Source organism: Lathyrus oleraceus, chromosome 3 (genome assembly GCF_024323335.1).
Source record: "Lathyrus oleraceus cultivar Zhongwan6 chromosome 3, CAAS_Psat_ZW6_1.0, whole genome shotgun sequence".
Taxonomy (NCBI): domain Eukaryota; kingdom Viridiplantae; phylum Streptophyta; class Magnoliopsida; order Fabales; family Fabaceae; genus Lathyrus; species Lathyrus oleraceus.
Genome location: NC_066581.1, coordinates 418,972,274 through 419,044,362, shown reverse-complemented (window position 1 = coordinate 419,044,362; position 72,089 = coordinate 418,972,274). Strand labels below are relative to the sequence as shown.

General features: G+C 37.5%; 1 protein-coding gene across 4 annotated transcripts; it reads right to left on the bottom strand.

Moving 5' to 3' along the window:
- Nucleotides 1-34,971: 34,971 nt before the first annotated feature.
- LOC127128010 (monodehydroascorbate reductase 4, peroxisomal) lies at nucleotides 34,972-60,998 on the bottom strand. Of its 4 annotated transcripts, none has more exons than XM_051057269.1 (7): nucleotides 60,603-60,998; nucleotides 38,191-38,242; nucleotides 37,555-37,635; nucleotides 36,979-37,097; nucleotides 36,397-36,616; nucleotides 36,117-36,235; nucleotides 34,972-35,951 (listed from the first exon to the last, which is right to left on the bottom strand). In XM_051057269.1, exons 1-7 carry the CDS (start codon nucleotides 60,720-60,722, stop codon nucleotides 35,211-35,213), a joined length of 1,452 nt encoding a protein of 483 aa, XP_050913226.1. In that variant the 5' UTR covers nucleotides 60,723-60,998; the 3' UTR covers nucleotides 34,972-35,210. The 4 variants fall into 4 exon arrangements, with proteins under 4 accessions (XP_050913226.1, XP_050913228.1, XP_050913227.1 ...); XM_051057271.1 differs by lacking the exons at nucleotides 34,972-35,951; nucleotides 36,117-36,235; nucleotides 36,397-36,616; ... (1 more) ...; nucleotides 37,555-37,635; nucleotides 38,191-38,242 and adding exons at nucleotides 42,109-43,088; nucleotides 43,254-43,372; nucleotides 43,534-43,753; ... (1 more) ...; nucleotides 44,692-44,772; nucleotides 45,328-45,379; XM_051057270.1 differs by lacking the exons at nucleotides 34,972-35,951; nucleotides 36,117-36,235; nucleotides 36,397-36,616; ... (1 more) ...; nucleotides 37,555-37,635; nucleotides 38,191-38,242 and adding exons at nucleotides 49,246-50,225; nucleotides 50,391-50,509; nucleotides 50,671-50,890; ... (1 more) ...; nucleotides 51,829-51,909; nucleotides 52,465-52,516.
- Nucleotides 60,999-72,089: the final 11,091 nt, after the last annotated feature.

The following is a 72,089-nucleotide window of genomic DNA, read 5'->3' as shown; positions in this document are numbered from 1 at the left end:
AACAAACACAGTATGTAACATCGACTCTGAACCAAAAACCCACATGTTTCCCATTTTTGTTTGAATATCCACACCCTAACCCATGCCAAGTTACAACCCGAAAGACCTCAAAAGTGTGTGTGTTATGTGTATGTGATATGAAAAGAGAGACTATTCAAACTTGCGAGTTGATATTGCATATTCTGAATTATGAGTGCAAACACTTAACCCCGAGAGAATTGGTGAGAATGTGATTTAAGCTGACAGGTGAAACGGTACTTTGAAGTGGAAGTGCGATTGAAAACTTACAAGGAAAAAGCAGGACATATGGAAGGAAAAGGGAAGACGTTAGCGAATGATCTCAGCAGTGGTGGGAAACATAAAGAATTCGGGGGAGTGACAGTGTTGTCTGAAACATTACTTGCAAACAAGCAATGAGCTAAGTTTGGGGTTGTGATCAGTCACCATTTGCATTAACTTTTCGTTACTGATTCGACAAGAAACCGAGGCTTTTGAAACACTGTGCAAGCGTTTTTTATACTTTTTGAGTCAATTTTACTTCCGATATTATATTTAAGCATTTTCAATCATTGTTATATTTTAATTTTATTTTCGTGATTTTATGTGTGGGATAGCTGTGTTTTTGTCCGACAGGTCCAGGTAGAAGAACCAGGGAACATAAAACGAGACAGTGAGAGACTCCGGCAAGCAAATGAGCAGAAAACCCCCGTACAGGAGGCCTAACACGGCCACCTATGTCCCCTGACATGGGCCGTGTCAGGCAAACGATGGCGTGTTGTAGAAAATAGTAGCCAGACACGGCCACCCGTGTCAGCTGACACGGGCCGTGTCAGGCACCATACCCAGCCGTATCACCCATGACACGGGCTGTGTCAACCCAAGCCCAAAATTTCAGTTTTCTCGGGCTTTTGTTCATCGGGCTTTTTCAGGGATATTTTTGGACATGTCCAACTGCTGCTTGGAATTTTCACTATAAAAGAGGACCTTCTGCCGAAGGAAAAATCATCTTGGAAGAAGGAAAAATACAGTATTGTGAAGCAATCAAGTATTACAGAGAGTAAGGCATTCGGAGAGCTGAAGGTTTTCATGAGCGGGAGCGATTGAAGATCAAAGTCATCCAATTACTTGTAATGTGTAATTTTTATCTTGCATTTGTTTTAAACAATATGAGTAGCTAAATCCCCCAATGCTAGGGGGTGTCCCTGATTTAGAATTGTAACAAATTTGAGTTTACATTTGTATTTATAATGTTATTTTTACGGTAACCTTTTGATGTGTTTATTGCTTTCTCTTTCGGACCAATCGAGATTGATTTGTGGTTATCAATTAGGCTGGACTTCCATTGATAAGGTTTTCATAAGGTTACTCTATAGTAGATATCACCTAGGACTAGGGATACCCTATACGAACCAGAGTATTCTTGATATTATAAAGCTTAACTCCACCTTAATTGGCTATGGACATAGAAATTAGGGTAGATTGATTAAAGGTTTTCTCACCAAGGACTTGGGAGAAAATACCCTTAATAACTGGTAGTAATTGATATTTGTTGATGCAACAGTGACTCAAAGTTATTACAGGGACAAATCATACACCTTCCCTGGCATTGTTCCTTTTTCTCTAACTGATCGGTCACCATTTCCATTGAATTCCCGCCGTTAATCCGACGTATTTTCATCACTCTGGTAAGATTTATGTTTGTTTTTAGTGGCATTTGAGTCAAGTATCAAGTTTTGTTGGTTTGGTATTACATTACAGTTGATTACGAGTTTAAGTCAAAAAGACCTCGTTTATGCTTCGTTTGGGTAGTGTCATTGTTCCAGGTTCAAAAGCAAGAATGGTGAAGTTCAGGACACTCTGAAGGACGAAAATATGACAGAACAGCAGGTCAACACGGCCACCCGTGTGCCACCACACGGCCGTGTTGTTGGTCAAGCAGAGAAAAAGACGAAGCAGAAAACAGGGATCAACACGGGCACCCGTGTGTACACACACGGCCGTGTTGATTAAAACAGTGCATCTACACGGGCAACCGTGTGTAGGGACACGGCCCGTGTTGTTGCTACTGTAACAAATGCTGAAATTAATTAATGCAGGAGAAAAAACACGGGCGCCCGTGTGTACACACACGGCCGTGTTGATTGCACGCAGCCTGGAAAACCTAATTTTGCATTGTGAACCGATTCTTCTCATTAAGGGCAGTATGGACCTTTTGCTTGGAGAGGAGGCATCTGAAACTATAAGAAGGCTTGGAAGAGAAAGAAAAAGGAACCTTTTGACAGACGAACAAAAGCATTACAGTGGAGAAGATAGCGAATACAACGGATTCGAAGACGGCGAGATTCAAGGGTAGCCACCATTGAAGATCAAACTCTCCTAATTCTTTGTAATGTCTAATCTTTACTTTATGAGTTCTTTAAGTACTATGAGAGGCTAAACCCCCTGATGCTAGGGGGGTGGTCCTGATGTTATCGTATCTATGAATCTGAACCGATAATTTCCTGATTTCTATGTTAAGTATTTCAATTTAATTGTGTGATGTTATTATGCTTTTGTATCGGACAAATACAAATTAATCTATGACTTCCAATAACAGGACTGTGATTGGTAGGGTTTTCACACAATTAGGTTTATGAATGCATCATCTAGGACTAGTAACTTTCGTAAATCACCGTAAACCTTGATATTTTGTATGATTAAAACCAACGATTAATTAAATGGACATTTAAGTAATAATTGGTAGTTTAATAGTTTCTTCCTTAAGGACTTAAGTAAGAGCATTCTGAGGTTAGGTGATTGAAGGCTTCATAGGCAGTAAGGAAATTGGAACGGAATTCATAACCGGGTAACTCAACCACTCACCCTAGCATCCTTTATCTTAATCTATTCTTGTTATCAATTTTGTGTTTACTATTCTAAATTCCAAAACAAACCAACCATTATCTTTTTGTTTGAATAGAATCGAATTGAAATAAGTAATTCCTACGCAATCCTCGAGATCGATACTGGGAAATAAACTCCCTATTACTACATCGGTGAAAATAGTACACTTGCTATTTTTACGATCAAGTTTTTGGCGCCGTTGCCGGGGATTGCTAAACTACATATTTTAATTTCTATTCTATCGAAATTTTGTTGCTCGCCAACCAAAATTTTATCTGTGACAATTTTGTTATTCAATTTTAATCTTTGTCTAACTTGTTTATGCGAGGTAAGTCCTCAGCTGATTTTCATTTTGACGCAGAACCAGAGAGAACATTGCGGGCAAAGCTCAGAGAAGCTAAAAGAAAGAAACTGGCAAACTCTGACAGCGAAGAACCGGCCACACCGAGAACACCAGCTTCTGTTCACTCCGAAAAATCTGAGTCAAACACAGATTCCCATCCAGACACTGTTAATATGGCTGCAGACCCACCTCCACCGGAAAGACTTTTAGGTGACTATGGCAGACAGAATAATCCAGCAGTGCGGTTGACCATTGTGAATCAACCTGTTAATGTTGCTCACTTCCAGTTACACCCGTCTACTATCCGCCAGTTAGAAAGCAAACCTTTTGCAGGAAAGATCAATGAGGATGCAAACAAGCATCTGCAGAGGTTTCTGACTATGACTACATCATTGAAAATTGATGGGCATTCTGAGGAAGCAAAGAGATTGGTCATGTTTCCATTCACGTTATCTGAGGACGCTGAGGAATGGTTTTATTCCCTACCTGCAGGAAGCATTACTACATGGCAACAAATGGAAACAGCATTCTTGAATGAGTATTTTCCTGCTTCTGTGTATATCCGTAAGAGGTATGACATTGTGAATTTTAAACAGAAAGAAGGAGAGACACTTGGAGATGCCTACAAAAGATTCAAAAGATGTTTAGTTGCATGTCCTACACATAATCTGGATGAAACTGAACAAATGCAGAATTTTGTGAATGGGCTGAAGATGAGAACTAAGCAACTCATTGATACAGCTGCTGGTGGCTCGTCTAATTTTTCTACAGCAACCGGTATCAAAAAAATCATCGAAGCTATTGCAGCAAATGAGCATTTGGAATTGTATGACCGTACTGTAAATCAGCCGGAGGGAAAAATTGACTTGAAATTAGCAAATCAGGTAGTGAAAATGGAAGACCAGATTGCTGCTGAGGTTGAAAGGAGATTGAAAGCTATGAATTTCGGTACCCAGACTGTTGCTCAAGCTCAGCCGGTTCCGATCATGATTTGTGAAATTTGTAGTGGACCACACAATACTGTTCATTGTTTTGCAACACCGCAACAGATTGAAGAAATAAAATTTTTAAAGCAGAACAATCCCTACTCCAACACATACAATCCGGGGTGGAAAAATCATCCCAACTTTGCATGGAAAGATCAAAGAGGGAACGTGCAACAGCAGGCACAGGGTCAATATCAAAATCAATATCAGCAGCAGCAACAGGTACCTCAGAAGGCAGATTGGGAGATTGCAATTGAAAAGATGGCAGCTCAAAATATGCAATTTGAAGAAGAGACTAGAAACAATCAGAAAAACACCACCGCCTCCCTAAGGAATCTCGAAGTTCAGCTGGGACAGATAGCACAACAACTGTCAAGTTCTAGAACACCAGGTTCCCTACCTAGTGAAACAGTTCAAAATCCAAGAGGTCAGGAGAATGTTAATACTGTCACGACGATAGAGAAAGAGGTTGCAAAAAAGAAAAAAATTATGTCACCGAGCGAGCCGACTAAAGAAGAAACTACAAAAGGAACTAAACCGGTGACTAAGTTGCCCTACCCTCAGAGAGTGACAAAGAAGGAACCTAGTGAGTCCGACTTGGAGAAATTCATGACTATGTTTAAAAGGATTGAGGGTCATATGACTTTGTTTGAAGCACTTGAAAGGATGCCCATGTACAAGAAATTCGTGGAAGAGGTAATGGCTGAAAAGAAACCAACCACTGAAGAACAGGTATCCGGTAAGGAACAAGACAATGCAAAATCCCTAGTGCAGAACATTCCTAACAAACAAAAGGATCCAGGAACCGTCACAGTACCATGCACAATCAAAGAAAGAACCTTCAAAAAGGTACTAATAGATTCGGGAGCTAGTGTGAATTTGATGCCATTATCGGTCTATCACAGGCTGGGTATTAAAAATATTAGTGATATAAAGACCAATCTGAAGTTTGCGGATCACTCAAGGAAAGATGCATATGGTATAGCTGCAGATGTGCTGGTAACAATAGCGGACTTGACTTTCCCAGTTGATTTTGTAATCCTAGACATACCTGAAGACAATGAGGCACCCATTATTCTGGGTCGACCTTTCATGAAGACGAGTCGATGCAAGCTCGACATGGATGAGTGCACGCTAACCTTGAAAGTTCACAACAAGGAAATAACATTGAATGCTATTGAAAATCAGGAGATGGAAGAAAATACAAAATCTCAGTATCAAGTAGGCTTAATCAAGACATTGAATACTATCAAAGGCTCACCACTGCCAGTAGCCACCCGAAATGGAAAGATTCCTAACACTGAAAGGATAGTTAAAAAGGAATCGTGGTACAAAGGAGTCCACACTGATAAAAGAGACAATTTCCGTGTTGTAGACAAGAGGTGCAAAAAGGTTTTGAACCGGAAATATCCCCCATGATAAGGGAAATGAACCGTCGAGCCATGCGACGTTAAACGAAGCGCTTCGTGGGAGGCAACCCACGCGTTTGATTTCTAATTTATTTCGTTTTTATATTTTTGGTGTGTGCTAAAATTTTGTGTAGGGGAGGAGGAGAATTAAAAGGGCAAAGTCACAAACACCTCCAAGTGGAAGGAAATTACACAAGTGCATTAAACCAACAGTAGTCGCTGTGAGTCCCCTTAGTATCTGGATTTAAACATTGAGGTCAATGTTTAGTTTAGGTGTGGGGGGGTTTTCCTTTCATGTTTTATTTCCATCGCTTTTGTTTTTGTTTGTTTTCGTTGTTTACTTGTGTGTACAGAGTGATGAGAAATGGTTGGACGAATCCGGGATCAATGGTAGTGGATGAATGACACCCCTCATACTTATTCTGATATGGCACCCCGGAAGTTGATGCAACCATGAGAAGGTAAAGTAGGACACAATTTGGTGACACTAGACCAAGAGAGCGGTATGGAAAGACCAAGTCAGGAAAGAACCACATAATACGAAGAGACTTCAGAGCTTGCAAGCTAACCAACATGGTGAGATCACAAAAGGCCAAACACGAAATATCAACATGAGAGTTCAGCCAGGTATAACTTTATCACTCTGATTTTGCGTATGTTCTGTTGACACGTCACAGCATGACAACACACACTGAGGCAAGTTGTTTGTTTAGCCAGGGCCTTTCTAGCCATCCCTATATGTATGTTTCCCTTCGTAAAACCCCGTTGAGCCTTAGCCATTTGTTCATTGTAAACCCCATGCTAACGTCAAGCATTATTCCTCATAAATCCATGTTAACTTTTAATTATCCATTCCCTTTTGTGTCATAACTCGGTATGATTGTGTGAATTGCAAGATGTGCAATGAAAATAAGTTTGGGGTGAAAATTTTGAAAGGGAAGGCAAGTGCATAAGATGAGATCATACAAAAAGAAAAACAGTATGTATGTCCTTTATAAGAAAAAAAAAATAAGAAAAGAAAAAAATGCACTTGCCGAGACCTTAGAGATATGAAAGGCTCGGAAAGAGAAAAAAAAAAGAAAATAAGAAAAGAAAAAATGCACTTGCCGAGACCTTAGAGAGATATGAAATGCTCGGAAAGTTGAGTAGAAAAAGAGTCAAAAGAGTTTTTACCCCAAAAATATATGTGATGCACAGGAAAAGAAGAAAAAGTACACAATATGATTACCGAGTTCAAAACCCTTTGTACCCATTTTTTTTGTTTATCCCACCGTACCCAAGCCCCGTTACAACCTAAAAAGACCTCAAAAAGTGTGTGAAATCTGCTGTGGTAATGACATTAGAATGTGTTCAAAGTTAAGAGTCTGATACTGTATACTGTGCTGTGAGTGTACACACCTAACCCCGAGAGATATTGTGAGTGAGTGAAAAGCTTGCAGGTGAAGATGTTTCTGATGTGGAAATATGGTAAACTGCCTGAATTGGAGAGACCTGAAACTCGATTGGAAAGGAAGAACACAAATGGTGAAAGACTAGGTTGCATTGTGGAAAACGAATTCGGAGGTGACCTTTGTTTGGACTCAATACATCACTTGAGGACAAGCAATGAGACAAGTTTGGGGTTGTGATCGGTCACCATTTCCATTGAATTCCCGCCGTTAATCCGACGTATTTTCATCACTCTGGTAAGATTTATGTTTGTTTTTAGTGGCATTTGAGTCAAGTATCAAGTTTTGTTGGTTTGGTATTACATTACAGTCGATTACGAGTTTAAGTCAAAAAGACCTCGTTTATGCTTCGTTTGGGTAGTGTCATTGTTCCAGGTTCAAAAGCAAGAATGGTGAAGTTCGGGACACTCTGAAGGACGAAAATATGACAGAACAGCAGGTCAACACGGCCACCCGTGTGCCACCACACGGCCGTGTTGTTGGTCAAGCAGAGAAAAAGACGAAGCAGAAAACAGGGATCAACACGGGCACCCGTGTGTACACACACGGCCGTGTTGATTAAAACAGTGCATCTACATGGGCAACCGTGTGTAGGGACACGGCCCGTGTTGTTGCTACTGTAACAAATGCTGAAATTAATTAATGCAGGAGAAAAAACACGGGCGCCCGTGTGTACACACACGGCCGTGTTGATTGCACGCAGCCTGGAAAACCTAATTTTGCATTGTGAACCGATTCTTCTCATTAAGGGCAGTATGGACCTTTTGCTTGGAGAGGAGGCATCTGAAACTATAAGAAGGCTTGGAAGAGAAAGAAAAAGGAACCTTTTGACAGACGAACAAAAGCATTACAGTGGAGAAGATAGCGAATACAACGGATTCGAAGACGGCGAGATTCAAGGGTAGCCACGATTGAAGATCAAACTCTCCTAATTCTTTGTAATGTCTAATCTTTACTTTATGAGTTCTTTAAGTACTATGAGAGGCTAAACCCCCTGATGCTAGGGGGGTGGTCCTGATGTTATCGTATCTATGAATCTGAACCGATAATTTCCTGATTTCTATGTTAAGTATTTCAATTTAATTGTGTGATGTTATTATGCTTTTGTATCGGACAAATACAAATTAATCTATGACTTCCAATAACAGGACTGTGATTGGTAGGGTTTTCACACAATTAGGTTTATGAATGCATCATCTAGGACTAGTAACTTTCGTAAATCACCGTAAACCTTGATATTTTGTATGATTAAAACCAACGATTAATTAAATGGACATTTAAGTAATAATTGGTAGTTTAATAGTTTCTTCCTTAAGGACTTAAGTAAGAGCATTCTGAGGTTAGGTGATTGAAGGCTTCATAGGCAGTAAGGAAATTGGAACGGAATTCATAACCGGGTAACTCAACCACTCACCCTAGCATCCTTTATCTTAATCTATTCTTGTTATCAATTTTGTGTTTACTATTCTAAATTCCAAAACAAACCAACCATTATCTTTTTGTTTGAATAGAATCGAATTGAAATAAGTAATTCCTACGCAATCCTCGAGATCGATACTGGGAAATAAACTCCCTATTACTACATCGGTGAAAATAGTACACTTGCTATTTTTACGATCACTAACCCTTATTTTCATTCTTGTTTACCTTTACCTTTATTCGTATATTTTTACACCTAAAAACTAAATTAATACTTTTTGTTTAATTAAATGATAATTTAAACTCGATATTGACTTGCAGTCCTTGAGATCGACATTCGGGGAATTTCCCCATCATTACTATAAAAGGCAAAATAGTACATTTGCTATTTTCCGATCAATAACCCCAGTCGCGCCCTTGGTATACAGGAAAATAGATAGCCTCTTGATAAATTTGAACTTTTTTAGAGTATGGAATAGGAGATCACCGTAGGATTTAGTTAGGGGAAGATAACATTGCTATTTAGGATTTAGTACTATTGGATACAATGCATATGAAAATAAAAACACCAAAGTGTGTAAAGGAAGTAAGCCAAAGTACACTTCTTGAATATGTTCTTGTGCCCGAAACTGGAGGAACAGTAATTGTCTTCACCATTAGTACCAGATTGGACTCATTACAAGTAAGATCATGTCAGGGGAAAAGATGGAGCATCTACTTAAGCTTATAAAAAAATATAATACTAAAATGCATGTGTGTTCCTAAGTGCAAATATCTGAAAAAACAGAACAGTCAAATGAACCCCTGCTGAAGCTGAAAGCTGAAATATTAGACCATAGGATAAGGCAAAACAAAGTTAAATCTAGGCTATTTATCTTGACTGGAGAGTCTTGGCGTGACAGGTGGCATCGGTAATGCGCAGAGCACACACATTACTAATCTAGCTTTAGGGTTGAGTTGTGTCAATGCTTACAAGTAGTAATTTTAGGACATTTCTGAGTTACTGATGAGTTATGTTGGCTGGAAAGATGGTTGTTAGGTAGGGTGTTTTTCTCTATCGTTACCCATCGCATCACCTAAGGACGAGTAATTATATAAGTTTTGGGGTGTGATAACTCACCTTTAGTGAATATTTGCATACCTTGGTTCTACATTATTGTTAGTTTTATTGCCTCTAAGTTGTTACTTTCAGTTCATTTTAGTCATTTTATAGCAATCAACTTGGAGCATAATAGGTGCTACCTTTTGTTGGTTTAATGTTTTTGTTGCTTGAATTTAGGATGTGTTAGACAACACCTGGGAGTGCTAGCTGAAGAAAAAAGATGAACTTTAACCAAGAGATAATGTGAAGGAAGTAGTTGAGTCCTATAGAAAAGATTAATTGGAACAGAATACTAGGGGAAATGTGCTTGAAATGAAGGAAAATCATTTGAATCCATGGATAAGATCAAAGAGGCGCTAGAAGACAAAAGTAGAACAATTATACAACCACTACTCTGCTTCATCTGCCAAAATGGACAGTTTCGCCTGCGCCCTGCTGCAGCAGTCTGCCACCAAACACTTTATCTCCCACAAATGTCACCTTGTACCTGATTCCTTGGAGACTAAACATATATAATATCGAGGATAACATTGATTTGATCATTAGGTTTGATGTGTTTTTCTTCTTCTTTTTTTGCCCATGATCCAAGACATCACAAGAAACCCTAGTGAAGGATTATAAATAAACCATGTTGGTGATTAAAAAAAGAGTTCACGGATTCCAAAGATAGAATACAGAATACAAGAGTGTGAGTTTAGTGGAGAGAAATGATATTTCTTCTTCTCATCATTTCTTGTACCAGCTGCTGAGTTGTGGCGCGACTGGAGTTATCCCTTGCTGAATATTCCTCTCAAGGAGTCTTCAAGTCACTCTTAGTTTTAAATTTATTCTTCAATTTTTATTTAAGAATGTATCTTGTGAGAACCATGTCTGTAGTTTATACTCAACTTAATATGAGCTAAACCTTTTGTATGTTGAGCAACAGGAAGTTAATGTTATAATGTTTTTATGTTAAGTGGTGTGTAGTTTAATGCCTTGTTTTATCATGTGTTAATTTTTTTATAAATGAGTTTCTTTGAGTGATCAGATTAGAAAAAGATAACAGCTTGTTGTTGTGAGAGATCCAACAACAAGCGGATTTCATAATAAAAATAGTTTAAAAGAGTAGGATAAAGATATTCACTTGATTAGTTCACTTAGAGATAAGGAACTACAACTATAAGGGATTTCAGAATATAATGGACGTACTTTAGTGGTATAAGTGTGACTTAGAGATGTGTTCCCTTGTCCTAGTAGTGCATGCTTTGATGATGTAGAAATACACCTCTTGATCATTCTGACCTTTCATGGCACGACACAACACATCATGAACACATTAACACATTATTAATATTAATGGACCTTAACTCAACATGCATTCTCTGATGTAATTTCACTCTTATGTTGCACTCTTTAGATCTGTTTTAGAAAAGAACGTTTGAACCTGTGACATTCATCTATTACTTTTATCCATGCTCATGCTTAAAATTATAAGATAGATAGTACAAAATCAACCTAAGTAACATACACTCCATGTAGGTACAATACTCTCACTTTTTATCACTTGCTACTTTTAAAACATACATGTATGCTTGCATGTGACACATTTTCAAGCAACAATATACTTTCCCTGGAGTTCACCCAAATAGAACAGGGTGTTTGCTATGATGTCAATTGTAATTATATTCTTCAGAGGACAAATGTTGGACATAATGTCTTAGGCAATGTGTGCCACAGAGAATAATTTCAACATAAATTATTAGAGTGTAAGAAATTTAAAGCACAAAGCAATAAAGAACACAAGAGAATTGTTAACCTAGTTCAATGCACGTCACCTACGTCTGGGGGGCTTCCAACCAAAGAAAGGAAATTCACTCTCAATAGTATTAGTATAATTAGTCTTAGATGAACATCCCTCGTTCAATCTCCACTACCTAATACTACATGTGTCTTTCTATTTAGGGCTTCCCCTAAATATGATACCTGTATCACTTCCTCTTAATCACTACTCTAGTGTTATATGCTTTCAAAAGATTAATGATGTTGAATTACAACTCAACTAAACAATCAACTTCTATGTCTTGAATATTCATTTTAGGCTTCTTTAGAGATTTACAATAAACAACAAGAACACAAATACTCAAAAAATAAAACCCTAGCACACTAGATCTTCCATGATTGTGCGTCTTCAAAGGTAGGAATGAGTCTCCTTAAATAGCAAATCATCTTCTGAACTTTTCTTCAATGGGAATTAGATTTGATACATAATTAACTCTGATGCATATATGATTCGCTTAAACACAAAGAGATTTTATTTGATCTTCATTCAATTTAAATCTTCATTTAATTTTCTTTGATCTTGTTATATTGTTTAAGAAAATCTTACTAAACAACATATTTCTAAAAGATACAACAACAAATCTTCATTGAATCAAACAAAATTTCAATCAGAAAAACTCACAAACATTAGCCTGCAAAATGAGGACAGATACTGCACACATGCTGGAACATCTTATCTCACATGTTGAATCTTCACCAAAAATACATCTTGTACTACTCATGTTGTTTTACCTAATGCATCCAATCAAAAGGAGCAACAGTAGTTATATATGGATTTACAATTGATTACTCTGAATTAAGTCTTCAACCTTTTTTTGGTTTCCTTCCTTCCAAAAGACACTATTTGCTCGACGTACCCTCATGTTATCATCGTTGATCCATTGAATCTTTTGAGGTTGCTCCCTCCTTAAGGAATAAGGCTCTCTCGGGTCAAGTATAGATTTTCCAAGAGATTGGCGTATATTATGTCGCACGAGTTTCCTAGATCTACCAAAACCTTTTGCAGGTCATAATTGGCTATGAAAACCCTTACTAATAATGATATGTGACTAGCTCTTAATCGTAGAAAGAGATGGATGACATGCCTTTTCTAGACAATTCTTTCGTGAGGTGCTATATTGCCTTGCTCATATAGTGGATCTATGTTTTCTTCCATTGGTTCTTGGAGTTTGTCATCAAGTGGAGGGGAAGAAAGCTTCTCGAGTGTCGGAGGAGGTTAGGTATGACTTCTTGGATCAAATGAGGAAGCGGTGAGTCCCTCCTTCTCGTGGGAGTATCTTCTCACAATTTGGCTTGCTACGTGAAATTCTAGTTATCAGACTTTAGATGTCACACGGGTTGTTATGACATCCAATTCTGCACAGACAGGACTGTAAGACCCCAATTTTTGCCCTAAGATCCCTCATGGCCTCATGGCATCATGTCATATCATAACATTGCCTCAAGGATCATTGTGCACCTTTGCTTCCCTCCTAGTGGGTGGGTATCTTCTGAGTGTGGTTCTTGATCACCAAGCATGTCTAGCATTTGTATGTCATGGCTTTTCATTTTGTTATCTAACCAAAAGTACAAAAATATTATCATCTAACCATGTTACTTGCAGCTGAAGCAATCATCAGTCAATCAGTCAGGCAAGCCATTGAGCCATGGATGGTGACCATTCTTGAAGAATTTGGGCACCATGATCATTCATCAAGAGTTCATATGAGTTGTGACATCATTTTGGATCAAGATATCAAGTGGTAGGGGCTTGGAATTCATCAGAACATGGCTCAGTCAACCAAAACCCTAGCAAAGTCAATTGTGGTCAACTGTGCATTTAATCAGGAATTTGAAGGTGTGAGACGGTTGGAAAGGTCTCATTCATGTCCATATAGGCTTCATTTGACATTTCAAAGATCAAGGTTGAAGGATTGGAGGTCAGACAAAAAGTTTCCCAAAATGGAAATGACCTGTAATTTTCACCTGCCAAAAATGGAAAGTCATGCTCCTCAAAATTACATCATGAACCAAGCTTCAAATCAAAATTTGTCCAACATGAAAGTTGAAGATCTTGTTCTTGCCTTTCCAAAAAGTCCAAGAACACTCATTTCCCATGTGTGGTTGGCAAATTATGGTCAAATCATTTTCAGAAAATGCCTAAATTCAAAGTGGCATAACTTTCACATAGAATGGCCAAATTGGATGGTTCTTCTTTGAGCAAACCACATTTGACATGAACTTTCATAATGCATCATCACATTTCACCAAAAACCTTCACATAAAAAGGTCATTTTTGAAGTGGACCATTAAAAAAAATTGGTGGGAAAAAAGTCCAAATTTCAAAATACAAGGAATTTTCACATGGGACCAATTCCAATAGCTTCCAAATGCATTTTATGATTTGCTCAAAGTGAAAAACTACTGTTCCATTGGTTCAAGGTGCATAAGGGCAAAAAGGCCAATTTCCATAAACAAGTTCACTTGCTAATCATCCAATTTTTGGTTAATCTTGATTAAGGCATGGATTAAGTGATACTATAAAAGCCTAATCATAACAGAAAACAAAATCAACAATCATTTTTTCAGATCCAATCCAAAAATTCTCCAATTCTCTCAAAATTCTCACAATTTCACATTCACTTTTTTTCATCAATTCACCAAGAATTCGCTAATGCTTGTGCCAGTTCTTTGTTTAATCATCATTTGCAGGTATTTTTGGAGTTCTGTTGAAGCAATTGAGGGAGAAAACCGTGCCAATTCTCACTGTGCAACCTTGAGTTCATCAATGGCAGTTGCAAGATTCTTCATGATCGTGCATTGCTGAGCTGAGAAATCATCACCATACACCTTCTTGAGCATTATACTCCATCTGTTTTCATCAATCGAAGCAAAACAAACACTGAATCACGAGCTGCACTTCAAGAAGGTAAAAATTCGAACTCGTTAATTCATGCAATTGCCATGTGGTTTAGATAGATCCTTGGACATAAAGTAGATTGATGTTTGAATCATGCAATTCCATCCACTAATCATCAAGATATCTTGATTCAAAGTTTGCATGTCATAACTATTCTTGATTGGATCTTTGTGTATATTAACTTCTGGACAATTTCGTGGCCATATTTGTGATCTACATCGAATGTCGGTTCCAACGGTATATGATTTGTGCGTTTTGGTTGAGGAATGTACATAACGATTTCTGGATTGATGAATAATGAAGAACACTTCAATTTCTGGAAATTTCGCGTGTTTGATCCTTCAGCATGGCCTTTCCATTCAAATTTCTGTTTACCGCTCAAACGAGCCAATCACGCCGCGCCAAGTAATTTAATGAGACGCTGCGTTTTAGTCCCTGGCAGCATAATTAAATCATTTAATTCATTTAAATGTTTATTTCAATTTCAAACAAGACTTCTAAAAATCATAATTAATTCATCCCTAATCCAAATTGAGTGGGAATTTTTTTGTTGAGCTCCAAATTTTGTCTAGTTTTTTTTAGGCATGATAATCAATGTTGTGCCTGGTGATTTTTTGGTTTGGCCTAGTGATCTTTGACATGTATGCATTATACATATGTTTTGCCATATTGATCATGAAATCTTGATGCATTATCCAAAATGAATGAAATTTTACAGGCATGTTCTTGACTCTTTCCTGGTGATTTTGATGTATAGTTTGCTATTTTTGAGTCCCTGGTTAGAGAGATATGATGTGGTCTTTTTGAGTGTGACAATGTGTGTCACACTATGTTATTCCATGTTCCTGATTTTATTTCCCATACCTATGCTATGTCTATGGCTCTGATTTTTCGCATGTGATATCATGTGTATGTCTAGTTTCACCATGATTTTTTGTGGATTTGATTGATCCATTTCCTATTTGATTGGAATTTTTGTTGGCTGTTTAGTCATTTTAGGGTTTTTCTTGAGTAGCTCACTTACATATCTTGTAAAATCCTCATCCCTTATCATATGAAGATGAAATTTGGTGGAGTGTTTATTAACATGTTTAGCTTCACTTTGGCTTTGGTCCCATTCATTTCTCATTTGTTTTCACTGTTTTACAATTGATTGAAGTTGACATATGATTTGTGACCTAGTTTAGGTTGATTTTTGCATACCGTGATTTCCTGATTTAATTCCCTTACTTCCATTTATCCAAATGCCATGAAATTTGATATGTAGCTCATTGAATGTGTTCTGCTTAGACTGGAATTTTTGTGGAATTTATTGAGCTGTTTTGATATTTTTTTGATTGAAATCATTCTGTTTAATCATATGTGGTTCACGCTTGCTTACTTTGACCTAAATTGTGCATGAAATGAAATTGGTGTATTGTTTTGATATGAGACCAATTAGACTTTCTTCTTAATTGAATTATCTTGGTTTTGATCATGTTTCACTTGCTGTTTTAAGATTTTTCCCTCCTTTTTGACCCTAGGCTTGTCCTAGTGGTCTTACTTCTCATGTTTGAGTTTGACTTTGACTTTTCAGGTTAAGAAGCAAAGTGCTTTAAAGGAATTAATGCAAGTTGATTGAGTTGTTTCATTTGACTATTGTAAACTAACTTGTTTGTTTTGTAGGGTGCTTAGCTCATTTGAGCTTTGAGCTTTGTGCTTTGCACGTGTGATTGATTGTGTTGTCTGTTGATTTTTACCTTGCTTGTCTGTGACTTTGTGATTGGTACTGATTATATTTGATTGATTTCAGGTACCATAGTCGCTAATAGTTCTTTGAGAACTTGCATTGCTTTGCTTGTATAGCATTTGCATTGAGGTATAGCACCTTCTTCTTCATGTAGTCTGGAAGACCTGGCTTGTTATTTAGCCAGGCAACTGTCTGAAGTCCTCCTTAAGAGGCGATGTTTGTGATTGTTTACTTTGTCCCCAAGCAGGTAAAGACCTCATGTGAGGCAATTGGTAGACAAAAGAGATATGTAGCCTATCTCCTACTATTCTGTGAGTCACTCACATTGCTCACACTACTTGTGTTGATGCATAGTGAGTAAAAGCCCAAGATCTATCGAGTCTAACTTGTGGAGAGAGTTCCATTTTTCTGAACTCCCACACCTTCTGATATTCAATACTCTCTCTGACCAGAGATAAGAGTGATGAGGCACACCCCTCATATCCTTTCATCTGCTTCACCTTGGCTCTCGATGTCAAGGTTAAGAGCGCCATTCACCTATTCCAGTCGACTTTTTAAGTCAAACCCTTTGATTGAGCCTAATCGTGTGGTTATAGTGTGTGCTACTTGAACTTGTTTGATTGATTATTTGATTCATTTGAACATGATTGCTTACTTGCCATTGTGCATTCATCATTATCGATTGTTAATTCTTGTATGATCATTATTGCATATCCTTGTGATCTGTGTTTGTTTGCCCATTGAGGACAATTGTAAGACCATGTTCTTTGCCATTGTTCCTGTGATTTGGAAGGGACAGAGTGTAAGACCATCTCACTTGGTCACTCATGTCCATTGCTTAAATGCTTGTTTGTTGTATGAGAGGATGCAATTGTAAGTCCCTGTGATGTGGCATTTGTATTCCTATGACCATACTTTGGAGATTGGTATAAGTCCAGATAGATTGGCATCCGACATCCAAGTTTTGTTTACTTTAGGAGATTGGTGTAAATCCATTTATTGGTATCCGATATCCGCTTTTGCTTTTGTGAGATTGGTATAAGACCATTGATGGCATCCGGTATCATTGTTGTATTTTAGGAGATTGGTGTAAATCCATTTATTGGTATCCGATATCCGCTTTTGCTTTTGTGAGATTGGAGTAAGTCCATTGATGGCATCCGGTATCATTGTTTTATTTTAGGAGATCGGTGTAAACCCAGTTATTGGTATCCGATATCCGCTTTTGTTTGTTTCAAAACCCCTTTTCACATGTTGCTTTCAAAAACTTTTGACTTGTTGTGCAAACATTCTCACCTCTTTCCAAATTAGAAACCTGGACCATAAGTCCTTGACTTTTCAAACTTCACATTTCATAACACTTTTTTGAATCAATCTTAATCATACTTTGACCATACTTTGTGAATAATCATAATCAATTAACTTCACCCATTCAATTGTTTTGGCTTTGTCCATTGTTGATATGTTTTCATGCATTAGCCTTAGGTTTTAATTACCATAGTGGTTGATGTAAATCTTACCTTATCCTTAGTGAGTTGATTGTAAGCCTTCCATACTTATTATAGGGTTAACCCCTCACTAGTATGTTGAAGTCGTCCTCGCATGGTGGATTGTTGATGTTGGTTGAGTTTTCTCCCATTGGTAATGAAGAGCCTTAGTGCTTGTGTTTAAAATTGAACTCACTAATTTTTGGAAATCTTTTAGCCGAACTACGGCATTTTGATCCTTACCTTTGATGGAAGGTACGTAGGCAACGGGTTCATCCGTTCGAACACAAAAATAACTAACTTGTACATTCTTTTCTCATCATCCCATTCATGTTTGCACAATATGTCAAAACAAATAAACATTTTCTTATACAACAAGTGTGAAAAGGGCTCCCTAGGAGTACCTAGGACGTGATGGGTGCCTAACACCTTCCCATTGCGTAATTTACCCCTTATCCAGATTCTCTGATCTTTTTCATTAGTTTTCTACGTGTAAAACTTCTTAGGTTTTTGTTCGCTTTTTAACCAGTCCTTAGGATAAATAAAAGTGCGGTGGCGACTCGATTCATTGTATACATTGCTTATGGTTTAACCAATAAATCATATAGCGACGAATACATCGCTACAGAAAAGTGGCGACTTCACTGGGGACTGCATTAGACCTTCCCTGGTGGTATTGCCTACTTTTCACCCTTGTTGTATGATATTTGTTTATCTGTTATTTGACATATTTTTGTACCATTTGGGATAACTGTATTGATTGTAATGTTTGAATTGCTTGATATACAATTGCTGTTTGCTTTGGTGATCTCTGTGAGATGAGTTCTATACCCGAACTCGAGTGCACTCTAGGATAGGAGAATCGCATAGTCTTGTTGACTGGTGTGGAGTATTCCTTAGCCAGTTGACTTGCGAGTCCATTCACTTGGTGGAGGTCATGTTGGATTGATAATGTCACACAAGTTATTTGTGGTTAGGCATTATTCGTTCAATCATGTGCCTTAGAAGCCAAGGACCTTAGTTTACCAAGCCCATCTTGGCCTATTTTTAGGACGTAGTGCGGAGGTCGTTCAGATGTAAGATCTGATGCGATTGTTACGCGATACTTCACTCATAAGAGTCTCTCTTGAGAATATTTTTGGAATACGAGTATTCGTTCCTCCGATAATATCCGAGAGATGGGACGATGATTATGGGAACCTCTGGTAGAACATGTCTGGCAGGTTTAAACCCTAGTACACTCCCATTGGGTGGTTCTTAACCAAGACTCCATGCTCGTGACCCTCAACAAACCCGTGATTCGTGGTTGAGTCGTTCAAACATCGTTAATATCAATAGAACTTGGGTATTGATAAGGTGCAAAACCTAAATCTACCAAAATGGATGATTGATATTAAGGACGTTAGAGCCGGTTCATGTACCGTTAATATCAATGGAACTTGGGTGTCGATGAGGTGAAAACCTAAATCCACCAAAATGGATGATTGATATTAGGGATACAATGACCTTTCCCACGACCTTTGTTTGGTGTGCCTTGCTTGATCCTTGAGTGTGATTGTTGCATTCATGCATTCATGCATTCATCTGCATCCATATCATCAGATAAAAAGAAAATTTTCAAGGAACTCAAAGGAGTTTATTTGCAAAAAATTTCAAACATGGAAAAAACCGGGAAAATTTTTTCACCAGATGTATCTGATGAGATATTCTCATATACGATCAAAATGCTTAATATTTCAAAGTTTGCAAATAAAACCCTCGAGTTCCTTTGAAATAAAAAACAAGCATATGCATAAACACATAATGCATCATTTGCATAAGCGGGCATTTTGTTCCGGTCTCCCGTCCTGTGGTCTGACCCTGCGATCTTCATTTATTTTGGAGACGCACTTCGCCGGTACTACACCAGAGCCAACTCTGCCAGATTTATGGACCGTGTTGAGCGAGAGAGTTGTGAAATCAAGGGGGAATTCGCCAGACTAAGTGCTGTTGATGGATTTATTCCTGGTTAACCGATCCCGGGCTGGCATTGGCTACTGTTCTGGGGCATTTAATGAGCATGGTTTGTTCACGAGTGGAGGATTCATCCATGCTGAGCAACCTGAAGAAGCTGCTGCTATCTTGGAAGAGGACGCAGAAGATTTGAATAATTTTGTCATACCTGGTGGTGTCTGCCACAATTGGGTCGCTGTAGATGTTCCTACAGTCATCCATAGATCAGAGTAATTGTTCACTTTGTTTAAAACCCTTCTCCCATGCCAAAAGGAGAAGTGATGACATTGTTGGCAGCATTTAATATAATGATGTTTTCATTCGATTAATGCATTGTTAAACATCTGTTTTTCCATTTGTTTTCACTTTTTTCTTTTGCATGAAATCAGTGATCACAAAAAACCCTGAAAAACATAAAACAGCTTTTTCATCTGCATAAACGATTTGCTTGTTTAAATTCAAAAGCTTTTCGTTATCCAGAATCATTATGCAGGGATTTCTAAACCCATTGAACATAATGATCCAACGCCATCTCCCAATCTTGAATTCCTTGTATTCGAAGTAGAGGAAGATGATGTTGAAGGGGATTCCTGATGAGATTACCCGCCTTCTTGAGCACCAAAGGAGCTCATTCAGCTGTATCATGAGAATCAGCAAAACGGTCAAACTGGGGCATGGCAAATGCAATCAAAAAAAAAGATGAAAAAATCAAAAATCAGGAAAATAATTTCAAATTTTTTCAAAAGAAAAAAAGAAAAAATTATACCCTCAAGTCCCTAGTTGACTGATGCCGAATGGATTCAGAGTCGTTATGACCAGCTGAATTTGATTGAAGAGAAGCGATTGACTGCCATGTGTCATGGTCAGTTATATCAGCAGAGAATGAAGAAAGCATTCGATAAGAAGGTCAAGCCTCGTGTGTTCCGAGAAGGTGACCTCGTGCTCAAGAAAGTCTTGTCTTTCGTGCCCGATTCCAGGGGCAAGTGGACTCCAAACTACGAGGGTCCATATGTTGTTAAGAGAGCCTTTTCAGGCGGAGCTTTGATGCTTACAACAATGGATGGGGAGGATTTCACTCGTCCTGTGAATTCAGATGCAGTCAAGAAATACTTTGCCTAGAAAAAAAAATATATGCAAATGAAAAAACAGAATAGCTCGCTAAGTTGAAAACCCGAAAGGGCGGCTTAGGCAAAAATGAGCGTCTCGGTGGAGAACCCGCAAGGGTAATCCAGGCAAAAATTAGAGACTTGAAAAAAAGAATATTTGCATCACGCTAGATTGAGTACCTCACCCTGGGGCAATCTAGGCAAAAATTAGGGATTTGGCAAGTAACTGCATCCTGACAAGACTTTCTGTTCCACAGCTGTCATTTCGTCAGAGGATTCTCGATTCGTCGTCAACTGAAGCTTCGAATACATCGAGATTCAAATTGGTAGAGAAAGGATCATTATGTTCAATGTAGCCCTCTTCCAATATATATCAGTGATTTCAAATTTGTACAGATCTATGGAGTCTTGCCATTTGCAGGCTACCATTCCATCAAATAAATTTGAGCTTTTATCCAATTATTTGCACTCTTATTTGTTTCAAATCAACAAATGTTTTGCATGTTTTAATTGATAAAATGTCATTGTTTTAAACAAATAAATTTTTCAAATTGTTGTTTTAAACAAAGTGAATATTCACAATGATGAAAGGATACTCAGGAATTTCTCAGTGCTCTCCCGAGGGTGGTATGATTCCCAACAGGTAAGACATTGGTTCATATTCCTGGCATTTGATTGTATCCTCTTTCTCCCGCTTTGTTGTTGGGGTTGCTCCCCAAGCAGAGGTGTTGTTGAAGACTCAGTTTCTTCTCCAGCAGTAATCTCCCCAGCATGGTTGTTCTCATGGTGGTAGATTCAGTGGTTGGTGGATTGATATCCCGGTACTTTACCGCTTTCCTCAGCGTTTGTCGCAAGCAGAGCTGTTGGTGGGGTTGTTCCCCAATATAGTCGCAAGCAGAGCTGTTGGTGGGGTTGTTCCCCAATATAGTCGCAAGCAGAGCTGTGGATGGGGTTGTTCCCCAGTATAGTCGCGAGCAGAGATGTTGATTGAAGACTCAGTTTTCTTCTCCAGCAGTAGTCTCCCCAGTGCAGTTGCCAGCGGAGTTGTTGTTTCTCTCCTCAGCATGGTTGCTTTCCATTTTTCCCAGCTTAGTCTGCAGAATGGTTGTTGTGGCAGTTTCTGCCTGTTGAAAGCTATCTCAAATCCCCAGTATGGTTGGTTGATGGCTCCGTCATCCAGAGATTGGATTGATTTCCTGATTTACTTTTGATCCTCAGTAGAGTGACTTATTGCAGAATCTACTTGTGTGATCCGTCGGATGTATGTTCTCCCCGAGTAGAGTGGCTTGTTGCAGAATCTACTTGTGTGGTGCTTTCTCCTTCAGTGGGTTGTTCCCCGAGAGAGTAGCCGACAGTTTTCCCTAGTAGAGTTGCTTATGCAGTTAGATTCTACTTGGATGATTTTGTTCTCCTGCAATGGGTTATTCCCTGGATTTGTTTGGAGTTGCTTTTGCAGCAGTTCTTGTTGTGCTGTGAACTTTTGTTTCTCAGTTGAGGCTGAGATCCCTTGCGGATGTTTTCGAGAGTTCTCTCTTGTTCCCAACAGATCCGTCTTGGTGGCAGTTTGGCCCGTTGTGACTTTCTGTGCCCTAATTGGGACTTTTGCTGATTCATTACTCAGAGATTTGGTGTATCCTGATATCTCTGCTTCCCCTGCAGTATCCGCAGATCTTTGCTGTATAGCATGTGGATCTCCGCAGATTGGCTTTCCAGTTGGTTTTTCCCCTGGAAGTATAGTACCGGGCGTTTGATTCCTGGGCCTGTTGGTGTTAGATATGTCTGTTTTGTCAGCATTCATCAAACATAAATCACGCATATTCATGCATAATCATAGAACATTCAGATATTCATATTGCATTGTTTGCCATATATCTTTTGTTTGTTATCTCCTGCTTTGGGTGATATAGATCTCTCTTATAGATCTTCCCAAGCAGATGTTGGGTGGTTAATCTCTCCATATAGAGTCAGCCCGTAAGCAGAAAGTGTCTGTATTTTCCTTCTGCAGTTCCCCACTGAGATTGTCCTCGTGGATGACGGTTTCTTCCGTTTCCTCCCAACACATATATTGGGATGGATTTTCCTATTGAGTTATATCCTCATAGGACGTGTTTTGATTCAGTCTGTCTTCTCGGATCAATCCCGAATTGGCATTTTGTCAGTTGTTTCTTGTGCTTCCCTGTGGAAGAAATGAATGGTTTGCCCAGTAACCGACATCAATTCATTTATCCCCAGCGGAGTTTTTTTGGGCCTCTACCCTTATACCGGTAGTTGTAAGTCCTATGTTCCTTGCTTCTTGGCGGAATTTATGGTTATATACCTTTTATTCCTCAAGCAAGAGTTGTTGGTTTTCTACCCAGTAGTCGGTAGTCGTAAATCCTATTTGCCTGCTCTCCAGCGGTTTGTGGTTTGTTATGAACCCTATTTTGTTTCCCGTGCGGATTTGTGATTCGTTCCATCCCCACGCGGATTTGTTGGTTTTCTACCCAGTATTCGGTAGATGTAAACCCTAATTTGTGGTTATTCCCATCAGAGTATGGCTACTACCCCGTATTCGGTAGTTATAAGTCCTATCTTTTCCCCTAGCAGAGGTAACCTTTGTGGTTCGTTCTGATTGACGGTGGATTCGCTGTGGTTGTGATTTTTATCCCTAACAGAATTTGTGTTTCCCGGTGGTATAAGTTGAATAAGTGCTCAGTATTTGGCCTTCATTCACCCTATCCCGGTGGAGTTTGTGGTCTTCTACCCCGTATTCGGTAGTTATAAATTCCATGTTGTGTTTGTTCTCCCCATCGGAGTTTGTGCCTTATGGTACGAGTGGATAATTGCCGGTTGCTTGCAATTTTATCCCAGCTGAGTCGTTGGTTTCTACCCAGTAGTCGGTAGTGTTAACCTCTTGTTTCCTCAGCCAGATTTTTGGTATTCTGCCCCGTATTCGGTAGTTGTAAACCCTAATTTCTCCCCTTTGCAGAGTTAACCTTGTTGTTCATCCTAACCGATGATGGTTACTCTTTGTGGTTATCTTCATTCAATATTTGATGTTGATATTCCTCCTTTTGTTTGTGGATGATTGTCGTATGCTAGCAATTTATCCCCAGCAAGTTGTCTTCTGGATCATTGCCGTATGCTCGCAATGTTATCCCTTTTGAAGTCGCCAGTGGGTCTTTTCACCGTTTGCTAGTGATTTGTTCCCCGGATCGTTGATTGTTTATCAATGTATCCCCAGCCAGTCCCTGTGGATAATTGCCGGATGCTTGCAATTCATTCCCAGCGGATCGCCTTTCATTTACCCGTTTGCTTGGTAATGATTGTTGCTTCTTTGATTGGTCATCATTATATACCTAGTTTGGTATCCCGATGCCTTTCTTTTCGGTCGATTTATCCTTTGTTAACCCAGTAACCGGTTGTGGATAATCTTCCATGCGAGTATGGTATCCACGTTCTGAAGGTAATGGATAATATATCTCATGCACTCTTCAGTTGAAACCTTCTGTGTTTCCCTGGTCGAGTAAGGTTCGTTATTTCCCTTTGCGGAGTCGAATATTTCTTTGTTGGTTGGATAATTGCCGGATGCTTGCAATTTATCTCTTTGAGTTATCTTTCGTTTACCCGGATGCTTGGTATCGATTGTCTCTCCTTTGGTTAGTCACCTATTATATACTTCGGTATCTCTGGTGTCTTTTCCTTTTGAGTATATTATTCACGGTCTGTCGGTAATGAATAATATATCTCTTTCACTCTTTGGTTGGAATCCTTTGTTGATTTTCCCCAACTGAGCAAGATTCGTATTCTTTGTAGAATCGAATATCCATCCTTTAACCAGTTTGTGTTTTGGATGATGAGTGTTTTGGCATATATACCAATCCACGTTTTCGGTAGATCACCTATTATATACTTCGGTATCCCTGGTGTTTCTTACCATGCGACTGTATTATCTACGGTCTGCCGGTAATAGATGATATATCTCATGCGAGTATTCTATCCACGTTCTGACGGTAATGGATATTATATTTCATGCACTCTTTGGGTTTGTGTCCCCAGTTGAGTAAGATTCGTTTTTCCTGTTATGGATTCGAATGTCCATCCTGTAAGTCGATTTGCTTTTTCAGCCCTCCTTTCGGATGATGAGTGTTTTGGCATATATACCAATTCACGTCTTTTGGTAGGTCACCTATTATATACTCCGGTATCTCTGGTGTTTCTTCCTTTTCGAGTATATTATTCACGGTCTGCCGGTAATGAATAATATGTCTCATGCACTCTTGGGTCAATCTTTTGATTGTTTTCTCCGCAGAGTAAGATTCGTATTCCTTGTGGAATCGAATATCCATCCTATAAATAGGACTGCTGTTCTAGCTTTCTTCAGGGTGATGAGTGTTTTGGGACACAAACCAATTCACGATTTCGGATTTTATCCTACAAACAACCTACAACCCGGTTCAGGATAATCTTCCTTTTGAGTATACTATCCGCGGTCTGCCGGTAATGGATATTATGTCTCTTTCGCTCTTGGGTCAATCTTTCGATTGTTTTCTCCGCAGAGTAAGGTTCGTATTCCTTGTGGAATCGAATATCCATCCTATAAACAGGATTGTTGTTCTAGCTTTCTTCAGGAGATGAGTGTCTTGGAACACAAACCAATTCACGGTCTCGGATTTTATCCTATAAACAACCTACAACCCGGTTCAGGATAATCTTCCATGCGAGTATATTATCTACGTTTTGACGGCTATAGATAATGTATCTCATGCACTCTTTTGTCGAATCCTTTGTTTGTTTCCCCAACTGAGTAAGATTTGCATTCTTTAAAGAATCAAATATCCATCCTATAAACAAGTTTGCGTTCGCTCTCTTCAGGATGATGAGTGTTTTGGAACACACACCAATTCACGCCTTGGTCGGTCACCTGTTACATACCTACAACCCGGTATCCTTGGTGTTCCTTCCTTTCTGCTCCCTATTATGATCTTGGTCCCCTGCGGAGTCAGATTTGCCTGAGTTGATGTACCTGAAAATCCCTGAAACTGAATGAAGGAACGCCTTCCTTTTTATATTGCAGTACCTGGGCCTTTGCACTTGTATTCTCCTGAATTTAAGGTCACACGAGTTCCCATAAATTCAACATTTAGGTTACTAACAAATAGGCTATTTGTTAGGTTCATTAAATGTAACTTGGTTGTTGATTTCCTGGTTTTTCTCTAAGCTGTTGACTTCCTGAAGAATAGCCTGAGAAAAAGCTGAAACAGAAAACTGAACAACCTACAATATAGCATATGCTGTCAGGAATGAATGTCACGACATTCAGCTTGACATCAAGGTCCATATGCTGAGTCTGTTTTTCCAGAAAACAGACTGTACAATTTTGCTGACCTGTACATGATCAAAATGACCATACTACAGTAACAGCTTACATTAATAAATGTCAAAGTGTCCAATTTAACATTTACACATTTGGCCTTAAGTTAGTTCTGTTATTCTCTTGAAGAACAGACTAAGTAACATGCTGAAGTATAGCAGAACACCACTCTGTCTATTATTCAGTATATACTGTCCATGATGAATGTCATAACATCCAGTTTGACATTCATACAGTAGGCCTTATGCCAGGTCTGGTTCTTCCTTGATAACCAGACTACAAATGAATACTGAGCTCTGACAGAACACCAACTGTTCTATTCCTCAGTAGCTGCTGACAGGGATGAATGTCACAGTCTCCAGTTTGACATTCAATAAATCATGTATTAGCTAATCCTGCAGTGACTACTCAAGTGTGTCATGACATCAGTCAAGACATCAGAGTACAGTTAGATATTCTAACCTACAATGTAGTCACATAAACATACCATGTCATGACATCAGTCAAGACATTAGTAACCAGTTAGTGTTTTACCATATAATGCAGCCAACTAAGCACCTACAAACTCCCCCTTTGGCAAATTTTTGGCTAAAACACTTTGATACCCATAACAGAGTTCATAGCAGCGGAATCACGCACCTAGCAGGAAATAAGCTTAGCTAATACACTCAGAGTGGCAGCACACTCACACACATGGAAGTTAAATAAAAACTTCACAAAGCAGCTGCAGGGGAGGATCTTCGAATCTGTCAGACCAATCTGTTGACTGTGGGGTATCACCTGTTACTCCCCCTTTTTGTCAAAAATGTTGCCAAAGTCAACAACATAAACAGAAAAAATGACAGACTTACAGACTTGGTTTTACTTCACAGTTTCAACCAAGTTAGTACCCACTTGATCTTGCTTCACAGCTTTGATCAAGTAATCACCCACTTTTGCTTTACTGTAGGTACAACCATATCAGATGCCATGACTTTGTTTCTGACATCCAGAACCACTCCTGCATGAACTGCATCCTTGAACTCCTGCAGGTACATTGGCCTTCTCACGGTAGGGTGTCTCCTTACCCTCTTGTAGCCACACTTGTTGCAAGTAGCATAGCTATGATCTGTTGACCAATCAGAGCATAGTACCAATTGTTTAATAGGCAGAGATATTAAACAATACATCCCAAACATCAGTTGTTGCTATAAGGTCTCAGAGAGACATATTCCCAGTTTGCTCCTTAAGTTTTCAAACTGAGTAGCATCCAGAGCCTTTGTAAATATGTCATCCAGTTGAAGGTCCGTGGCTACATGTTCCAAAGTGATCACCTTGTCTTCTACCAGATCTCTGATGAAGTGGTGCCTAATGTCAATATGTTTGGTCCTGCTGTGTTGGATGGGATTCTTGGAGATATTGATGGCACTGAGATTATCACAGAACAATGTCATGACATTTTGAGTGACATTGTACTCAGTGAGCATCTATTTCATTCAAACCAGTTGGGAACAACTACTTCCAGCAGCTATGTATTCAGCCTCTGCAGTGGACAGAGATACACAATTCTGCTTCTTGCTGAACCAAGATATGAGATTGTCTCCCAAGAAGAAACATCCTTCTGATGTGCTTTTTCTGTCATCAGCACTCCCAGCCCAGTCAGCATCACAGTACCCAGATAGGACAGGCTCAGACCCATGTGAATACAGCATCCCATAGTCACAAGTCCCATTGATGTACTTGAGAATCCTTTTGACTTGATTCAAGTGGCTCACCTTAGGCTCTGCTTGGTATCTAGCACAAACTCCAACTGCATAAGAAATGTCAGGTCTACTTGCAGTTAGGTAAAGTAGGCTTCCTATCATGCTTCTATACAAGCATTGATCAACACCAGGCCCTCCTTCCTCTTTGGTTAACTTCAGATGAGTAGGCGCAGGAGTCCTCTTGTGCCTAGCATTATCCATACCAAACTTCTTAACTATGTTCTTGGCATACTTGCTTTGGGAGAGAAACATAGAGTCCTCCATTTGGTTTACTTGCATTCCAAGGAAATAGGTCAGTTCTCCAACTAGACTCATTTCAAACTCGGATTGCATCTGGTGAACAAATTGTTGAACCATTTGTTCTGACATTCCACTAAAGACTATATCATCCACATAGATTTGAGCAATCATGATTTTGCCATCTTCATCCCTCACAAATAAGATTTTATCTATTCCACCTTTTCTGTATCCATTTAAGGTCAGAAATTCGGTCAACCTTTCATACCATGCTCTAGGTGCTTGTTTCAACCCATACAAGGCTTTCCTCAACTTGTATACATGCTTAGGTTGGTTAGGATCACAGAACCCTTTAGGTTGTTCCACAAAGACTTCTTCATTCAAGTAGCCATTCAAGAAAGCACTCTTCACATCCATTTGGAATAGTTTAAACTTCAGGATGCATGCTACCCCTAACAGCAATCTGATGGACTCAAGCCTAGCCACAGGAGCAAATGTCTCATCAAAATCTACCCCTTCAACTTGAGTGTATCCTTGAGCTACTAGTCTTGCTTTATTCCTAGTAATTACTCCTTTCTCATCAGATTTGTTTTTGTAGATCCACTTGGTACCAATGATGTTGGTCCCTTCAGGCCTTGGAACTAGCTCCCATACTTCATTCCTTTTGAACTGCTCAAGTTCCTCTTGCATGGCAATGATCCAGTATTCGTCAGTCAGGGCTTCTTTCACGTTCTTTGGTTCAACCTTGGATACAAAGCAGGAATTTGAGCTGATTCCCCGTGACCTGGTAGTCACACCACTATTGGGATCCCCTATGATAAGATCCTTAGGGTGGTCTTTCTGAATTCTGATAGATGGCACTTTGGTGGTTGCATCTGCTTCACATTCAGGAGGAGGTTCCTCTACTTCTTCAGACTTGACTGGAAAGTCAGTTGAACTGTCAAGGAATGTTTCAACATCCTCCATGACATCGGTTCCTTCCTCTTTATCGTCCACAATAACATTTATGGATTCCATCAGGACATTGGTCCTGTAGTTGAACACTCTGTAGGCTCTGCTGTTAGTGGAGTATCCCAGAAATATACCCTCATCACTTTTGGGATCTAGCTTCCTTCTCTGTTCACGATTTGTGAGAATGTAGCATTTACTTCCAAAGATATGAAAGTACTTCACAGTGGGTTTTCTGCCTTTCCATATTTCATACAGAGTGGAGGAGGTTCCTTTTCTCAAGGTGACTCTGTTGTGAACATAGCACGCGGTATTCATTGCTTCATCCCAAAAGTGCATGGGGAGCTTCTTTGCATGAATCATTGCCCTGGCAGATTCTTGAATAGTTCTATTTTTCCTTTCAACTATTCCATTCTGCTGAGGGGTTATAGGGGAGGAGAACTCATGACTTATTCCTTCAGAAGAGCAAAACTCATCAAACTTGGAATTCTTGAACTCCGTACCATGATCACTTCTAATCCGGACCACACAACTGTCCTTTTCCCTTTGAAGTCTTATGCACAGGTCTTTGAAGACATCAAATGTATCTGACTTCTCTCTGATGAAGCTTATCCACGTGTATCTGGAATGGTCATCAACCACCACGTAGGCATATTTCTTCCCACCAAGGCTTTCAACCTGCATGGGTCCCATTAAATCCATGTGCAACAGTTCCAGAACTCTGGAGGTTGTGGGATGTCCCAGCTTCGGATGTGACATCTTGGTTTGCTTGCCCACCTGGCATTCACCACAGACTTTTCCTTCATCAATGAGCAGCTTTGGGATCCCTCTGACTGCTTCCTTGGATATAATCTTCTTCATTCCCCGTAAGTGGAGATGTCCAAGACGTCTATGCCACATCTTCACCTCCTGTTCTTCCTTGGTTGAGGAGCATATTGTTGAAAAGTTAGAGACTTTAGGTTCCCACAAATAACAGTTATCTTTGGACCTGGTTCCTCTCATAACTTCCTGATTGTCACCATTAGTCACAATGCATAGCTCCTTAGTAAACTGAACATGAAACCCTTGATCACACAGCTGACTTATGCTGATGAGGTTTGCAGTTAGTCCTCTTACTAACAGCACATTATTCAGTTTTGGAACTCCAGAGCAGTCCAGCTTACCCACACCTTTTATTTTACCTTTGGCACCATCACCAAAGGTCACATAGCTGGTAGTGTGAGGTTGAATATCCACCAGTAGATTTTCCATACCAGTCATATGTCTTGAGCATCCACTGTCAAAGTACCAGTCTTCTCTGGTAGAAGCCCTTAGAGCAGTGTGTGTTATCCTAGCATACCATTGTTGCTTCTTATATGGTTTATGCTTAGGCCTGACATGTGAGGCTTGGTTAGGGAAACCATGAATCCAGTATCAGAAGGCTTTTATATGACCAAGCCTACTACAGTGGTGACACCTCCACTCCTGGTATTTCCTCTTCTGATGATCATTCATCCTAGTTCCTCGATGTTGAGACATTGGCTTTGACTTCCGCTTGAACTTCTGAACTTTAGCCTTTGGGCGTTTGTGTTCAGTTGAGGTTCTTTTCCCAAATCCTAGGCCAGATTTGGTTCCAGACTGCTGTCCCACCTTTAGAATCTCTTCCAAGGTGTCAGTTCCCTTATTCATCATTCTGATGGATTTAGTCATCTGATTCAGCTTGGAGGTCAGCAGGGCTATCTCACCATTTAGACCCTCTATGACAGACAGTTGCTTCTGTCTCTCATCTTCCAGTTCCTTGATGAGTTTCTTCTGCTTTTCTCCTTGTGCACGCACTTCTGCACTGGTGGTACACAGCTTCTTATAGGCTGCAGCAAGTTCATCAAAGGTCAGTTCATCAAAGGTCAGTTCATCTGCACTTGAGTCATCATCAGAGGCACAAACACTGGTTAGTGCAGTGACATGTTTGGCAGATTCTCCTTCGGATTCACTTTCAGAATCTCCTTCAGACCATGTGATAGTTAGCCCCTTCTTTTGCATCTTGAGATAAGTAGGACATTCAGCTCTGACGTTTCCATACCCTTCACAACCATGACACTGGATTCCCTTGCCTTGGTTGAACTTTTCTTCAGAAGTTGATCTTTTCCTGATGTCAGACGGGATGTTCTTGACATTAGGTCTCCCTCTTTGATCAATCTTCTTCACGAACTTGTTGAACTGTCTCCCAAGCATGGCTAAAGCTTCTGATATACTTTCATCACCTTCAGTATATCCTGCTTCTGACTCCTCTTCAGCATTAGAAACAAAGGCTATGCTTTTGTTCTTCTTTTCAGCATTCTCACACAAGCCCATTTCAAAGGTTTGGAGAGAACCAATGAGCTCATCCACCTTCATATTGTAGATGTCTTGCGCCTCCTCTATGGCTGTGACCTTCATAGCAAATTTCTTAGGCAAGGACCTGAGAGTCTTTCTTACAAGTTTCTCTTCAGCCATTTTCTCACCTAGTCCACCAGAGGTGTTTGCAATTTCAAGAATATTCATGTGAAAGTCATGAATAGTCTCATCCTCTTTCATCCTCAGATTTTCAAACTTGGTGGTCAGCATCTGAAGTTTGGACATCTTCACCTTGGAAGTACCTTCATGAGTTACCTTGAGGGTATCCCAAACTTACTTAGCTAGTTCGCAGTGGTGCACCAGCCTGAAGATGTTCTTACTGATTCCATTGAACAATGCATTCAAGGCCTTGGAATTTCCAAGAGCTAATGCATCTTGCTCCTTGTCCCACTCTTCTTCAGGAATCTGCACACTGACTCCATTTTCACCTGTCCTCATTGGATGTTCCCATCCTTTGTTGACAGCTCTCCAGGCTTTGCTGTCTAGAGACCTTAAGAAGGCTATCATACGAGGCTTCCAGTCATCATAATTAGAGCCATCCAACATGGGTGGTCTATTTGAGTGTCCTATATCCTTGTCCATGGTACTAGAAAGTAACTTCCCTAGATCTCACCCAGAAATTCACAGGCAGGGTGCCTGCTCTGATGCCAATTGAAATTCTAGTTATTAGACTTTAGATGTCACACGGGTTGTTATGACATCCAATTCTGCACAGACAGGACTTATGCAGAACTTAAGCGTAAGTGCAGTAAATAACACAAGTAATTGTTTACCCAGTTCAGTCCAACATGACCTACATCTGGGGGCTACCAAGCCAGGGAGGAAATCCACTATTAGTAGTATCAATTCAAAGCTAAACTCACCCGTTTACAACTTATCACTTAATCCCTACCCAATGCAATTTCAATCTTACACTAAGATCAGAGTTCCTACTCACTCCCCCTCAATCACCTCAGTGATTACTACCTTTAATCAATATTAAAGACAATTTGAAGTCACACTTCAAATAACTCTTGATTGTGCTTCACAGCTTTAATCAAGATACACAGCACTCACGCTTAAAAGCTTTGAGCGACACAACACTTACAACTCAATGAACACCCTATGCCACAGCAATCATCTACTTGATAATGGCTTGGCTTACAAGATACGTCTAATACAAGACTCACAAAAATACAGCAGTGAAGTATGATGGACACACAGAATCTTCACGCCTCAAAATCCCCGAAACTGAATGAAGGAACGCCTTCCTTTTTATATTGCAGTACCTGGGCTTTTGCACCTGTATTCTCCTGAATTTAAGGTCACACGAGTTCCCATAAATTCAACATTTAGGTTACTAACAAATAAGCTATTTGTTAGGTTCATTAAATGTAACTTGGTTGTTGATTTCCTGGTTTTTCTCTAAGCTGTTGACTTCCTGAAGAATAGCCTGAGAAAAAGCTGAAACAGAAAACTGAACAACCTACAATATAGCATATGCTGTCAGGAATGAATGTCACGACATTCAGCTTGACATCAAGGTCCATATGCTGAGTCTGTTTTTCCAGAAAACAGACTGTACAATTTTGCTGACCTGTACATGATCAAAATGACCATACTACAGTAACAGCTTACATTAATAAATGTCAAAGTGTCCAATTTAACATTTACACATTTGGCCTTAAGTTAGTTCTGTTATTCTCTTGAAGAACAGACTAAGTAACATGCTGAAGTATAGCAGAACACCACTCTGTCTATTATTCAGTATATACTGTCCATGATGAATGTCATAACATCCAGTTTGACATTCATACAGTAGGCCTTATGCCAGGTATGGTTCTTCCTTGATAACCAGACTGCAAATGAATACTGAGCTCTGACAGAACACCAACTGTTCTATTCCTCAGTAGCTGTTGACAGGGATGAATGTCACAGTCTCCAGTTTGACATTCAATAAATCCTGTATTAGCTAATCCTGCAGTGACTACTCAAGTGTGTCATGACATCAGTCAAGACATCAGAGTACAGTTAGATATTCTAACCTACAATGTAGTCACATAAACATACCATGTCATGACATCAGTCAAGACATTAGTAACCAGTTAGTGTTTTACCATATGATGCAGCCAACTAAGCACCTACACTACGGATTATAGGTGGTTGGAGAAACGAGTTGCTCTTTTCCCATTTATTATTTCTAACGTTTTAGTAAGTCGTTGATCGTTATCTTTCATTTCCACAAATGGAGTTAATGTTCTTTCCTTCCAAAAGAAACCATTTGCTCGATGTACCCCCATGGTATTGTCGTTGATCCATCAAATCCTTAGAGGTTGCTCCATCCTTAAAGAATAAGGCTCCCTCGAGTCAAGTCTATATTTTCCAAGAGATTGGCGTATATCATGTCGCACGAGTTTCCTTGATCTAACAAAACCTTCAACACGTCATAATTGACCATGAAGACCCTTACTAATAACGGTATGTTAGATTTTGGTATCCTTTTGACTAGCTCTTTATCGTAGAAAAAGATGGGCGGTAGGCCTTTTCTAGAAAATTCAATCGTGAGGTGCTTTGTTGCCTCGTACCTAAAGTGGATATACGTTTTCTTCCATTGATTCTTGGAGTTTGTCGTCTAGTGGAGTGGAAGAAAGCTTCTCGAGTGTCAATGGTGGTTAGATCTGACTTCTTGGATGAAATGAAGAAGCGGTGAGTCTCTCCTCCCTGTGGAAGTTTCTTCTCACAATTTGACTTGCCACATATTGTAGGCAGTTGGAGCAACGAGTTTCTCTTTTCCTGTTTATCATTTCTAACGTTTGACTAAGTGGTTGATATCTCTTTCATTTCCACATATGGTGTTAATGTTTCTTCTAGATATGAAGTATTTTCTTTATGATGAATATGGCCGGATCCATGCAGTCTCGAGCTTGAAAATCTTTTCATATCTTGTCGTTTTGAGTGGATTGAGAGTGGTGCTTACAAATACTCTAACACCCAAGTTAGTGACTATCAGATATGAAAGATATAAAATTTATAAAAAATTTGTGTACCTTAATTTGACGTTTGTGGTCTCTTATATAGATAGGAATTTTACTAGGTTTCTAGAGACCTATAATTTTTTGTCCAATCATCATCGTCCAAACAAAGAGATGTCGGGATATAATTTGTTTTGTCATCCGACAGTCTTGTTCCAATCATTTGCTCGGATCATGTATTTTTTCTAGAACGGATCCATATTTGTTCTCGGAAACCTGGAACATTCCTGTAGATAATAGCCCCGAGTGATATTTCTTCCGATGACGTTATTGGTCTATCATCGTTATAAAATATCATCAAAAACAACTTTTATTTTATTGGGTGTTATATTTTTGTGCCTCATATATTCTTGGACTGGGTAGGAACACCTTTAACACAAGATTTAGTCAAATATGAAGAAAAGAGTAGAGAGCAAAGAATAGAGGTGATGAACAAATCTGAAAACGTATTGCAGAAAATGATTGTTGAGCAATGGGTTGAGGCTCATCAGCCTTTCCAATTGCAGCAGAAAATACTTTAGTGCTCAATGGTAAAATAAAGAAAGTTTGCGTTGATCAGTGGATTCACCGATGAAAAGAAATTTCCTGTAATGCCCTCAATTTCCAAATAAATGGTATGAAGTTAAAGAGGGTGGTTTAAACTTTTAATCAACATATATTTTTCTTAAATTGATTAGATTCTATAGTATTAGTAACTTCTGAATGATGGTCATTTGTATTTTCCTTTTGTTTTTAGTACAACAATCCTGTATATGAACAATACAAGTGAAGAATTGTAATCCAATAAGTTGGATAGGATACAATATTGCAGCTCGTAAATCTGTCTAAAGTCCTTTGAAACCGTTAACCACGAATTTGGTAACCTTAGAAGTGTCACAGTCATCCTTTGAAACCGTTAACCACGAATTTGGTAATCTTAGAAGTTTCACCATCTGCGACGCCTTTTTCCATAAAAATATGCAAATGCAGCTATTGATGCAGCAAGAACGACACCAGCTGTAGCATGCCAAGCATATAATGGTTTTTCCAAAAGAAGACCAGAAGTGCTACCGCTAACCTCAATCGGTGGTGGTAATGCTACTGGTTTCTGGCTAACTGCCACTGCAAACCCCAAACCTTGCCGCTCCAACTCAGTCAAGTCTTCAACTGCTGGCCTTAGTGTTGTAGTCTTTGCTATGGCTTCATATTCTTCTCTAGTTCCTCCTTCAAGGAAAGCCCCGACAACATGACCCTTGTTTACCCAATATGCTCCAAATGTGCTACCTGAGGCTGAGAGATCTCCATAATAAACAACTTCCCCGGCATTATCCCCGTAAAATTGCCATGACAAAGTGAAGACTCTGGAGTAGAAAAAAGGAATGTAGTCAAATTCGCCTGTTTTGTCTGGTTCCATTATGGATGAAACAGCGTGTTTTGCAGATTTTCTTGCTGAATCAACATGCTCCAGTCTTCGCTTTTCACCAAACGCTTTGACTGGAAATGCTGCAACATCTCCAATAGCATAGACTGAACTGTTGCTTGACTGGAACATTCCATTTACCTTGATTCCACCTTTCTCCAAAGTAAGTTGGCCTTCAAACAGACCTGTATTTGGTCGTATTCCGATTCCCACTACAACCATGTCTACGGATAGCTTTGTTCCATCTCTAAGAGTAACATCTGTAACCTGCAAAAGAGGTCAGTCAATTACAGTTATAGGTTGAATTGATCAAGGCCTGATGCAACCATAGCCAAATTTTCAGATATCCGTAAAATTTGTTGTCATAAGCCCAGTGAACCAGGAATTTTTCACTTCCAAGGGGAGAAATTTCCAAAAAATAGTTTCATGTACCTTTCCGTTGGAATCAAAATCAAATGATGATAGCACAGTTCCTTTAATGAATTTTACTCCTCTTGATTTATAATATTCTTCATAGTAGCTTGCAATCTTGGGGGTTAATAAACGAGCCACTGTAAAACAAAATCCAATATAGAAAGTACCTATCAGTTTTTCAAGTCATTATTATCCATAAAAGCTACAGCGGCATTTTTATTCAGATTAACGCCCAAATAAAGATTGATCCCATATACTCTTTGAGTTGAGAGAATAAATTAAAAAATGAAGTACTTACTGCAATGTGCTTCTGGGAAGACCATTGTTACATTGATTTTATTAATCACTAAAGATGCTGCACACTCCATGCCAATGTATCCACCACCAATGACAACAGCATTCCCACCAGGAGAAGATTGAATAGCATTCACAAGCCTATTTGCATCTGATATATCTCTTAAATAACATACATTTTCTGCATCGGATCCATTAACCCCAAATTCCTCCAGTTTCAAAGCCTACACTTAACATTGCACACAAGTTTGATAAATTTCTGTAAAGAAAGCTAAGAGGCCACTATCTAGGTGCATTGGTGAATTTGTCTTCAAATATCCCCACATTTTATCTTCATGAGGACAGAAAAAATTGAGTTTCCATATAGTTTTCCCAGGGCTTAATAGTTTTCACGTATTTTAAGGGGAAATGATATTGAATTTCTAGAGATAAAAACCTATAAAAAAAGAAAGCTACAAGAAACATCAAGGAAACTGCCAAAGCTTCTTTCATTTGTTTTTTAAAAAGCACGACATGCATGTAATATAACAAGATAAAATGATTCTTTTAAGCAGGAAAATTCAAACTGAAAGATTTGCTTCAATACCCGGGCGCCAGTAGCAATAATAAGAAATTTGTAACTTATGGTCTCCCCAGTTGTGGTTAACAGTGTTTTACGTTTCACATCAGCAGACTTAACTCCAGTTCCAAGAACTAGTTCAACTCCTGAAAACGAAATAGAAATTTCAAGATTCAGCATATGAACCACCTTTGATTTACAATATAAAAACATTAAACAAAGATGAATGATAGCTGTTTTTAATAGAATCGAGTATCATTATCTGATACAAACCTGATATTTTATAAGAAAGGATAGGGAAAATCCCCCTAGAATACGGCACAATCCATGGCATAAGGTCCCAAAGTCTTACTAAATTTCTAGGAGCTTAACTCAGCAGTTTCAACTTAAAACTCAGTAAAAAGAAATTCTAAATATTTAGAAATATTACTTTAGGGGAACCACTGAATCTAAATAGCATAAACTACTGAACAAGTTCAAAGCCGGACAAAATAAATAAAACAACCAACAAATGCATTTACATCTCAAAGGGGGGAAACAGAAGTAGCCTAGCTAAATTACTTCGTGGAGAAATCAACTCGTGATGTAAAATAGTCTAATTACCATGTTCTTTATACCATTTTGGAGTTAGCCTTTCCTCATTTGCTCCTACACATGTATGAAAGGATGGAAGCCGGGCAGCAGCTGTAAGTTACAAATTTATTTCAGCAACCGGATATTCCAAAATCTTTGCAACCAAGAAAAAGAGAAAATATGGAGGAAAGAGGGGAAGTTTAGAAATTCTATATTTGAACTACATGGAAATGAAGCAATAAATCCTCATAATGCAAGTACCATCCTAAGCTCACGGTTAAATCCTTCAAATTTACAGCATAATCAAAATCACAATCAGCCTGGTTTACTTCAATTTTTCCTTATTTTGGGAATTCAAAGATAAAACAGAGCACTGCATTGAAGTTTATAGATTAGTCTCCCTAAGCAATATAACTTGGCCATGATATTCAAATTTCATAAGTAAATGAAGTTAAGATGGCCATTTGATAACCAGATAGCGAAATTCATTTTAACTGAAGTCCTGATTAAATAACAAGATTGTTGTAAGGAGGAATAGAGCATGATGCAAAGAAAAAGAGTAAATAACATAAACAAGATTCAAAATTTGTAAAAGAGTCATTTTTATCAACAAACACTCAAAATAAACCGTTAATAAGGTTCCTCAAGTTGAGAAAGGGTTGATACCTTCTGGAAGCAAATATCCTTTGCTTAATGCAGGTCTTTCATACGGAGCAACCTGAGACAAATATTAGAAATCACACAGTGTCATGGCTCAAATCATATTCACAGGAAAGATAGAAAAAGAAAAAAAAGCAAATTAATATTCTTTTGTTCTTCTTTTCAGCATTCTCACACAAGCCCATTTCAAAGGTTTGGAGAGAACCAATGAGCTCATCCACCTTCATATTGTAGATGTCTTGCGCCTCCTCTATGGCTGTGACCTTCATAGCAAATCTCTTAGGCAAGGACCTGAGAATCTTTCTTACAAGTTTCTCTTCAGCCATTTTCTCACCTAGTCCACCAGAGGTGTTTGCAATTTCAAGAATATTCATGTGAAAGTCATGAATAGTCTCATCCTCTTTCATCCTCAGATTTTCAAACTTGGTGGTCAGCATCTGAAGTTTGGACATCTTCACCTTGGAAGTACCTTCATGAGTTACCTTGAGGGTATCCCAAACTTCCTTAGCTAGTTCGCAGTGGTGCCCCAGCCTGAAGATGTTCTTACTGATTCCATTGAACAATGCATTCAAGGCCTTGGAATTTCCAAGAGCTAATGCATCTTGCTCCTTGTCCCACTCTTCTTCAGGAATCTGCACACTGACTCCATTTTCACCTGTCCTCATTGGATGTTCCCATCCTTTGTTGACAGCTCTCCAGGCTTTGCTGTCTAGAGACCTTAAGAAGGCTATCATACGAGGCTTCCAGTCATCATAATTAGAGCCATCCAACATGGGTGGTCTATTTGAGTGTCCTATATCCTTGTCCATTGTACTAGAAAGTAACTTCCCTAGATCTCACCCAGAAATTCACAGGCAGGGTGCCTGCTCTGATGCCAATTGAAATTCTAGTTATCAGACTTTAGATGTCACACGGGTTGTTATGACATCCAATTCTGCACAGACAGGACTTATGCAGAACTTAAGCGTAAGTGCAGTAAATAACACAAGTAATTGTTTACCCAGTTCAGTTCAACATGACCTACATCTGGGGGCTACCAAGCCAGGGAGGAAATCCACTATTAGTAGTATCAATTCAAAGCTAAACTCACCCGTTTACAACTTATCACTTAATCCCTACCCAATGCAATTTCAATCTTACACTAAGATCAGAGTTCCTACTCACTCCCCCTCAATCACCTCAGTGATTACTACTTTTAATCAATATTAAAGACAATTTGAAGTCACACTTCAAATAACTCTTGATTGTGCTTCACAGCTTTAATCAAGATACACAGCACTCACGCTTAAAAGCTTTGAGCGACACAACACTTACAACTCAATGAACACCCTATGCCACAGCAATCATCTACTTGATAATGGCTTGGCTTACAAGATACGTCTAATACAAGACTCACAAAAATACAGCAGTGAAGTATGATGGACACACAGAATCTTCACGCCTCAAAATCCCCGAAACTGAATGAAGGAACGCCTTCCTTTTTATATTGCAGTACCTGGGCTTTTGCACCTGTATTCTCCTGAATTTAAGGTCACACGAGTTCCCATAAATTCAACATTTAGGTTACTAACAAATAAGCTATTTGTTAGGTTCATTAAATGTAACTTGGTTGTTGATTTCCTGGTTTTTCTCTAAGTTGTTGACTTCCTGAAGAATAGCCTGAGAAAAAGCTGAAACAGAAAACTGAACAACCTACAATATAGCATATGCTGTCAGGAATGAATGTCACGACATTCAGCTTGACATCAAGGTCCATATGCTGAGTCTGTTTTTCCAGAAAACAGACTGTACAATTTTGCTGACCTGTACATGATCAAAATGACCATACTACAGTAACAGCTTACATTAATAAATGTCAAAGTGTCCAATTTAACATTTACACATTTGGCCTTAAGTTAGTTCTGTTATTCTCTTGAAGAACAGACTAAGTAACATGCTGAAGTATAGCAGAACACCACTCTGTCTATTATTCAGTATATACTGTCCATGATGAATGTCATAACATCCAGTTTGACATTCATACAGTAGGCCTTATGCCAGGTATGGTTCTTCCTTGATAACCAGACTGCAAATGAATACTGAGCTCTGACAGAACACCAACTGTTCTATTCCTCAGTAGCTGTTGACAGGGATGAATGTCACAGTCTCCAGTTTGACATTCAATAAATCCTGTATTAGCTAATCCTGCAGTGACTACTCAAGTGTGTCATGACATCAGTCAAGACATCAGAGTACAGTTAGATATTCTAACCTACAATGTAGTCACATAAACATACCATGTCATGACATCAGTCAAGACATTAGTAACCAGTTAGTGTTTTACCATATGATGCAGCCAACTAAGCACCTACACTACGGATTATAGGTGGTTGGAGAAACGAGTTGCTCTTTTCCCATTTATTATTTCTAACGTTTTAGTAAGTTGTTGATCGTTATCTTTCATTTCCACAAATGGAGTTAATGTTCTTTCCTTCCAAAAGAAACCATTTGCTCGACGTACCCCCATGGTATTGTCGTTGATCCATCAAATCCTTAGAGGTTGCTCCATCCTTAAAGAATAAGGCTCCCTCGAGTCAAGTCTATATTTTCCAAGAGATTGGCGTATATCATGTCGCACGAGTTTCCTTGATCTAACAAAACCTTCAACACGTCATAATTGACCATGAAGACCCTTACTAATAACGGTATGTTAGATTTTGGTATCCTTTTGACTAGCTCTTTATCGTAGAAAAAGATGGGCGGTAGGCCTTTTCTAGAAAATTCAATCGTGAGGTGCTTTGTTGCCTCGTTCCTAAAGTGGATATACGTTTTCTTCCATTGATTCTTGGAGTTTGTCGTCAAGTGGAGTGGAAGAAAGCTTCTCGAGTGTCAATGGTGGTTAGATCTGACTTCTTGGATGAAATGAAGAAGCGGTGAGTCTCTCCTCCCTGTGGAAGTTTCTTCTCACAATTTGACTTGCCACATATTGTAGGCAGTTGGAGCAACGAGTTTCTCTTTTCCTGTTTATCATTTCTAACGTTTGACTAAGTGGTTGATATCTCTTTCATTTCCACATATGGTGTTAATGTTTCTTCTAGATATGAAGTATTTTCTTTATGATGAATATGGCCGGATCCATGCAGTCTCGAGCTTGAAAATCTTTTCATATCTTGTCGTTTTGAGTGGATTGAGAGTGGTGCTTACAAATACTCTAACACCCAAGTTAGTGACTATCAGATATGAAAGATATAAAATTTATAAAAAATTTGTGTACCTTAATTTGACGTTTGTGGTCTCTTATATAGATAGGAATTTTACTAGGTTTCTAGAGACCTATAATTTTTTGTCCAATCATCATCGTCCAAACAAAGAGATGTCGGGATATAATTTGTTTTGTCATCCGACAGTCTTGTTCCAATCATTTGCTCGGATCATGTATTTTTTCTAGAATGGATCCATATTTGTTCTCGGAAACCTGGAACATTCCTGTAGATAATAGCCCCGAGTGATATTTCTTCCGATGACGTTATTGGTCTATCATCATTATAAAATATCATCAAAAACAACTTTTATTTTATTGGGTGTTATATTTTTGTGCCTCATATATTCTTGGACTGGGTAGGAACACCTTTAACACAAGATTTAGTCAAATATGAAGAAAAGAGTAGAGAGCAAAGAATAGAGGTGATGAACAAATCTGAAAACGTATTGCAGAAAATGATTGTTGAGCAATGGGTTGAGGCTCATCAGCCTTTCCAATTGCAGCAGAAAATACTTTAGTGCTCAATGGTAAAATAAAGAAAGTTTGCGTTGATCAGTGGATTCACCGATGAAAAGAAATTTCCTGTAATGCCCTCAATTTCCAAATAAATGGTATGAAGTTAAAGAGGGTGGTTTAAACTTTTAATCAACATATATTTTTCTTAAATTGATTAGATTCTATAGTATTAGTAACTTCTGAATGATGGTCATTTGTATTTTCCTTTTGTTTTTAGTACAACAATCCTGTATATGAACAATACAAGTGAAGAATTGTAATCCAATAAGTTGGATAGGATACAATATTGCAGCTCGTAAATCTGTCTAAAGTCCTTTGAAACCGTTAACCACGAATTTGGTAACCTTAGAAGTGTCACAGTCATCCTTTGAAACCGTTAACCACGAATTTGGTAATCTTAGAAGTTTCACCATCTGCGACGCCTTTTTCCATAAAAATATGCAAATGCAGCTATTGATGCAGCAAGAACGACACCAGCTGTAGCATGCCAAGCATATAATGGTTTTTCCAAAAGAAGACCAGAAGTGCTACCGCTAACCTCAATCGGTGGTGGTAATGCTACTGGTTTCTGGCTAACTGCCACTGCAAACCCCAAACCTTGCCGCTCCAACTCAGTCAAGTCTTCAACTGCTGGCCTTAGTGTTGTAGTCTTTGCTATGGCTTCATATTCTTCTCTAGTTCCTCCTTCAAGGAAAGCCCCGACAACATGACCCTTGTTTACCCAATATGCTCCAAATGTGCTACCTGAGGCTGAGAGATCTCCATAATAAACAACTTCCCCGGCATTATCCCCGTAAAATTGCCATGACAAAGTGAAGACTCTGGAGTAGAAAAAAGGAATGTAGTCAAATTCGCCTGTTTTGTCTGGTTCCATTATGGATGAAACAGCGTGTTTTGCAGATTTTCTTGCTGAATCAACATGCTCCAGTCTTCGCTTTTCCCCAAACGCTTTGACTGGAAATGCTGCAACATCTCCAATAGCATAGACTGAACTGTTGCTTGACTGGAACATTCCATTTACCTTGATTCCACCTTTCTCCAAAGTAAGTTGGCCTTCAAACAGACCTGTATTTGGTCGTATTCTGATTCCCACTACAACCATGTCTACGGATAGCTTTGTTCCATCTCTAAGAGTAACATCTGTAACCTGCAAAAGAGGTCAGTCAATTACAGTTATAGGTTGAATTGATCAAGGCCTGATGCAACCATAGCCAAATTTTCAGATATCCGTAAAATTTGTTGTCATAAGCCCAGTGAACCAGGAATTTTTCACTTCCAAGGGGAGAAATTTCCAAAAAATAGTTTCATGTACCTTTCCGTTGGAATCAAAATCAAATGATGATAGCACAGTTCCTTTAATGAATTTTACTCCTCTTGATTTATAATATTCTTCATAGTAGCTTGCAATCTTGGGGGTTAATAAACGAGCCACTGTGAAACAAAATCCAATATAGAAAGTACCTATCAGTTTTTCAAGTCATTATTATCCATAAAAGCTACAGCGGCATTTTTATTCAGATTAACGCCCAAATAAAGATTGATCCCATATACTCTTTGAGTTGAGAGAATAAATTAAAAAATGAAGTACTTACTGCAATGTGCTTCTGGGAAGACCATTGTTACATTGATTTTATTAATCACTAAAGATGCTGCACACTCCATGCCAATGTATCCACCACCAATGACAACAGCATTCCCACCAGGAGAAGATTGAATAGCATTCACAAGCCTATTTGCATCTGATATATCTCTTAAATAACATACATTTTCTGCATCGGATCCATTAACCCCAAATTCCTCCAGTTTCAAAGCCTACACTTAACATTGCACACAAGTTTGATAAATTTCTGTAAAGAAAGCTAAGAGGCCACTATCTAGGTGCATTGGTGAATTTGTCTTCAAATATCCCCACATTTTATCTTCATGAGGACAGAAAAAATTGAGTTTCCATATAGTTTTCCCAGGGCTTAATAGTTTTCACGTATTTTAAGGGGAAATGATATTGAATTTCTAGATATAAAAACCTATAAAAAAAGAAAGCTACAAGAAACATCAAGGAAACTGCCAAAGCTTCTTTCATTTGTTTTTTAAAAAGCACGACATGCATGTAATATAACAAGATAAAATGATTCTTTTAAGCAGGAAAATTCAAACTGAAAGATTTGCTTCAATACCCGGGCGCCAGTAGCAATAATAAGAAATTTGTAACTTATGGTCTCCCCAGTTGTGGTTAACAGTGTTTTACGTTTCACATCAGCAGACTTAACTCCAGTTCCAAGAACTAGTTCAACTCCTGAAAACGAAATAGAAATTTCAAGATTCAGCATATGAACCACCTTTGATTTACAATATAAAAACATTAAACAAAGATGAATGATAGCTATTTTTAATAGAATCGAGTATCATTATCTGATACAAACCTGATATTTTATAAGAAAGGATAGGGAAAATCCCCCTAGAATACGGCACAATCCATGGCATAAGGTCCCAAAGTCTTACTAAATTTCTAGGAGCTTAACTCAGCAGTTTCAACTTAAAACTCAGTAAAAAGAAATTCTAAATATTTAGAAATATTACTTTAGGGGAACCACTGAATCTAAATAGCATAAACGACTGAACAAGTTCAAAGCCGGACAAAATAAATAAAACAACCAACAAATGCATTTACATCTCAAAGGGGGGAAACAGAAGTAGCCTAGCTAAATTACTTCGTGGAGAAATCAACTCGTGATGTAAAATAGTCTAATTACCATGTTCTTTATACCATTTTGGAGTTAGCCTTTCCTCATTTGCTCCTACACATGTATGAAAGGATGGAAGCCGGGCAGCAGCTGTAAGTTACAAATTTATTTCAGCAACCGGATATTCCAAAATCTTTGCAACCAAGAAAAAGAGAAAATATGGAGGAAAGAGGGGAAGTTTAGAAATTCTATATTTGAACTACATGGAAATGAAGCAATAAATCCTCATAATGCAAGTACCATCCTAAGCTCACGGTTAAATCCTTCAAATTTACAGCATAATCAAAATCACAATCAGCCTGGTTTACTTCAATTTTTCCTTATTTTGGGAATTCAAAGATAAAACAGAGCACTGCATTGAAGTTTATAGATTAGTCTCCCTAAGCAATATAACTTGGCCATGATATTCAAATTTCATAAGTAAATGAAGTTAAGATGGCCATTTGATAACCAGATAGCGAAATTCATTTTAACTGAAGTCCTGATTAAATAACAAGATTGTTGTAAGGAGGAATAGAGCATGATGCAAAGAAAAAGAGTAAATAACATAAACAAGATTCAAAATTTGTAAAAGAGTCATTTTTATCAACAAACACTCAAAATAAACCGTTAATAAGGTTCCTCAAGTTGAGAAAGGGTTGATACCTTCTGGAAGCAAATATCCTTTGCTTAATGCAGGTCTTTCATACGGAGCAACCTGAGACAAATATTAGAAATCACACAGTGTCATGGCTCAAATCATATTCACAGGAAAGATAGAAAAAGAAAAAAAAGCAAATTAATATTCTTTTGTTCTTCTTTTCAGCATTCTCACACAAGCCCATTTCAAAGGTTTGGAGAGAACCAATGAGCTCATCCACCTTCATATTGTAGATGTCTTGCGCCTCCTCTATGGCTGTGACCTTCATAGCAAATCTCTTAGGCAAGGACCTGAGAATCTTTCTTACAAGTTTCTCTTCAGCCATTTTCTCACCTAGTCCACCAGAGGTGTTTGCAATTTCAAGAATATTCATGTGAAAGTCATGAATAGTCTCATCCTCTTTCATCCTCAGATTTTCAAACTTGGTGGTCAGCATCTGAAGTTTGGACATCTTCACCTTGGAAGTACCTTCATGAGTTACCTTGAGGGTATCCCAAACTTCCTTAGCTAGTTCGCAGTGGTGCACCAGCCTGAAGATGTTCTTACTGATTCCATTGAACAATGCATTCAAGGCCTTGGAATTTCCAAGAGCTAATGCATCTTGCTCCTTGTCCCACTCTTCTTCAGGAATCTGCACACTGACTCCATTTTCACCTGTCCTCATTGGATGTTCCCATCCTTTGTTGACAGCTCTCCAGGCTTTGCTGTCTAGAGACCTTAAGAAGGCTATCATACGAGGCTTCCAGTCATCATAATTAGAGCCATCCAACATGGGTGGTCTATTTGAGTGTCCTATATCCTTGTCCATTGTACTAGAAAGTAACTTCCCTAGATCTCACCCAGAAATTCACAGGCAGGGTGCCTGCTCTGATGCCAATTGAAATTCTAGTTATCAGACTTTAGATGTCACACGGGTTGTTATGACATCCAATTCTGCACAGACAGGACTTATGCAGAACTTAAGCGTAAGTGCAGTAAATAACACAAGTAATTGTTTACCCAGTTCAGTTCAACATGACCTACATCTGGGGGCTACCAAGCCAGGGAGGAAATCCACTATTAGTAGTATCAATTCAAAGCTAAACTCACCCGTTTACAACTTATCACTTAATCCCTACCCAATGCAATTTCAATCTTACACTAAGATCAGAGTTCCTACTCACTCCCCCTCAATCACCTCAGTGATTACTACTTTTAATCAATATTAAAGACAATTTGAAGTCACACTTCAAATAACTCTTGATTGTGCTTCACAGCTTTAATCAAGATACACAACACTCACGCTTAAAAGCTTTGAGCGACACAACACTTACAACTCAATGAACACCCTATGCCACAGCAATCATCTACTTGATAATGGCTTGGCTTACAAGATACGTCTAATACAAGACTCACAAAAATACAGCAGTGAAGTATGATGGACACACAGAATCTTCACGCCTCAAAATCCCCGAAACTGAATGAAGGAACGCCTTCCTTTTTATATTGCAGTACCTGGGCTTTTGCACCTGTATTCTCCTGAATTTAAGGTCACACGAGTTCCCATAAATTCAACATTTAGGTTACTAACAAATAAGCTATTTGTTAGGTTCATTAAATGTAACTTGGTTGTTGATTTCCTGGTTTTTCTCTAAGCTGTTGACTTCCTGAAGAATAGCCTGAGAAAAAGCTGAAACAGAAAACTGAACAACCTACAATATAGCATATGCTGTCAGGAATGAATGTCACGACATTCAGCTTGACATCAAGGTCCATATGCTGAGTCTGTTTTTCCAGAAAATAGACTGTACAATTTTGCTGACCTGTACATGATCAAAATGACCATACTACAGTAACAGCTTACATTAATAAATGTCAAAGTGTCCAATTTAACATTTACACATTTGGCCTTAAGTTAGTTCTGTTATTCTCTTGAAGAACAGACTAAGTAACATGCTGAAGTATAGCAGAACACCACTCTGTCTATTATTCAGTATATACTGTCCATGATGAATGTCATAACATCCAGTTTGACATTCATACAGTAGGCCTTATGCCAGGTATGGTTCTTCCTTGATAACCAGACTGCAAATGAATACTGAGCTCTGACAGAACACCAACTGTTCTATTCCTCAGTAGCTGTTGACAGGGATGAATGTCACAGTCTCCAGTTTGACATTCAATAAATCCTGTATTAGCTAATCCTGCAGTGACTACTCAAGTGTGTCATGACATCAGTCAAGACATCAGAGTACAGTTAGATATTCTAACCTACAATGTAGTCACATAAACATACCATGTCATGACATCAGTCAAGACATTAGTAACCAGTTAGTGTTTTACCATATGATGCAGCCAACTAAGCACCTACACTACGGATTATAGGTGGTTGGAGAAACGAGTTGCTCTTTTCCCATTTATTATTTCTAACGTTTTAGTAAGTCGTTGATCGTTATCTTTCATTTCCACAAATGGAGTTAATGTTCTTTCCTTCCAAAAGAAACCATTTGCTCGACATACCCCCATGGTATTGTCGTTGATCCATCAAATCCTTAGAGGTTGCTCCATTCTTAAAGAATAAGGCTCCCTCGAGTCAAGTCTATATTTTCCAAGAGATTGGCGTATATCATGTCGCACGAGTTTCCTTGATCTAACAAAACCTTCAACACGTCATAATTGACCATGAAGACCCTTACTAATAACGGTATGTTAGATTTTGGTATCCTTTTGACTAGCTCTTTATCGTAGAAAAAGATGGGCGGTAGGCCTTTTCTAGAAAATTCAATCGTGAGGTGCTTTGTTGCCTCGTTCCTAGAGTGGATATACGTTTTCTTCCATTGATTCTTGGAGTTTGTCGTCAAGTGGAGTGGAAGAAAGCTTCTCGAGTGTCAATGGTGGTTAGATCTGACTTCTTGGATGAAATGAAGAAGCGGTGAGTCTCTCCTCCCTGTGGAAGTTTCTTCTCACAATTTGACTTGCCACATATTGTAGGCAGTTGGAGCAACGAGTTTCTCTTTTCCTGTTTATCATTTCTAACGTTTGACTAAGTGGTTGATATCTCTTTCATTTCCACATATGGTGTTAATGTTTCTTCTAGATATGAAGTATTTTCTTTATGATGAATATGGCCGGATCCATGCAGTCTCGAGCTTGAAAATCTTTTCATATCTTGTCGTTTTGAGTGGATTGAGAGTGGTGCTTACAAATACTCTAACACCCAAGTTAGTGACTATCAGATATGAAAGATATAAAATTTATAAAAAATTTGTGTACCTTAATTTGACGTTTGTGGTCTCTTATATAGATAGGAATTTTACTAGGTTTCTAGAGACCTATAATTTTTTGTCCAATCATCATCGTCCAAACAAAGAGATGTCGGGATATAATTTGTTTTGTCATCCGACAGTCTTGTTCCAATCATTTGCTCGGATCATGTATTTTTTCTAGAATGGATCCATATTTGTTCTCGGAAACCTGGAACATTCCTGTAGATAATAGCCCCGAGTGATATTTCTTCCGATGACGTTATTGGTCTATCATCATTATAAAATATCATCAAAAACAACTTTTATTTTATTGGGTGTTATATTTTTGTGCCTCATATATTCTTGGACTGGGTAGGAACACCTTTAACACAAGATTTAGTCAAATATGAAGAAAAGAGTAGAGAGCAAAGAATAGAGGTGATGAACAAATCTGAAAACGTATTGCAGAAAATGATTGTTGAGCAATGGGTTGAGGCTCATCAGCCTTTCCAATTGCAGCAGAAAATACTTTAGTGCTCAATGGTAAAATAAAGAAAGTTTGCGTTGATCAGTGGATTCACCGATGAAAAGAAATTTCCTGTAATGCCCTCAATTTCCAAATAAATGGTATGAAGTTAAAGAGGGTGGTTTAAACTTTTAATCAACATATATTTTTCTTAAATTGATTAGATTCTATAGTATTAGTAACTTCTGAATGATGGTCATTTGTATTTTCCTTTTGTTTTTAGTACAACAATCCTGTATATGAACAATACAAGTGAAGAATTGTAATCCAATAAGTTGGATAGGATACAATATTGCAGCTCGTAAATCTGTCTAAAGTCCTTTGAAACCGTTAACCACGAATTTGGTAACCTTAGAAGTGTCACAGTCATCCTTTGAAACCGTTAACCACGAATTTGGTAATCTTAGAAGTTTCACCATCTGCGACGCCTTTTTCCATAAAAATATGCAAATGCAGCTATTGATGCAGCAAGAACGACACCAGCTGTAGCATGCCAAGCATATAATGGTTTTTCCAAAAGAAGACCAGAAGTGCTACCGCTAACCTCAATCGGTGGTGGTAATGCTACTGGTTTCTGGCTAACTGCCACTGCAAACCCCAAACCTTGCCGCTCCAACTCAGTCAAGTCTTCAACTGCTGGCCTTAGTGTTGTAGTCTTTGCTATGGCTTCATATTCTTCTCTAGTTCCTCCTTCAAGGAAAGCCCCGACAACATGACCCTTGTTTACCCAATATGCTCCAAATGTGCTACCTGAGGCTGAGAGATCTCCATAATAAACAACTTCCCCGGCATTATCCCCGTAAAATTGCCATGACAAAGTGAAGACTCTGGAGTAGAAAAAAGGAATGTAGTCAAATTCGCCTGTTTTGTCTGGTTCCATTATGGATGAAACAGCGTGTTTTGCAGATTTTCTTGCTGAATCAACATGCTCCAGTCTTCGCTTTTCCCCAAACGCTTTGACTGGAAATGCTGCAACATCTCCAATAGCATAGACTGAACTGTTGCTTGACTGGAACATTCCATTTACCTTGATTCCACCTTTCTCCAAAGTAAGTTGGCCTTCAAACAGACCTGTATTTGGTCGTATTCCGATTCCCACTACAACCATGTCTACGGATAGCTTTGTTCCATCTCTAAGAGTAACATCTGTAACCTGCAAAAGAGGTCAGTCAATTACAGTTATAGGTTGAATTGATCAAGGCCTGATGCAACCATAGCCAAATTTTCAGATATCCGTAAAATTTGTTGTCATAAGCCCAGTGAACCAGGAATTTTTCACTTCCAAGGGGAGAAATTTCCAAAAAATAGTTTCATGTACCTTTCCGTTGGAATCAAAATCAAATGATGATAGCACAGTTCCTTTAATGAATTTTACTCCTCTTGATTTATAATATTCTTCATAGTAGCTTGCAATCTTGGGGGTTAATAAACGAGCCACTGTGAAACAAAATCCAATATAGAAAGTACCTATCAGTTTTTCAAGTCATTATTATCCATAAAAGCTACAGCGGCATTTTTATTCAGATTAACGCCCAAATAAAGATTGATCCCATATACTCTTTGAGTTGAGAGAATAAATTAAAAAATGAAGTACTTACTGCAATGTGCTTCTGGGAAGACCATTGTTACATTGATTTTATTAATCACTAAAGATGCTGCACACTCCATGCCAATGTATCCACCACCAATGACAACAGCATTCCCACCAGGAGAAGATTGAATAGCATTCACAAGCCTATTTGCATCTGATATATCTCTTAAATAACATACATTTTCTGCATCGGATCCATTAACCCCAAATTCCTCCAGTTTCAAAGCCTACACTTAACATTGCACACAAGTTTGATAAATTTCTGTAAAGAAAGCTAAGAGGCCACTATCTAGGTGCATTGGTGAATTTGTCTTCAAATATCCCCACATTTTATCTTCATGAGGACAGAAAAAATTGAGTTTCCATATAGTTTTCCCAGGGCTTAATAGTTTACACGTATTTTAAGGGGAAATGATATTGAATTTCTAGAGATAAAAACCTATAAAAAAAGAAAGCTACAAGAAACATCAAGGAAACTGCCAAAGCTTCTTTCATTTGTTTTTTAAAAAGCACGACATGCATGTAATATAACAAGATAAAATGATTCTTTTAAGCAGGAAAATTCAAACTGAAAGATTTGCTTCAATACCCGGGCGCCAGTAGCAATAATAAGAAATTTGTAACTTATGGTCTCCCCAGTTGTGGTTAACAGTGTTTTACGTTTCACATCAGCAGACTTAACTCCAGTTCCAAGAACTAGTTCAACTCCTGAAAACGAAATAGAAATTTCAAGATTCAGCATATGAACCACCTTTGATTTACAATATAAAAACATTAAACAAAGATGAATGATAGCTGTTTTTAATAGAATCGAGTATCATTATCTGATACAAACCTGATATTTTATAAGAAAGGATAGGGAAAATCCCCCTAGAATACGGCACAATCCATGGCATAAGGTCCCAAAGTCTTACTAAATTTCTAGGAGCTTAACTCAGCAGTTTCAACTTAAAACTCAGTAAAAAGAAATTCTAAATATTTAGAAATATTACTTTAGGGGAACCACTGAATCTAAATAGCATAAACGACTGAACAAGTTCAAAGCCGGACAAAATAAATAAAACAACCAACAAATGCATTTACATCTCAAAGGGGGGAAACAGAAGTAGCCTAGCTAAATTACTTCGTGGAGAAATCAACTCGTGATGTAAAATAGTCTAATTACCATGTTCTTTATACCATTTTGGAGTTAGCCTTTCCTCATTTGCTCCTACACATGTATGAAAGGATGGAAGCCGGGCAGCAGCTGTAAGTTACAAATTTATTTCAGCAACCGGATATTCCAAAATCTTTGCAACCAAGAAAAAGAGAAAATATGGAGGAAAGAGGGGAAGTTTAGAAATTCTATATTTGAACTACATGGAAATGAAGCAATAAATCCTCATAATGCAAGTACCATCCTAAGCTCACGGTTAAATCCTTCAAATTTACAGCATAATCAAAATCACAATCAGCCTGGTTTACTTCAATTTTTCCTTATTTTGGGAATTCAAAGATAAAACAGAGCACTGCATTGAAGTTTATAGATTAGTCTCCCTAAGCAATATAACTTGGCCATGATATTCAAATTTCATAAGTAAATGAAGTTAAGATGGCCATTTGATAACCAGATAGCGAAATTCATTTTAACTGAAGTCCTGATTAAATAACAAGATTGTTGTAAGGAGGAATAGAGCATGATGCAAAGAAAAAGAGTAAATAACATAAACAAGATTCAAAATTTGTAAAAGAGTCATTTTTATCAACAAACACTCAAAATAAACCGTTAATAAGGTTCCTCAAGTTGAGAAAGGGTTGATACCTTCTGGAAGCAAATATCCTTTGCTTAATGCAGGTCTTTCATACGGAGCAACCTGAGACAAATATTAGAAATCACACAGTGTCATGGCTCAAATCATATTCACAGGAAAGATAGAAAAAGAAAAAAAAGCAAATTAATATTCTTTTGTTCTTCTTTTCAGCATTCTCACACAAGCCCATTTCAAAGGTTTGGAGAGAACCAATGAGCTCATCCACCTTCATATTGTAGATGTCTTGCGCCTCCTCTATGGCTGTGACCTTCATAGCAAATCTCTTAGGCAAGGACCTGAGAATCTTTCTTACAAGTTTCTCTTCAGCCATTTTCTCACCTAGTCCACCAGAGGTGTTTGCAATTTCAAGAATATTCATGTGAAAGTCATGAATAGTCTCATCCTCTTTCATCCTCAGATTTTCAAACTTGGTGGTCAGCATCTGAAGTTTGGACATCTTCACCTTGGAAGTACCTTCATGAGTTACCTTGAGGGTATCCCAAACTTCCTTAGCTAGTTCGCAGTGGTGCCCCAGCCTGAAGATGTTCTTACTGATTCCATTGAACAATGCATTCAAGGCCTTGGAATTTCCAAGAGCTAATGCATCTTGCTCCTTGTCCCACTCTTCTTCAGGAATCTGCACACTGACTCCATTTTCACCTGTCCTCATTGGATGTTCCCATCCTTTGTTGACAGCTCTCCAGGCTTTGCTGTCTAGAGACCTTAAGAAGGCTATCATACGAGGCTTCCAGTCATCATAATTAGAGCCATCCAACATGGGTGGTCTATTTGAGTGTCCTATATCCTTGTCCATTGTACTAGAAAGTAACTTCCCTAGATCTCACCCAGAAATTCACAGGCAGGGTGCCTGCTCTGATGCCAATTGAAATTCTAGTTATCAGACTTTAGATGTCACACGGGATGTTATGACATCCAATTCTGCACAGACAGGACTTATGCAGAACTTAAGCGTAAGTGCAGTAAATAACACAAGTAATTGTTTACCCAGTTCAGTCCAACATGACCTACATCTGGGGGCTACCAAGCCAGGGAGGAAATCCACTATTAGTAGTATCAATTCAAAGCTAAACTCACCCGTTTACAACTTATCACTTAATCCCTACCCAATGCAATTTCAATCTTACACTAAGATCAGAGTTCCTACTCACTCCCCCTCAATCACCTCAGTGATTACTACTTTTAATCAATATTAAAGACAATTTGAAGTCACACTTCAAATAACTCTTGATTGTGCTTCACAGCTTTAATCAAGATACACAGCACTCACGCTTAAAAGCTTTGAGCGACACAACACTTACAACTCAATGAACACCCTATGCCACAGCAATCATCTACTTGATAATGGCTTGGCTTACAAGATACGTCTAATACAAGACTCACAAAAATACAGCAGTGAAGTATGATGGACACACAGAATCTTCACGCCTCAAAATCCCCGAAACTGAATGAAGGAACGCCTTCCTTTTTATATTGCAGTACCTGGGCTTTTGCACCTGTATTCTCCTGAATTTAAGGTCACACGAGTTCCCATAAATTCAACATTTAGGTTACTAACAAATAAGCTATTTGTTAGGTTCATTAAATGTAACTTGGTTGTTGATTTCCTGGTTTTTCTCTAAGCTGTTGACTTCCTGAAGAATAGCCTGAGAAAAAGCTGAAACAGAAAACTGAACAACCTACAATATAGCATATGCTGTCAGGAATGAATGTCACGACATTCAGCTTGACATCAAGGTCCATATGCTGAGTCTGTTTTTCCAGAAAACAGACTGTACAATTTTGCTGACCTGTACATGATCAAAATGACCATACTACAGTAACAGCTTACATTAATAAATGTCAAAGTGTCCAATTTAACATTTACACATTTGGCCTTAAGTTAGTTCTGTTATTCTCTTGAAGAACAGACTAAGTAACATGCTGAAGTATAGCAGAACACCACTCTGTCTATTATTCAGTATATACTGTCCATGATGAATGTCATAACATCCAGTTTGACATTCATACAGTAGGCCTTATGCCAGGTATGGTTCTTCCTTGATAACCAGACTGCAAATGAATACTGAGCTCTGACAGAACACCAACTGTTCTATTCCTCAGTAGCTGTTGACAGGGATGAATGTCACAGTCTCCAGTTTGACATTCAATAAATCCTGTATTAGCTAATCCTGCAGTGACTACTCAAGTGTGTCATGACATCAGTCAAGACATCAGAGTACAGTTAGATATTCTAACCTACAATGTAGTCACATAAACATACCATGTCATGACATCAGTCAAGACATTAGTAACCAGTTAGTGTTTTACCATATGATGCAGCCAACTAAGCACCTACACTACGGATTATAGGTGGTTGGAGAAACGAGTTGCTCTTTTCCCATTTATTATTTCTAACGTTTTAGTAAGTCGTTGATCGTTATCTTTCATTTCCACAAATGGAGTTAATGTTCTTTCCTTCCAAAAGAAACCATTTGCTCGACGTACCCCCATGGTATTGTCGTTGATCCATCAAATCCTTAGAGGTTGCTCCATCCTTAAAGAATAAGGCTCCCTCGAGTCAAGTCTATATTTTCCAAGAGATTGGCGTATATCATGTCGCACGAGTTTCCTTGATCTAACAAAACCTTCAACACGTCATAATTGACCATGAAGACCCTTACTAATAACGGTATGTTAGATTTTGGTATCCTTTTGACTAGCTCTTTATCGTAGAAAAAGATGGGCGGTAGGCCTTTTCTAGAAAATTCAATCGTGAGGTGCTTTGTTGCCTCGTTCCTAGAGTGGATATACGTTTTCTTCCATTGATTCTTGGAGTTTGTCGTCAAGTGGAGTGGAAGAAAGCTTCTCGAGTGTCAATGGTGGTTAGATCTGACTTCTTGGATGAAATGAAGAAGCGGTGAGTCTCTCCTCCCTGTGGAAGTTTCTTCTCACAATTTGACTTGCCACATATTGTAGGCAGTTGGAGCAACGAGTTTCTCTTTTCCTGTTTATCATTTCTAACGTTTGACTAAGTGGTTGATATCTCTTTCATTTCCACATATGGTGTTAATGTTTCTTCTAGATATGAAGTATTTTCTTTATGATGAATATGGCCGGATCCATGCAGTCTCGAGCTTGAAAATCTTTTCATATCTTGTCGTTTTGAGTGGATTGAGAGTGGTGCTTACAAATACTCTAACACCCAAGTTAGTGACTATCAGATATGAAAGATATAAAATTTATAAAAAATTTGTGTACCTTAATTTGACGTTTGTGGTCTCTTATATAGATAGGAATTTTACTAAATTTCTAGAGACCTATAATTTTTTGTCCAATCATCATCGTCCAAACAAAGAGATGTCGGGATATAATTTGTTTTGTCATCCGACAGTCTTGTTCCAATCATTTGCTCGGATCATGTATTTTTTCTAGAATGGATCCATATTTGTTCTCGGAAACCTGGAACATTCCTGTAGATAATAGCCCCGAGTGATATTTCTTCCGATGACGTTATTGGTCTATCATCATTATAAAATATCATCAAAAACAACTTTTATTTTATTGGGTGTTATATTTTTGTGCCTCATATATTCTTGGACTGGGTAGGAACACCTTTAACACAAGATTTAGTCAAATATGAAGAAAAGAGTAGAGAGCAAAGAATAGAGGTGATGAACAAATCTGAAAACGTATTGCAGAAAATGATTGTTGAGCAATGGGTTGAGGCTCATCAGCCTTTCCAATTGCAGCAGAAAATACTTTAGTGCTCAATGGTAAAATAAAGAAAGTTTGCGTTGATCAGTGGATTCACCGATGAAAAGAAATTTCCTGTAATGCCCTCAATTTCCAAATAAATGGTATGAAGTTAAAGAGGGTGGTTTAAACTTTTAATCAACATATATTTTTCTTAAATTGATTAGATTCTATAGTATTAGTAACTTCTGAATGATGGTCATTTGTATTTTCCTTTTGTTTTTAGTACAACAATCCTGTATATGAACAATACAAGTGAAGAATTGTAATCCAATAAGTTGGATAGGATACAATATTGCAGCTCGTAAATCTGTCTAAAGTCCTTTGAAACCGTTAACCACGAATTTGGTAACCTTAGAAGTGTCACAGTCATCCTTTGAAACCGTTAACCACGAATTTGGTAATCTTAGAAGTTTCACCATCTGCGACGCCTTTTTCCATAAAAATATGCAAATGCAGCTATTGATGCAGCAAGAACGACACCAGCTGTAGCATGCCAAGCATATAATGGTTTTTCCAAAAGAAGACCAGAAGTGCTACCGCTAACCTCAATCGGTGGTGGTAATGCTACTGGTTTCTGGCTAACTGCCACTGCAAACCCCAAACCTTGCCGCTCCAACTCAGTCAAGTCTTCAACTGCTGGCCTTAGTGTTGTAGTCTTTGCTATGGCTTCATATTCTTCTCTAGTTCCTCCTTCAAGGAAAGCCCCGACAACATGACCCTTGTTTACCCAATATGCTCCAAATGTGCTACCTGAGGCTGAGAGATCTCCATAATAAACAACTTCCCCGGCATTATCCCCGTAAAATTGCCATGACAAAGTGAAGACTCTGGAGTAGAAAAAAGGAATGTAGTCAAATTCGCCTGTTTTGTCTGGTTCCATTATGGATGAAACAGCGTGTTTTGCAGATTTTCTTGCTGAATCAACATGCTCCAGTCTTCGCTTTTCCCCAAACGCTTTGACTGGAAATGCTGCAACATCTCCAATAGCATAGACTGAACTGTTGCTTGACTGGAACATTCCATTTACCTTGATTCCACCTTTCTCCAAAGTAAGTTGGCCTTCAAACAGACCTGTATTTGGTCGTATTCCGATTCCCACTACAACCATGTCTACGGATAGCTTTGTTCCATCTCTAAGAGTAACATCTGTAACCTGCAAAAGAGGTCAGTCAATTACAGTTATAGGTTGAATTGATCAAGGCCTGATGCAACCATAGCCAAATTTTCAGATATCCGTAAAATTTGTTGTCATAAGCCCAGTGAACCAGGAATTTTTCACTTCCAAGGGGAGAAATTTCCAAAAAATAGTTTCATGTACCTTTCCGTTGGAATCAAAATCAAATGATGATAGCACAGTTCCTTTAATGAATTTTACTCCTCTTGATTTATAATATTCTTCATAGTAGCTTGCAATCTTGGGGGTTAATAAACGAGCCACTGTGAAACAAAATCCAATATAGAAAGTACCTATCAGTTTTTCAAGTCATTATTATCCATAAAAGCTACAGCGGCATTTTTATTCAGATTAACGCCCAAATAAAGATTGATCCCATATACTCTTTGAGTTGAGAGAATAAATTAAAAAATGAAGTACTTACTGCAATGTGCTTCTGGGAAGACCATTGTTACATTGATTTTATTAATCACTAAAGATGCTGCACACTCCATGCCAATGTATCCACCACCAATGACAACAGCATTCCCACCAGGAGAAGATTGAATAGCATTCACAAGCCTATTTGCATCTGATATATCTCTTAAATAACATACATTTTCTGCATCGGATCCATTAACCCCAAATTCCTCCAGTTTCAAAGCCTACACTTAACATTGCACACAAGTTTGATAAATTTCTGTAAAGAAAGCTAAGAGGCCACTATCTAGGTGCATTGGTGAATTTGTCTTCAAATATCCCCACATTTTATCTTCATGAGGACAGAAAAAATTGAGTTTCCATATAGTTTTCCCAGGGCTTAATAGTTTTCACGTATTTTAAGGGGAAATGATATTGAATTTCTAGAGATAAAAACCTATAAAAAAAGAAAGCTACAAGAAACATCAAGGAAACTGCCAAAGCTTCTTTCATTTGTTTTTTAAAAAGCACGACATGCATGTAATATAACAAGATAAAATGATTCTTTTAAGCAGGAAAATTCAAACTGAAAGATTTGCTTCAATACCCGGGCGCCAGTAGCAATAATAAGAAATTTGTAACTTATGGTCTCCCCAGTTGTGGTTAACAGTGTTTTACGTTTCACATCAGCAGACTTAACTCCAGTTCCAAGAACTAGTTCAACTCCTGAAAACGAAATAGAAATTTCAAGATTCAGCATATGAACCACCTTTGATTTACAATATAAAAACATTAAACAAAGATGAATGATAGCTATTTTTAATAGAATCGAGTATCATTATCTGATACAAACCTGATATTTTATAAGAAAGGATAGGGAAAATCCCCCTAGAATACGGCACAATCCATGGCATAAGGTCCCAAAGTCTTACTAAATTTCTAGGAGCTTAACTCAGCAGTTTCAACTTAAAACTCAGTAAAAAGAAATTCTAAATATTTAGAAATATTACTTTAGGGGAACCACTGAATCTAAATAGCATAAACGACTGAACAAGTTCAAAGCCGGACAAAATAAATAAAACAACCAACAAATGCATTTACATCTCAAAGGGGGGAAACAGAAGTAGCCTAGCTAAATTACTTCGTGGAGAAATCAACTCGTGATGTAAAATAGTCTAATTACCATGTTCTTTATACCATTTTGGAGTTAGCCTTTCCTCATTTGCTCCTACACATGTATGAAAGGATGGAAGCCGGGCAGCAGCTGTAAGTTACAAATTTATTTCAGCAACCGGATATTCCAAAATCTTTGCAACCAAGAAAAAGAGAAAATATGGAGGAAAGAGGGGAAGTTTAGAAATTCTATATTTGAACTACATGGAAATGAAGCAATAAATCCTCATAATGCAAGTACCATCCTAAGCTCACGGTTAAATCCTTCAAATTTACAGCATAATCAAAATCACAATCAGCCTGGTTTACTTCAATTTTTCCTTATTTTGGGAATTCAAAGATAAAACAGAGCACTGCATTGAAGTTTATAGATTAGTCTCCCTAAGCAATATAACTTGGCCATGATATTCAAATTTCATAAGTAAATGAAGTTAAGATGGCCATTTGATAACCAGATAGCGAAATTCATTTTAACTGAAGTCCTGATTAAATAACAAGATTGTTGTAAGGAGGAATAGAGCATGATGCAAAGAAAAAGAGTAAATAACATAAACAAGATTCAAAATTTGTAAAAGAGTCATTTTTATCAACAAACACTCAAAATAAACCGTTAATAAGGTTCCTCAAGTTGAGAAAGGGTTGATACCTTCTGGAAGCAAATATCCTTTGCTTAATGCAGGTCTTTCATACGGAGCAACCTGAGACAAATATTAGAAATCACACACTGTCATGGCTCAAATCATATTCACAGGAAAGATAGAAAAAGAAAAAAAAGCAAATTAATATTCATAGAGTAACATATTAAGAAACATAATTGAATCAATTGATAAAGAAAAGACCTATTTGAATTGACTTATTTGAGCTTATCAGCTTATCAGCGCAAATACACTTGTGAGTCCGTTTGAAAAAACTTATAAAAACAACTTATGATATATTCACTAGTTATTATCAACTTATTTTCATAAGCCCTCTCTAAGATAGCTTATGAAAACAGCTTATAGCTAATACCAAAACAATTCAACTTTATTTTTTCTCGTGTTCACGGACCTGACACTAACACGACAACTTTGATAATAATTTGAAAAATGAATAAAAATTAAAGGTAATCACGAGTGTCGGTACAGGTGTCCGACACCAACACAAACACGTTTTTTTCAGAGGTGTCGGTGCTACATATGTTATATATAGCAATTATACAACTATATAAGCGCTAATCATGATAAATTGAGTTGTTTATAGAAACAAGCCTATGAATACATTATTCTTTTTTTTTTGGTTTTTCACCACCAGTATCAGGTTCAGGGTCAGTTCTGGCATGAAGTGGTTCCAGCCCCCTTCCCCAATCGCATTTGAACCGGATTTGAATATATGATTCTATCTCTATATAGAGAGCTTATCAATCATTAACTACTTAACTACTACTAATAAGTAATAACCATTAACCACCAACTAATTAATTCATAACGGAGTTGAAACTCACTCAATAATGAATCAATATCTTTGTTAACAAGCATTTATGTTTCTTAACATTTACCATTATTATTATCATTATAAAACAAAGAATGAGATCAAAATCAAACACCGGAAATTATGAACAAATCTTAAATAAATAAATAAACAGAAGAGAGAAAAAAATGGAAATCTTACTGATTCATTAGAAATGATACAGAGTTCACCATGAGAAACACCTCGTCTAACGAATTCAAGAGCAGCATAACCAGCAGATACACCACCACCGAGAATCACGTACACGAACGCTCTTCCCATTGCTCGAAAAACTCTTTCTTCCTTCGCATACACACACACGCAAAAACAAAAACACCTTATCTTGTTTATCTATCGTGAATTCAAAATCAAGGGTGGTGAATTATTTGGAAGCGTTTTCTTATAAGGAACTTCCAAAAATTTGAAGATCGCGAAACGGGCCCACCGGGATGGTAATGACGAAGACGGCGGCAATAATTCTTGCATTTACTGTAATGCCCTCCAACGGAGATTATCTGGTATTGGGTTTTCCATTGGATGCAAATTACGTGGCTGTTTCATTTGTTATAATATTCCCTAAAGGTAGGTATAAAAACATCAGAAAATAGATGGTGGACTTATGGTGTAAATTATTTTTACACAATTATGTATTCTGTAAATTTTAAATTATTTTAAAATATTGTGATTTAATATATGTATAATATTTTTGTATATAATGTATTATTATTAAATTTTAAAAGTATTATTCTCGTTTATTAACATTTATAAAAAAATATAAATCAGTCAATTAAGTTAATTATTTTGGGATAAATTGATAATTTATAAAACTATTTTTTATTATTGACATGAAGAAAGAAATTTAAAAAATTAAAAAACTAATAAATAATAAATGTTATGATAAAAAATATTAATATTTTGATAAAATTGCAAAAGTAATTTATAATCTAAAACAAATTTTTTTTCAAAAAAACATATAAGTTGAGACGAAGATGGTAAGTTCTTTGTCTCATATAAGATTATGTTTGAAGTCATTTTTGGTCACAAATATTATTTTGAACATGTTGTGTATTACTGTTAATTTTATTTTTTGTTTTTTTTCATATTTAATACATATGAATATACTTTCTCAGCTCAATATTATAAAATAAAAAAACTATCATTATAATGATGATTAAGAAATTCAGTTTGGTGTTTTTTTTACTTCATGTCAACAAAAATTAAATTTATTTAAAAAATTATATAAAAGATGTGAAATATTTTTTTGAAAATTATATATTGAAATTAGACTTGTAATTAATTAAGAAAAAATATTTTTTATTAACAAAAAAAAAACCTTGGTATATACTACTCCGACATTATTTATAAGCAAAATAGATAAATTTTACGTTTATTAAGAACAATAGTTAAATGCATTTAATTTTTCTTGTTTTCATATGAGAGAGATAAACACAATTACTAATATATTAAATTGACTTCCACAAATTAAATTAGTTAATTAATGCAGGAATACTTTTAAAATTTAAAGACATTAACTACATATAAATTTGTTGACATTTACTTATATTTAACATCAAAAAAAATTAAAAGATTTTTGCTTATAAATAAGGCGGAAGAGAGTATACAAGAGAAGAAATAAAAACATGGTGTAACTAACAATTTTTAAATTAGGAAAGAATAAAAGAAATAAAAATTTTGTACTGGTTAACAAATGCATGTGTGCATGTAACTCCTACAAGTGTGTCCATGACGACTAGAAATTTTGTATGTCGGTGTTTATGGTAATTAATCTCTAAAGTATTTTATAATTAAAAAAATCTAAAGTAATAAAAATAGGAAAATTTTATGTTAAAATCAGAACAAATGACTTTTTTGGTGAAGTCATTGATTTGGCCAATAAGAAAATGTTGGCTTAGTCAATGCCACATAAAATTATATGATAGATATCATTTACTATGTATCCTCATATTTATTAATATCGCAACCAAGTCTTTAGCATATTAATAGTGACAATTACCTTAACTTTTATATTGTTTTTTAATTTTAATTCTATTTTTAATTGTTATCGATGAAAATCAATTAAAACAACTTGGTGGCTCAAATTCATCGTTCTCATTGTCATTTTAAATTCTTTCCCAACGCTGTAGAGGGACATCAAGATCATATTCATCTTGCTCATTTCATCAACATCATATTCATTTTTCTCATTTCACCTGAAACCACAATTTTGTGTTCGTCTGCCATTGTTGAACAAATTGGAGCTATTGATCGTGCTCATTTTACATTTCATATTCTTTCCCAACACTACAGACGGACATCAACATCCTATTCATCGTGTTCGTCCGCCATTGTTGAACAAAATGACGTTTGTTATTCTTTTGATGTTCTCTCATTCAACCGCTCATCAAACATAACACCACCAAAAATATTCATTCGAGGGTGAAATTGAACAAGAGCAGCTTGCTTGTGTTCGTATTAAGACATCGTTGCTAAGGTATATACGAAAATGTTTTTTATATTTATTTGAAATTAATTATTAGGATTTACTGGTTGCAAATAAAGTATAATTTGGAGTGTTAAATTTAATTTCAATTTGGAAATTAGGGTTTATGCTTGAATTTGTTTTTTGTATATGGGTTTCGTATTTAATGATTTTGATTTTCAATTTTGTTAGTTTAAATTTTGAATAAAGTATTGGTGGTGTTAAATTTGATTTCAATATGTGAATTAGGGTTTATGTTTGAAATTGTTTTCAATATGTGAATTAGGTTTTATGCTTGAATTTGTTTTCTGTGTATGGATTTCGTATTTGATGATTTTAAATTTTAAATTTTGTTAGTTACCTTTGATTTAATTAGGAAATTAGGTATTGTGATTAATGTTGAGTTTTGTTGTGTTAAAAATTGTGTTAATTTTAGGTTTACTATGGAAAACTACGATGATTTTGATTTCAATGACGTTCATTCCAATGATGGTGATACATCTGATGTTGACTTGAATGATGTTAAAGATGACAGTTATTTGGTATCTAGTGGGTATCAAAGTTCAGATGATAGTGATGATGCTGATAATATTCACAATGATGATTTGGTTGAAGTAGATGTAATTGTAGGTGATAGATTGATGAGTATTAATTACATTATTTCTAATGAAATTCATGCTATGGAATTTGGTAATGTTAATGAAGCTAATGTATTTTATTATCGGTATGGTAAATGTAAGGATTTTGCCATTAGAAAAAGTGATGTTAGGACAAAAGGGCCTAAAGGTAGTAAAATAACGGTAATGAGGTAGTTTGTATGCAATAAACATGGTTTGTGAGAGAAGAAAAACTTATGTAGGGTAGATATGAAAAGAGATCATATACATTTGACCCGTATTAAATGTCCAACTAGGCTTCGGATGCACTACAAGGCCAAAAAGGATAGATATGTAGTGTTAGTTTTTAAAGAGGCTTATAACCATGAATTAACCCCATCTACGTTTATTCACTTACTTATCGTCAAATTTATGAAGCAGATAGAGCTCAGATTAATGTTCTTCCGTCACATGAAATTAGAACTTGTCATATAATGGGGTACATGATTGTTCAGAAGGGTAGATATGTTGGTGTTGGGTTTACAAAGAAGGATATGTACAATTATTTTGATAAAAAAAATGTGTGATATTATTAAAGATGGTGTTGTTGTCGCTTCTTTAAATTATCTAAATGTAAAGTCATCTAATGATCTCATTCTATATGTTAAATATGTTGTCAACAGTGATGGACGAATGAAGTCTCTTTTTTGGCTTATGGGAGAAGTAGGTTTCACCCTTTTTATTTTGGCAAATCGGTTGTGTTCGACACAACTTAAAAGAAGAACAAATACAAATACCCATAGGTTATATTCTTAGGGTATAACCACCACTCTCAGATAGTTATTTTTGGTGTTGCATTGGTATCAAATGAAACGACACGGACATATAAGTGGTTGTTGAGAGGTTTTTTAGAGTGCATGGAAGATAAATACCGAAAAGAAGTTGAAACAGATGGAAATGGGGCTATGAGGGAGGCTATAAAATAGGTTTTTCCCGACGCGACCCATCTTTATGTGCTTGGTATTTGAATAAGAATGCAGGTGAAAATGTAAAGAAGTCATAATTTTTGGAAGGTTTTAAAAAATCCATGTACTCAAATTTTACAAATGATCAATTTGAAGAGTTTTGGTCAGAGCTAATTAAAGAAAATGAACTTAAAGGAAATCCTTGGGTTGCCAAAATATATGAGAACAAGTCATTGTGGGAAACTGCATATCTACGTGATAAGTTTTTTGGGACGTATAAGAACTACTTCTCAATGTGAAGTTGTTAATGCAATAATCAAAAGTTATGTCTGGAAGAAAGACTCCATTTTTGAATTTATGCACAACTTTGAGTAGGCTTTGAGAGAGTACCGAAACAATGAACTGGTTGTTGATTTTAGATCAAATTTTTTAGAACCTGTGTTGACAACTCACTTGCGTTTGATTAAGATTGATGCCGCTAAAACTTATACAACGGAGATTTTCAAAGAAGTTAAAGATGAAATTATGAAGGTTGGTGCATTTATTGTAAAGAACTTATTTATTCACGGGGATATGAAGATTTATACATTGAAAAAATATCATTAGGATAAATATGAAAGAGAAGTTGTTTATGATGGTTCAACATTTCAATGTTCGTGTAGGTTATTTGATTCTCGCGGGCTTCTATGTTCTCATATGTTTTATGTCATGAAGGAAGAACATGTTGATCACATTTAGCAATTTCGTTTTTTCGCATTGAACCAAGGATACTAAAATTGAATATTTGAACATGGATTGTAATGGTACAGTTGATTCGAATTTTTTTGAGCAAGCTCGTTTTGGTGCATATTGCTCTGCTTTTACTACTTTTTACAAAGAAGCTTCAAAAAAGAATGGTGTTTATGGGGAAATAATGGATCGAATTATGAATTTATAACAAAAAGTATTGCATTACTTATGATACTATTAGGACACAAAAGTCAGTTGTAGGTGATCCAACGACGATGAAGAGTAAAGGTGCTCCAAAGAAGAAGAAAAATGACACAAAAGTTGTCATGCACTGTTCAAAATGCAACAGTACAACTCATAATGCAAAAAATTATTCGGTAATTTTAATAACTTATGATCTAATTCTTATAGCCAATATCTTATTTTCTATTAAACATAATAGTTTTTATGGTATAATTTGCAGGGTATAGAAAACACGCCATTTGAACGAAATGTTGAGTTTGAATTGATGTCGTTAACTGATTATTTAAACCAAATTGAGAAGGTATTATATGTTTTTTATAGAAGGTATAATATATTTTATTAATTATATTGTTATTTAAAATGATAATTTGTTTTTAAAACCAGAACAAGAAAAGAACAACAAGTTGCAATGGTGAAAGAAGTGTGCAAAAGAAATGTTTAGATCCACCAAAATATTATGGCGCTAATGTGACAATGAGAACACATATGGATGTTACAAGCATAAGTAGACAAATCCCTACAATGTATGGACTTCAAGATTTGATGCATATGGTACATCCGGTAATTCATCCCATACACATACGACTCGTATACCCAATATATGGAATGAGTGTTAGGGAAAATTCAAATTCATGATTCGTTCTGCAACAACAAATGATGAAATAAATTGGGCATGATTGAGTATTTTAATATATGTAATTTGCGAGAAATGTGAATGTTTTTAGGTAATGTTCATGGATAAATGTGAATCATTTATAGTTAAATTTTTGTGTTTGTCTTTTTGTTATTTAATGTTAATTTCCTTCTCTTTCTTGCAAGTCCAGTTGGTGTATCAATGTTGGATCCAAAAGGAGTATTCATGTGTATGAATTGTAAAAGAGATAGTGAAAGAATGAAAAAGTTGGTGATGAAGGTACTTTTTAGTGGTATCACACATGTAACAATTGGATATCTCTATCTCTCTCTACCAAGAATGAAGACTATAGTAAATGAGCATGAATTAAAATTTTGGTGATGGATGTACTTTTTAGTGGTATCACACAGGTAAGGATTGAATACCTCTATCTCTCTCTACTCTCTTTTTTTGTATCATAACATACAATTTTTAATTGAAGTGGCTATTAATAGAAATTTGTCGTTGTTGAAAATTTTAATTGGAGTCAAATGAAAAACATATACAATTTATTATATCTAATGGCCAAATAAATTACATGCAGTTATACGTGCTGCAATGGTTATTGTGAGTGCACTATCCTCTTAGAAATATATTGAATGATGTCAAAACTAAGACACTTAGAATTTCTGTACATTGGATCTTATTCTCTATGTCTAGATGTGCATTTTCATATTATGACACTAAAAGTCGGGTTAGATAGGCTCTTACAAGTCAAAATTATGATTTTTCATGAAAAACAGGGCTATGAGTTGATACATTCATTTTATGGGTCAATACATACTGAAGACTTTTTGAAATAAAAGTTATTGTCCTCTATATATCGATGCATAACCTCTGTGGGTCGATACATAACATTTGTGGGTCGACTTCTAGCTCGTATAGGTTAATACACACACACACAAAAGGAACCTTCATGATGTTCTTGTTCTTGTTCGCAGCTTCAACAACACCATTCATCTTAGGTCTGCAGGGAGAAGAATTATGATGTGCAATCTTGAAGTCTTTACAAAGAGCTTCCACCATATTGTTATTCAAATCCATTATCAGTGATGTCATACGGTGAACTGACTTTTTGTGTTTTTGCTTTTAATCGCAATGTCGCGGATAGCAAGAGTCGCCACCGACTTTTCTTTTATCCAATAAGGAAAGGTGGAAAAGAACAGGAAAGACCTTAATTAGATTTTGGGTTCGGGAGGTACATTATACAAAGGGAAGGTGTTAGCACCCTTCGTATCCATGGTTATCCATGGGCTCTTAATTGCTTGATCACTTATGTTATTTTTCTTGTCTGAAAAAGTGCTTGTGAACGGCTTAGAAAATGTTTTTGAAAAGAGAGTTTAGCTTTGTAATGATTCTCGTATGAATGTATGCAAAGTATTTATCTCGTTTAATTTTGAAAGCGGTTTAGAAAAATATAACTTGGTAATGATTCTAGTATGAATGTATACCAAGTGGTGATTTTCTAATAGATGTTTTGCAAAGTGTGAGGTGTGAAAAGTAGTTTAAGTTGTGAGCAAGCATTTAGGAGTTATACCTACCCAAGGTCTTTATGGGCATTTCCTATCCTTATGAGGGTAAAACTGTCCTTACTATTGAGAAGTAAGTAGTTCTATCCTTTGGATGTAAAAGGGTCATCGTAGGGTCATCGATTGGTCATTGAAGGCAACAGTTGTAAGGATACCTTAGCATTCGAAGGGACACTCATCATTTAACCGTAGGCTACACCGAATGGTCATCGAGGGACAAAAGCATATATTCGAAGGCAACATCCGAGGGACTATAATGATGATTTAATCGAAGGGTCTTTGCTAAGTATATCCCCACATTCGCGGGACATGACCGTTATACCGTAATACCGTAGGGCAACGAAGAGAGGTCCAAGATCACATATTCAAAGGCCATATTTTACAATCAATTAGGTAATTAGGATGAATCTCCGCAATGAAATCGATACATTAAAATCAGCTAGGTAAATTAGGGTAAGTCTCCACATTAAAATTAATACATTAAAATCAGTTAAGTGATTTAGGGTGAATCTCCACAAGGGTATCCCACAAATAAAGTGGAATACCTACCAAGCTATCTTTTCCGGGGATATGTGAACCTTTACAAAATTCAGCAAACATGTCAGAATACCAAATCAGGGTGCAATCGAGAATTACACCACAAAAGAAATCATAACAGTAATAGGATCAGATAAACAATGCATGGCTATGATAAAACATGTCAGATGAGTAAAAAAATCAGAACAGAAAAGTCAGCTACTGTTACGTTCGCTCCTGCTTCGCCTAGCGAATACTCGCTGCATGCTCGCTTAGCGATGTGCTAGCGAGCGACTGCGGATTCCGGTTTTGATAACAGTATAATTTCAGTCAATCTTAAGCCTTATGGCTTTCATTACAGCAATTACATGGTTAATCATTACATACTAAAAATTCACATGCCAAACTTAAGATATTTTCATAAATTTAATCATGATGCCATATGCAAATTAAGAACATAAGGAAGTAATAGCAATGCAAACCTGTTTGCAAATTGAATTGCGACCTTGGATTGGCAAATCGGATTGAACTGGGCAAAGGTAACCTTGACGCCGCTGAATTTCTTCAGGGTTTGCCTCCAGGGTTTGCCGTCTATGAGCGTTAGGGTTTGCTTGCTAGGGTTCTCCTTTCTCCGTTTTCGTCCTCCTTCTCCTGACCGAAGTGTTGGTATTTATAGTGGTTTTTTGTGACCCAATGGGCTCAGAATGAAGCCCAGAATTTCTGGTGTTCGCAGGCTTCGCTAGGCGAGCATTGTAGCGAAGGGTTCGCTAGGCGAAGGATTTGCTCGCCTAGCGAACCCTTCGCTACAACGCTCGCCTAGCGAAGCCTGCGAACACCAGAAATTCTGGGCTTCATTCTGAGCCCATTAGGTCACAAAAAACCACTATAAATACCAACACTTCGGTCAGGAGAAGGAGGACGAAAACGGAGAAAGGAGAACCCTAGCAAGCAAACCCTAACGCTCACAGACGGCAAACCCTGGAGGCAAACCCTGAAGGAATTCAGCGGCGTCAAGGTTACCTCTGCCCAGTTCAATCCGATTTGCCAATCCAAGGTCGCAATTCAATTTGCAAATAGGTTTGCATTGCTATTACTGCCTTATGTTCTTAATTTGCATATGGCATCATGATTAAATTTATGAAAATATCTTAAGTTTGGCATGTGAATTTTTAGTATGTAATGATTAACCATGTAATTGCTGTAATGAAAGCCATAAGGCGTAAGATTGACTGAAATTATACTGTTATCAAAACCGCAATCCGCAGTCGCTCGCTAGCACATCGCTAAGCGAGCATGCAGCGAGTATTCGCTAAGCCTTCGCTAGGCGAAGCAGGAGCGAACGTAACAGTAGCTGACTTTTCTGTTCTGATTTTTTTACTCATCTGACATGTTTTATCATAGCCATGCATTGTTTATCTGATCCTATTACTGTTATGATTTCTTTTGTGGTGTAATTCTCGATTGCACCCTGATTTGGTATTCTGACATGTTTGCTGAATTTTGTAAAGGTTCACATATCCCCGGAAAAGATAGCTTGGTAGGTATTCCACTTTATTTGTGGGATACCCTTGTGGAGATTCACCCTAAATCACTTAACTGATTTTAATGTATTAATTTTAATGTGGAGACCTACCCTAATTTACCTAGCTGATTTTAATGTATCGATTTCATTGCGGAGATTCATCCTAATTACCTAATTGATTGTAAAATATGGCCTTTGAATATGTGATCTTGGACCTCTCTTCGTTGCCCTACGGTATTACGGTATAACGGTCATGTCCCGCGAATGTGGGGATATACTTAGCAAAGACCCTTCGATTAAATCATCATTATAGTCCCTCGGATGTTGCCTTCGAATATATGCTTTTGTCCCTCGATGACCCTTCGGTGTAGCCTACGGTTAAATGATGAGTGTCCCTTCGAATGCTAAGGTATCCTTACAACTGTTGCCTTCAATGACCAATCGATGACCCTACGATGACCCTTTTACATCCAAAGGATAGAACTACTTACTTCTCAATAGTAAGGACAGTTTTACCCTCATAAGGATAGGAAATGCCCATAAAGACCTTGGGTAGGTATAACTCCTAAATGCTTGCTCACAACTTAAACTACTTTTCACACCTCACACTTTGCAAAACATCTATTAGAAAATCACCACTTGGTATACATTCATACTAGAATCATTACCAAGTTATATTTTTCTAAACCGCTTTCAAAATTAAACGAGATAAATACTTTGTATACATTCATACGAGAATCATTACAAACCTAAACTCTCTTTTCAAAAACATTTTCTAAGCCGTTCACAAGCACTTTTTCAGACAAGAAAAATAACATAAGTGATCAAGCAATTAAGAGCCCATGGATAACCATGGATACGAAGGGTGCTAACACCTTCCCTTTGTATAATGTACCTCCCGAACCCAAAATCTAATTAAGGTCTTTCCTGTTCTTTTCCACCTTTCCTTATTGGATAAAAGAAAAGTCGGTGGCAACTCTTGCTATCCGCGACATTGCGATTAAAAGCAAAAACACAAAAAGTCAGTTCACCGTATGACAGAACTGGCGACTCTGCTGGGGAATAGAATTAGCAACGGATTCATTGGAAAGCATGGTTAGACCTTCCCTTCGATCCTGAAGTCTCATAGTGATTGCTATTTCTATTTTATGCATGCATTTTTGGTACACATCGATCATATTCAAATGCACATATCAATTCAAATTAAATCAATGGATGTTTATGCAAACAAAACAGAAAAAGTAAAACAAAAGCATCTTTTTGGACATAAAATTATATTGATTTTGAAAGAGGGCCTATAAACAGGCAATTCGTGTACATGGAGACAGAAATCCTAGTAAGAGGAAATTGTCGAGAACATAAAGAAAAGCTATGAAGGAAAAGCCCTGTTGATTTTAATTCTACTACTGTCATTATGTCTCCAAGCGTCTCATCTCCTGCTGTCGGATAGAATTGATTGGCTTGTTCAGTCCCTTGAACTTGGATGAAGCTGTCTGAGAACGGGACATAGTCATACGCTTTTAATCCCTAATTTTGCCTGGACCGCCTTTTCAGGTTTTCAGTCCACCAGGATACCCCTTTTTGCCCAAGCCACCTTTTCAGGTTTTCGACTTGCCGGGTGTACATTTTTATATGTTTATCCCTAATTTTTGCCCGAACCTTTTTGGTTCGCCGGGATGCCCTTACTTTTGCCTAGGTACGTCGACCTAGCGGGTCTCTTTTATGCGTAGTATTTTTTGACTATGTCTGCGTTCACGGGATGCGGGAAATCTTCGTCATCCATTGTAGCAAGCATCATGGCTCCACCAGAGAATACCTTTTTAACTACAAAGGGCCCTTCGTATGTGGGAGTCTATTTGCCTCTGGGATCACCTTGTGGTAGAATGATACGCTTGATCACCAAGTCGCCAATTCGATACACCTGTCTCTTGACTCTTTTGTTAAATGCCTGGGTCATGCGTTTCTGATATATCTGCCCATGACAAACAGCCGCAAGTCTCTTCTCATCAATCAAATTTATCTGATCGAGTCGAGTCTGAATCCATTCATCTTCATCTAAGCCTGCATCTTTCATGATTCTTAGAGAGGGAATCTGAACCTCTACCGGTAGGACGGCTTCCATTCCATAGACTAAAGAGAAAGGAGTTTCCCCTGTCGAAGTGCGTACTGAAGTGCGATAACCATGAAGAGCAAATGGTAACATCTCATGCCAGTCTTTGTACGTTACTGTCATCTTTTGTATGATCTTCTTGATATTCTTATTAGCAGCCTCCACGTCGCCGTTCATCTTTGGCCGGTACGGAGAAGAGTTATGGTGTTTTATTTTGAACTGCGTGCAGAGTTCAGTAATCATCTTGTTGTTCAAATTAGTACCATTATCAGTAATGATCCTTTCAG

Bases quoted from the DNA above. Each gene is read 5' to 3' on its own strand.
- LOC127128010 (XM_051057269.1), bottom strand. From the start codon at position 60,722: ATGGGAAGAGCGTTCGTGTACGTGATTCTCGGTGGTGGTGTATCTGCT. The intron at 36,236-36,396 runs GTAAGTACTTCA...TTTGTTTTACAG, and splicing joins CTTCCCAGAAGCACATTGCA to TGGCTCGTTTATTAACCCCC. The intron at 35,952-36,116 runs GTACATGAAACT...CCTCTTTTGCAG, and splicing joins ATTTTGATTCCAACGGAAAG to GTTACAGATGTTACTCTTAG.